The sequence below is a fragment of the Alosa alosa genome, chromosome 4 (assembly GCF_017589495.1).
Source record: "Alosa alosa isolate M-15738 ecotype Scorff River chromosome 4, AALO_Geno_1.1, whole genome shotgun sequence".
Lineage (NCBI taxonomy): Eukaryota > Metazoa > Chordata > Actinopteri > Clupeiformes > Clupeidae > Alosa > Alosa alosa.
Genome location: NC_063192.1, coordinates 20,773,098 through 20,845,186, shown reverse-complemented (window position 1 = coordinate 20,845,186; position 72,089 = coordinate 20,773,098). Strand labels below are relative to the sequence as shown.

General features: G+C 40.1%; 4 protein-coding genes across 7 annotated transcripts in view; all 4 read left to right on the top strand.

Moving 5' to 3' along the window:
- Positions 1 to 1,858, top strand: part of bsna (bassoon presynaptic cytomatrix protein a) — a 110,780-nt gene extending 108,922 nt beyond the window's left edge. For both annotated transcript variants that reach the window (XM_048240610.1, XM_048240609.1), the window contains exon 13: positions 1 to 1,858. This exon is cut by the window's left edge and continues 3,476 nt beyond it. The gene's annotated coding sequence lies outside the window, so the exon portion shown is untranslated.
- A 4,784-nt stretch (positions 1,859 to 6,642) lies between these two features.
- Positions 6,643 to 20,647, top strand: tmem201 (transmembrane protein 201). Of its 2 annotated transcripts, none has more exons than XM_048240976.1 (11): positions 6,643 to 6,823; positions 7,296 to 7,416; positions 7,661 to 7,855; positions 8,574 to 8,753; positions 8,961 to 9,334; positions 9,549 to 9,752; positions 14,279 to 14,496; positions 16,992 to 17,054; positions 17,525 to 17,746; positions 17,996 to 18,130; positions 18,461 to 20,647. In XM_048240976.1, the coding sequence occupies exons 1-11, from the start codon at positions 6,714 to 6,716 to the stop codon at positions 18,556 to 18,558; spliced, it is 1,920 nt and encodes a 639-aa protein (XP_048096933.1). In that variant the 5' UTR covers positions 6,643 to 6,713; the 3' UTR covers positions 18,559 to 20,647. The 2 variants fall into 2 exon arrangements, with proteins under 2 accessions (XP_048096933.1, XP_048096932.1); XM_048240975.1 differs by having other exon boundaries at positions 17,462 to 17,746.
- A 2,463-nt stretch (positions 20,648 to 23,110) lies between these two features.
- foxl2l (forkhead box L2-like) lies at positions 23,111 to 24,522 on the top strand. The gene has a single exon (XM_048241833.1). It carries the CDS (start codon positions 23,187 to 23,189, stop codon positions 23,991 to 23,993), a length of 807 nt encoding a protein of 268 aa, XP_048097790.1. The 5' UTR covers positions 23,111 to 23,186; the 3' UTR covers positions 23,994 to 24,522.
- Positions 24,523 to 29,381: 4,859 nt separating this feature from the next.
- On the top strand, positions 29,382 to 61,275 carry pik3cd (phosphatidylinositol-4,5-bisphosphate 3-kinase, catalytic subunit delta). 2 transcript variants are annotated; one of them, XM_048241243.1, is made up of 23 exons: positions 29,382 to 29,586; positions 30,469 to 30,627; positions 32,589 to 32,817; positions 33,460 to 33,686; positions 34,379 to 34,558; positions 35,547 to 35,702; positions 37,890 to 37,979; positions 39,017 to 39,238; positions 43,081 to 43,177; positions 43,884 to 44,014; positions 44,326 to 44,376; positions 49,314 to 49,481; positions 49,857 to 49,978; positions 50,431 to 50,574; positions 51,030 to 51,129; positions 51,469 to 51,647; positions 52,624 to 52,733; positions 52,879 to 52,957; positions 53,119 to 53,286; positions 55,585 to 55,708; positions 56,266 to 56,411; positions 56,628 to 56,760; positions 57,893 to 61,275. In XM_048241243.1, the coding sequence occupies exons 2-23, from the start codon at positions 30,505 to 30,507 to the stop codon at positions 58,025 to 58,027; spliced, it is 3,114 nt and encodes a 1,037-aa protein (XP_048097200.1). In that variant the 5' UTR covers positions 29,382 to 29,586; positions 30,469 to 30,504; the 3' UTR covers positions 58,028 to 61,275. The 2 variants fall into 2 exon arrangements, with proteins under 2 accessions (XP_048097200.1, XP_048097198.1); XM_048241241.1 differs by having other exon boundaries at positions 37,863 to 37,979.
- Positions 61,276 to 72,089: the final 10,814 nt, after the last annotated feature.

Sequence of the window (72,089 nt, the reverse complement as noted above, 5' to 3'; positions counted from 1 at the left end):
CATGTATCAGATTATTCCTTGTATACAATGTTCAGATTCAAATCATACCTTCACAGTAGAAATGTGAGTGGAAGGGGCCTTTGTCAAATTAACATGACCAAGTAACTATATGTGTTCATCCCACAACATGCAAATCCACACTGTACTGCTATGTATATGTTGCCATAAGTTAGATGTATAAAGATTTACATATTTTTTGTAACTACAAATTTATTAAATAGCAATCTGAATATTATTTTATCATAAAATAAATAGATGTGTTGGTACACTGATATATCTATAGGGCAGAAAATATGAATTGAGAGTAAACCTTTATCATTATATCTTTATAAAAATGGAAGTAAAATAAGCAGTCATCATTCTCATTTATCATATGTGAGCTTAGTAACTTTTTTTTCCATAATAACTATGTTTTGGCTATCCCTGTTGTACCACTGAAATGGCACACTGCCAAAAAAACAACTTTCTCAGATGTAGTCTGTCTATACGAGTTCAGAATCACAAAACCGGTCTTTAGCAGTTGAGCTGTGAAAAAGGTCATTGTATTTAAATATTGTTTGTTACCATTTAGAATGACTGGTGTGTCATGTGTCAGAGGACGTTTATTCTTGTGTTCAATCTCTTTTTGCCTCAGGAAAGCACACACTAAATGCAGCAAGGCGAATCAAAAATGGGGACGGCATATGCATCGCAGTAAGGGCTTAATACAATACTGGTCAACAGAGAAAGCCATTTTCTTACCGTCCTGTCCCATCCTGAACAACTGTTGCCTGGACTATGTGGGCCTCTGACGTCAAGAGTTTGACTGGGGAATATAGACCCATGTCTATTTTTTTTTTATGCCAACCAAAAACAGTAATACTCTCGCATGTGATTAGCATTGTAGCTGTGCTGATTTGCTCCTTGTCTGGGTCAACCTGGGTGGGTAGCCTACAACAACAAAGAGCCGCAGAGTTGAACCCAAATAGTGTTTTTGCGGGTGAGACCGATATTAATCCTATGGCTCGGACACATTCCATAGACAACCCACTTCCCCCTTTGTGCATCCCCATCCATTACTACCATCAGGGAAAAACATCATCGTACACTTGTCTTCTTTTTGTTTTGTATTTGTTCATAAAAAGTAACAAGTGCATGACCTTTTGCAGCAGGCCCCCCTGTTTCTCCCCCAGTGCCAACTGGAAGCCCAAGGGCAGTCATTTTCCTCACTGTAAATACCAGGAAAAAGAGTTATGAACAGCTCTGTAAAACATGTAAATCTCACGTGTACAACGATCACCGGGCATGGACAACGTGTAGTGTATGTCACACAGACCGACCTGCCAAATGATGTGCTTTTTGTGTATAAAAAAAATAAAAAATTAAAAGATAAAAATGACACATTGTTTCCAAAAACGAATTAAAACAAAAAAAGCATATGTGTGTATGTGGCCAGCTCGTGCAGAAAATTTAAAAGTTGTATTTGGAAACATTATTGGTCTGTGTAGAATTTCTATACATGTTGTGTTTGTAAAATGGGATGAGAAAGAGAGAAAAAAAATCTTTCACAAGAAAGACCCTGGCTTCCATCTAATTTTGAGTAGGGGGATGAATGGAATAAGAAATTCAAATGAAAAAAATTAAGAGAGAAGTAAAAAAAACTAAATGATTTTGAAAACGAAAATGTTACATTCACTGTTGTAAGTGCAATGAGCTATAATTCATGTATCCATCGTAAACCTTGTGTATGTTTCAGTGTATTCCTGTAAGCAGTTGTAGTAGACTTGGTGCATCATGTCATGTAATGTGATGAATGAAATAATGATCCTACAATACATTTCAATCAGGAAAAAAGAATAAACGAGAATTTGAGAAATCAGTCATGTATGTCAACTTTATGTGTTGTGATCTTTGTGTAACCTACTAGGCCTAAGGTAGGATTCTCTCTATACCTCACTAAGGAACAGGTAGACAGAATGCCTAAAACAGGTCTACATCATTTCAAGGTCTATGGTCTATAGACAGAATTCCTATTTTAAAATTATTCAATTATTTCAATTTGACTGCTCACTCAAGTGGACACTGGGTTATGCTATAGCCTAATCTGGATCTGTAACTCATATACTTAAATTGTTATCATAATAGTTAAAGTTAAAGTTGTCTGATATTTAGCACACCCTTTTATCCAAAGCGACACAAACTCACAATTGCAGTAATCAAACCCAGGTCAACTGATCGACAGTCAGAGACGTTACCACTGCCCCATAGTGCCACAGAGGTTGTAGGCCTACAACTAAACGGTTGCCTGGCTTTGACAAAGCCTAGGCTATTCATGGTACAGGCTTGCCAAGTTCAACTCTAGGCTATTTACGCAATTTTCTCAATGTACAGTACTAGGCTACATTTTCTTTGTGAGTCTAGTGTTAGATATAGACTAGGTGATTGATGGTTTGCGTTGAGCAATATGGTGTGTTCATGGAGTGAATAACATGGGAAAACATTTTTCCAAGCGGAAAAGTTGTTGTGAACACCACCTCATGTAGGAACAACACCCTGGGCGTTGTGTTATCAAATTCTCACTATGTTTTTCTGAAAACTATGTATCGAAGTATATGTTATGTATACCAGAGGCGGACATCCCGGGTTCAGAAAGTCCTGCCAAAGTCCTGCCAAGTATTTGATCCAACCATTTAGTAAACCAGCTCATCCTAATGAGCAGTCAGGTAGATCAGATAATTAGTGATGTCACCTGTGTTAAGTGCACAGGTAGAAAGAATATATTACAGGACTTTTACTTTCTGGAACCAGGATGTCCGCCTCTGATTTTTACTCAATAGTGAGTGAGATCTAGTCATTTTAGTCTTATGTCCTAGTAGATCTCTTATTCAAATGAATTGAATTTTCAGTTAATAACAGTGTTTGTGCAATATCTCCTGAGTATGTTGAAGGATCTACATCGAACCTGGCACTCTTAATCACCATGAAGGCCAGATGGACCGACTAGGTATTCAATGTTGTAGGGTCAAAGTCATACTGTATGGAGTCATTCAAGAACACACTGTTTGCAAGATATCTCAACACATTGAAGGACCTTCAGCAACCCTGGGACAGTTAATCACTATAAGGGGTAGATGACATGATTAGCTTGTCATCATTATTGGGTCAAAGGTAAAGATTGCATGGGGTCTTACACAAAATATTGTTCAACCACAATGTTTCTGCAATTCCTATTATACGTTGTCATGCTTTCTTACTGACATTTTTATTCCTCTTTTAGATTAGATTCAACTTTATTGTCATTGTGCAGAGTACAAGTACAAAGACAATGAAATGCCGTTTATGTCTAACCAGAAGTGCAAAAAAGTGCAATGTGATATACAAAGTATAGACATGTGGTGCATAGACAGGACAGGATATATAGTGCAGTGCAGACAGTAGTATACAGTTAGTTTACAGAAGGTGGTTTACTGTAACATAAATTCAATATAAATATGTGCAGTGTATTAGCAGTAACCTTATCAGAGCAGACTATAACTATGGCTATGTAGTATGAACAACATGTACAGATATGTGCAGAGTAGTAGCACAATGTCCACCTCCTTGTTGTCCCTGTCACCGGGATGCAGAGCTAGAGTTCAGTAGGGTGACAGCCGCAGGGAAGAAGCTTCTTCTGAACCTGTTGGTTCAGGTGTGGAGAGACCTGTAACACCTCACGGAGGAGAGTGGGGTGAACAGTCTGTGGTTGGAATGAGAACAGTCTTTGATGATGCTGCAAGCCTTACGCAAGCATCGTTTGCCCTGGATGGCCTCGATGGAGGTGATGCGTTGGGCAGTTTCCACAAACCTCTGCAGTGCTTTCCAGTCGGAGGCTGAGCAGTTGCCATACCATACTGTGACACAGTTGGTGAGGATGCTCTAGATCAGTGGATCCCAAACTTTTTCTTCCGAGGGCCAGCTCAAAATGCCTGGCTCTAAGAGAGGGCCAGAGACTCGGAGTATATCAGTAACCATAAATAACTTACTGCTGTGAACAGTCTACCTTAGTTGAATATTCCATTACATTTAATCATAGGCTACTGTAATTTAATACCATTGCTAGCTGTGTTTATATTGTCATCATGCCATATCAGTGTAAAATGTAGCTCAAATGAAATATTCAAAATGTGTGAACTCTGAACTCTTTGCATACACTGCTCAAATTGTGAACAAGCAATATCCTACAAATAATTTAAAGTTCTCAAACTATGAGAGTTTTATGAAGTGCTGGCAAAAACATCTGAAATGACCACTTTCACTCACCTGATGAGAACTTTGTGAATTGTGAATTTGTATGAACATTTGAACGAGTGGATACAAAATATAAATAATTATCCCAGAAAGTCCCAGAAATATGATATGAATAGAAGTTAGTTAGTTATTAGCAATTAATTGATAAACTTTTAGAATACTTTGAGCACTGATACAGTCAGCATAGGCCTCTTACATTGTTTGCAAGTAGGCCTACATTTCATTCCGTTTTCGATGGCAAACGCGAAACAGTGCCAAAACAACCACCAGTGGACAAAAAGAGTATTACATGTGTACTGTTAAGACTCCCTATAAAGAATTCATGGGGGAATTACGGAGGTTATAGTTTGACGATGTCATACTCCCATGCGGGGCAGATGCTATATACCTTGGACATGTTTTGGGGGGCCACCCAAAATAAGGTGGCGGGCCGTTGTTTGGGGACCACTGCTCTAGATGGTGCAGCGGTAGAATTTCACCAGGATCTGAGGAGACAGTCGACCTTCTTTAGTCTCCTCAGGAAGAAAAGACGCTGGTGAGCCTTCTTGATCAGAGTAGAGGTGTTAAGGGTCCAAGAGAGGTCCTCAGAGATATGGACACCCAGAAACTTGAAGCTGGTGGCACGCTCCACCTCAGTCTCGTTGATAAGAATGAGGGTGTGTGTGCCAGCTTTAGACTTCCTGAAGTCCACAATTAGCTCTTTTTCGTCTTCTTGGTGTTGAGAGCCAGGTTGTTGTCAGTGCACCACGATGTTAGATGCTGGACCTCCTCCCTGTGAGCCGTCTCATATTTGTTGCTGATGAGACCAATCACCGTAGTGTCATCTGCAAACTTGACAAATGGTGTTAGAGCCATGTACAGGTTTGCAGTCGTAGGTAAAGAGGGAGTAAAGGAGAGGGCTCAGCACACATCCCTGTGGTACGCCGGTGTTCAGGGTGATGGTTGAGGAAGTGTGGTTATCTAACCTAACAGACTGAAGTCTGTAGGTTAGGAAGCCCAGAATCCAGTTACAGAGGGAGGTATTGATGCCCAGTTCACTGAGTTTGCTGATCAGTTTGGAGGGGATGATAGTGTTGAATACTGAACTAAAGTCAATGAACAGCATTCTCATAGGTGATGCTATTGTCAAGGTGGGACAGGGCAGGGTGAAGTGCCGTAGAGATGGCATCCTCTGTGCTCCTGTTCTGATAGTAGGCAAATTAGAAGGGGTCCAGTGAGGGTGGTAAGCAGGTCTTGAGGTGGGCCAGGACCAGCCTCTTGAAGCACTTTGTGAGGGGTGAGTGCGACTGGACAGAAGTCCCCCATGGAGATCGTTTTAAAGAACACTGGGACAGCTGCCTGGGCTAGTGACAGATGAAATATGTTGTAGGCTACACTTACACATAAATCCAGTAAAGGACAGATTATAATGCAACAAAGTATGGAAGAAGGTGGTGTATGTCTTAATTAAGTTTAAATCCATTGTGGCTTTCTTAGTTATTTACTGGGCCAGGTTTTATGAAGATTCTGAAAAGAACTCAGGAGTTCGATCTCACGCAAACAGTGTGGAATATGACAATACTAGGTCCTTTTGAATAGGAGGTCTAATCAAAAGGTTGTAAAAACACAAAGCTACAAGATCCTCTATAGGATACTCTATAGGCTACCGGCACATAACTTTCAGAAAAATATAGTGAGACTTTGTTCGCCAAGTGGTAGTGGTGACCCCCTGTGGCTCATAGACTAGTTTACGTGCAATCTCAGGATGTGTAATCTGTCCAGATATGTAGACCAGACTAGACAGAGTCCAAAACCAACAGGAAAAAAACAGTTTAGGTGATGGCAAATATCTCCCCCTGGAATTTGCTAATGCTGAACATATTAGAAACCGCTACCACAAGTAGTTGTCTTATGGTTGTCTTAGACTTAGGAGGAGATCTATTTTCAGCCGTGTGTCATAGATGCCTGGAATAGAGTTGCAACGCGCAACGCGCAGACGTCCTGTGCGAAAATGGTAGGTCATAATAAAAGTCGTCAAAAAAAAAAAAAAAAAGAATATTTCTCACAATTTCATACCAAGGTTTTTGATCACACATCTGTGCTATTCACATCAACTGTGGTTTCATTTAGAATACCGTATTTTTGTAAATGTACTACTATTTGAATTTTGATCAGGACAGATGCATGTTACAGTAAAATGATATCCCCCATAATATCAAAGCAATATGTAAGCAAGAAAACTCCATGTTTCAATTTTAATATAAAAGAGTCAGGACCTCTGTGTGATGCATTCTTCCATAAGAGTACGCAAAAGCACTTTTATTTTGATATTGTAGCCCTTAATGATTTTAGCCCGCGTAACACTAGTTGCGGCTGCTATCACGCCGCTGTAGACATTTTACCGCGTGCGCGCGTGTTGAGTGTATGAAGAAACAGCGCTGCAAATAGGCATTGACGTTGTAAGTGCAATGGACATTTTCAACGAAATGCTGCTCCAGTATCCACAGCTGATGTATGGTGGGGTTGGAGCAACTGCATTTGTTACTGGAGGCGCCCTTATCTACAAAATTGCTACCAGGTAATGATAGAAGGAACCCGAGCCGCGGCAAAATTAGGCCTTGCATGTTTACAACAGTGCTAACACTAGCTAAATAGCTAACTGAGTTCGTTGTTTGGCACGATAACTTGCTGTAGCTGCACTACAAAAACGCAATTAACGTTAACCAACCATTATTAGTGTTTTTGCAGTTGTGTCAGTCGTGTTTTTCATATATATGCCAATTGAATATAGTTGGATATTGTCGTGACGTCCGATTTTCCACAACTCCATACAGAAGTGTCACTGCTACTGTAGACATGACGTTGTCGCGCTATGCTCACTAGTATGCTTAGACCCATGCTTATTTTCAAACGACATTGGTCTGACTTGAGCCTCATACCTCTTGCTTAACACTTTTGCGTTTTCAGTATCGTTAACTTATTTCCTTTGCTTTATCATTATAACGCATTAACAGTTTTTGTAAGATTATGCATTTCTTTTCATGTCATAGGAAGAAGCCGACACATGTAAATGTGAACTGTTGGTTTTGTAACGAGGATACTGTCGTTCCCTATGGAAATCGGAACTGCTGGGATTGTCCAAATTGTGATCAGTACAATGGATTTCAGGAGGTGAAGTCAAAACAAACCCTTGCATGTAACCCTTTTATGCCTCCAAACAATAGCTCCTTTGTATGTCAGATTTTTAACACGCTCGAGTCCGATTTTATAACACTACTTTGCTAATATTCCTGCAAGTTCAGACCACGTAACCTTTCTTCGAAGTGTCAGACCCAGTGTATTGCTTGATCTGCTCATTTCCCCAGCAGTTACAAAAGCTTGAAATCTGCTCATTTCTGTCCACCTTGATCCTTAGAATGGTGACTACAACAAGCCCATACCGGCCCAGTACATGGAGCACCTAAACCATGGAGTTTCTGCTGGCCTTACGCCACCTGAAACCCCTAAAACGCTACAGTGGGTGAACTGCCAGATGCTGCTCTGCAAGAAATGCAACAACAATCAGACTCTGAAGATCAAACAGCTGGCTTCTTTCATCCCGAGGGAAGATGTATGTATATGTATAATAGTATTGAGCGATGCTGTAGTAATTCCTAGCTGAGGTCTCCTCTGCACTGTAGCTTGAATTTTAAATGTCTGACAAATGAACACATGCAGTGTTTCCCACAGAATTGAATTCTATTTGTGGTGGTAGGTTTGTAGAATTAACTTGAATGCAACAGTTTTTTAGCAAATTAGTGCAGCGTGGTTGATTCTAACCAGATTTAAGCACAATTTAGTACAACCTGGAAAATCATTGTGTGGTGGTCAATGTTGATATTGTGGTGGGCCGCCACAAATAAGTCAATGTATGGGAAACACTGACATGCACTTGTATGCATCCATGTCCAGAGGTGGGGGGGAAATTGTGTTATTAAGTTATGGTGAATTATTTTGGCTGTGGTGCCAAGCCACTCCAGTTTTTGTCTAAAATTTTAATTACCTTTTCATGATTAACTGCTCCCAAAGTAGTTTTTGGACAGCTAAGTGGATGTCATTCAGTCCTGATTGAGTCATGATAACTGTTGAGCTATTTTAAGACCAAGCACCAAATTAATGGATAATATAAAAATGCCTGCCAATCACAGTTAAAACAGGCTGCCTGGCAGTATTGGTAGGATTGTGATACTTCACGCAACCTAAACACACTTTCCAGGGGGTGAACTGTAATGAAATGTAATATGGTTTGTCCCATATACATTACTTTGCGTGGCCTTGCGTAATTTCAGGAAAACTACGATGAAGAGATTGAGGTGTACAAACACCACCTGGAACAGACGTACAAGCTCTGCCGACCCTGTCAGACGGCCGTGGAGTACTACATCAAGTACCAGAACAGGCAGCTTCGGACACAGCTGTTTAATCACCAGCTGCGGCGCAGTCGTGAGGCCGACAAAGCCTTTGTCAAAGTAAGCCTCACTCAGGCCTGTAGTAGCCTTAACTGTAGTAAGAGATTTCCTTAATAGTGTTAAGACGAGATCTAAGCTATTGTTAAAATCTCTGCCACTTGATAGATGTATGCAAGACACAAAGGGAGACAATTGTGGTATATTTGTCCAAAGGGTCATACAAGACTGGAGAGTCTTAATCTTTAGATTTGTTTTTGTATTCCACAGAATTCTTACTCCCTCCCCACACCTGCCCGTGTGATATTCCTCCGCTTCCTAGCCTTCCTCTTCTGTGTGTTTCTGGTTGCCGTGACGTTGTGCGACACAGACACCTCCGATGGACAGAGTGCCCCAGCCACCCTTAGTGGTGGGGTGGCTCCCCCAAAGCACGCCCAAGTCAACGAGAGCGCCTCGGAGCAGAATGCTAGCACTGACGGCTGGCCAGTAGGGCAGATGTGGAGTGAGATGGTGAACCTGTTGCCTGAAGAGGTGCTGGAGAAGGGCAGGCTGCTCTGGCAGAATGGCAGTGACCATCAGACAGCTGTGGCCTCCATGGGCATGCTGACCTGCCTTACCAGTGTTCTAATGGCTGGACCTGTCAGGTGTGTGTTTGTGTGGGTATGTGTGGGCGTGTGTTTGTTTGTGTGGGCTTTTGTTTGTGGTTTTAGTGTTTTAAATGTCACTGGGAATTGTGTTTTTTTTATTCTCTTTTGGCCTTTAGAGTGACATTTTTAGCTAACCTATCAGTTATAACTCTCAAGCGAGACCTATTTGGTGTTTTTGAAGTTGTTTTGTGCTGTGATTTTTGTTTTGTAGACTGCGAAGGATTGATGCCGTTGCCTCGGTCTTGTGGTTTGTGGTCACGTGCCTTTACTGGTCGGAGAGTTACCTGAAGATGGACGTCCCGGGCTGGCTCGACACGATCAAGTTTGGCACCACTTGTTTGTGCTGCCTGGTTGGCTTTGCTGCTGCTGTGGCAACTCGTAAATCCATTGGTCAAAGGAGAGCCAGAGGTCGAAGGTCAGAATCTGAACAGTGACACTCATAAATTTATTTTAGATTTTTTGTTCTTAAAGGAAGGCTCAGACTCAGCAGAGTAAAGCATAGAGCTCAATACAAATCTGCTTTCTGTCTCATTTGGTCACTTCCTAGGTAACTACTACTCTCTTCCCTGTCATTCACCTGTGTTCTTGCTACTGATCTGCTACTAATGAATGCATTAATTCATTAATGTGAATGTTAATTTTCCTGTCTGTTATCTTTTCTGTATTGATATGCTAGTGGCATATTTAATGATCACACCAGAGTCACTAATTTCACCAAGTTACACTATTCAGAGTGTAGTTCTACAAGACAGTTCCATGCCTCTGAAACCAGTGCAGTTGCAGATTCTTCTGAAGATTTAGCAGAATTTAAACGGTGTACATGTTTTATGGTGCCACAGAGAGTTGAATGCATTAGGCTTTAGGTAATGCATCAAAAATCACTGTCACAATTAGTACATAATCTCCAAATCACAGTTATTTGAGCTGACTGCAATTATATTGCATAATCATTTGAATATTTTCTATTCGCCTGTATAAAAATCTTTGTTTTTGGTTAATTTCATCAAACTATCAGAATTTTATACGTTTTCTTAAGTTTGAAGTTTGACTCATGCATTTCGTTCCACATCCTCTAGCTAAAGTTTGATTGGCTCATGAGTGCAGAATTGGTGTCATACCGTTTTGCGTATTATTAAGCTATTATTACACTTACACTATAATAGTGACACAAAAAATAGGACCGGCAAGATCATTAATCCCAATTGTGTGACGATAAAATAATTATGATCATGACGGCCCTACCATTCAGATGGGCTACTATCCATGACATGATTTTTATGCAGCTATAGAAAAATATTTGCCTGGTACGAAATGGCTGTGGGACTTTATAATCAAACCTTATCGACAGCTACCATTTTTACAGGGTGTTTTTGTAAGGAATAGAATTAAGTTGTTTACTCAGTTGTATGCCATGGAAAGAGGTGTGTTTGTGTACATCACTTCCTTCCTGTAAAGACGATTGAGGTAATCTTATCTCTGAGTAAAGGCATAACCAAGGCAGCTGGAGTTAGTAGGGTTAATAGGCTAAGGTCAGACAACTAGCTCTCAATCTAATGGACACAAATCAAGTCAAATATTTTATGTCAACTATGTTAAGCTGCCAAGAACATTAATTAATATGCTTATTAGCTTCAGTTCTCAAGCACTATATTTTTAATGAACCTGCTATTGGTCCTAAAAAGTCTAAAGTAGACGGCGGAACACTATAAACTTGGCCTCAGTCCATACTGCAACACTATATGCTATGGTTAATGTTATTGTTTCTCTAAGCTTAGTATAAGCAAAAATGGGTGAGTTTTTTTTTGGAATGGCGTAGATTTTAATGCTATAGTGAATTGAAGGCGCTGTAGAGAGATTGGATAAGATTTTTTTTTTTTTTTTTTTTTTTTTTTTTTTTTTTTTTTTTTTTTAAACCTTAGTGTTGATTCTAAGCTATCTACAAAGAGTACTGTAGAGCTTGTCTGTCATGCATTCACAGGAATACAGACATGGGAAGACGTACTCCAAAAACCAGTCTTTTATCAGTTCAGTCTGCTGTATTGTGTTTTCCAACCCATCTGTGAAAAAATCTGGCATAAAGGTGTTTGTGCCCTATGCATTTCCAGCATTTCCTGAGACAGTATGCCTGTGTCTGTACTCCATCAAGTCTGAAAGAGCATGATACTAATATCTCAGTATTGCGCATCGGTAACAATCTGTGTCTGTCATGTGTTTTGCACAGAGCCTGTTTTACAGACCCACATAAGCATTTCATCCATGTCAGTGTAAGCTCATTCTCTCTGGGAAGTTACACTAATCCATTGACTGTTCGTTGACCAAATTTGCATACAGAAAATCTAAATAAGAAGGTTCTGTTTTCTCTTTTAAAATAACAGTGTTTGAATTGACTACCAGTACGTGGTGGTTTTGACATGAGGAAAGGATTGATGTGAACAGTTTTTTTTTTTTTTTTTTTTTTTTTTTTTAAATAGTACTATGTTACTGTATGTTTCAGTTATTTCTTTCCATGTAGCATAGGCAGAGATTGTATTTACCATTCACTGTATTGTTTTTAATGAGCCTGTAGCCAAACACAGTACTGAACATGTGTTCTGACATGATCAGATATTGCTAATAGGACAAATGCACTTTCAGGTGCATGCAACATTGGGAGCTTGTTTGCTTCTAAATTGCCTATATGCTAATCCTGCCAAATAATGGGCCTCACATATAATTATGTAGACCACAAGTGCTCTTGCTTTGTGGTTATGCTCTTTGCTGGAGAATCCAATGGTTTATCTTGCCACGGATGCCATCATACTACCACAACATGAGTACATCTTCTCTGAGTAGTTCATTTAATGGTCATAATACTGTTCAAACCCATGAAACACATCACTGGATTCCCTATAGTTTTCATTCGTCCTTTCCTGTGTGTGTGTGTGAGACACAGGAGTGATTTTTATTGCTGTGAAGGGGACTGTCTGTTGTGCATTTCTATTTCTGCTGTTTCAACTGTGGCTTCTGGTGGTTTGCCGTTCCATTGTGCCCTGCCACATAGCTGCAGCCCCCTCAGCCATGGTCAAAACAAGCAAAGAAAAGACAGTAAGCGGTGGTTACAGGCTCATGTATAGGGTGGGAATATATACAAAAGCAGTCAAAAATGTGCTCTTGCTCTATGCAGGATGGCCTAATACTCCAGTTTAGCCTGTGGTTTTCCACCTTGCTAACAGCACTCTAGTAGATAAGTTAGTCATGCTAAGAAAGTGGACAGCTTTTAGGCTGCTTTTGTATTTCCTATATTTAGGCCTCATCAAGTATTTTGTGTGATTTGGTGTGTGTGTGTGTGTGTGTGTGTGTGTGTGTGTGTGTGTGTGTGTGTGTGCTCAGTAGTTTTTCAGGTGTAATTGATGACAAAGGGAGATAAAAGCTCAGTCCACAGAAAGTGGATTGTATGTTTGTTTACTACCATCAGTTGCCCAATAACCAGGGACAAATGTGTTGTGGAAGCTTTAACGGTTTTTCAAAATAGTAATGGCCACATAATATACCAAAGCAATGGTGACATGGGTCACTACTTGGCCACAATGGCCGTCAAATATATCTGAGGTGACAAGAGTAAGAAATTACTTATTTATTACCTTCACAATATATCCATACATAAAGCTTCATGGACTGAGTTTCACTCTCCTGTTTCCAAAAGATTCATGCCCTTGACTACAAGAATGTTTTGTGGTAGTCAGCCATTTTGTTTCCCTTAAGAATGAATGCATAGAAAGCTATGCATGAATCGACGCACTTGTTAAGAATGTGAGTGTTTCTATACCCATGTTAATGTGAAGTGATGAGTGCAGTACATGTAACTGTCCTTTAGTCCGTATAGAGTCCTTTAGTCATTCAGCCCAAGCATGTATTTGAGCTGCCATCAATATAATGTATTTTGGAGAAAATAACTTTGTTATAGGATTTTCTTAAGCTTACATCAGCTTGTGTATTTGTTTTATTTCTTTGCAAGTGAAATAAAATGTAATGTAAAATTATAACAAGTGTGTTTTATTTATCTAGCACTTAAATTTTGTGTGTGTGTACACACCGCCAGACTTGTATATTAAGTTTCAATAGCCTCAGCAGTCGCCAAGGAGGTTCAGTTAGATTCCTGTTCCCATAGTGGCATGGTTTTCATGCTACACTGAATCAGTGTCACCAGTGAGGACATTTGGTGTTTTTGTGTGTCTGCAACAGCTGTGTTGGGGCTTTCATAGGCTCCCTTGGAGGCCAAACATACACCAGTGGCCCCCGAGCAGTTGCTGTTTTCCTTGTTGTAGCGCCCATACAGCAGGGGTGAAGTGTACCAATATCTCTGTTCAGGGAGGGGCACTGCTGCCTGAGGCTTCAATTGCAGCTTTGTGCTGGAAACTATTTGTCTCATGTGTTGTCCGGCACATGTTCTGTCTGCAAACCAAATGCCCTTTATATCTGTTTATGTCTTTCTATGTACTCAAACCTCTGTCCATCTTTACTTAAGCCTCTCCTTAACTTAACTGTAGTGATTTGATACTGGATTATACTAATTTACAATAGGAAAGATTTAATTGTCTGATTTTTCACTGTAAAAAAAGACTTGTAAGACCCAATTTCAATCTAGTTTAAACTTTTTTTATTTTGTTTATTTAATACAATTCAATTAAATTGTAATGTTTCTAGCTCCTTTAATATTAGACATTATCTCAAAGTGCTTTGCAAAGCGTAAGACCTGAGTCCATTGTTGTCAACTGTTTTACAAGCAATTGCATAAGTTGGTATGACCATAAAAAGTGATGGTGATCAAACCATCACATATGGCAGTAAAGTAAGTACGGTAGGTACAGAGCCAGTCAATAAGCACTGTAAGCAAAGGTAACTGCTCCACGCTCCACAGTCCAGTGAGATTCAGTGGTGGACCTGTTTCTCCGTGTATTGCAGGTACCTGTCAGGCGGCTCTGTGTGCGGTGGACCATCTGCTTTGCTGACCATGCCCATGTCTGGGTCCTCCACCTTTGTCCCCACTCCACCCCCAAACCTCTCGCATCTCATCACCAGACAGCAGAGCCAGAGGGCTCGCAAGGCCTCCCCCTCGTCTCTGCCGGGGAGGCTAAATCGAGCCCTCTCTCTGGGAACCATTCCCTCGCTCACACGAACAGGTCAGTACTCGCCACTATGGCTGATATTGGCCAAATTAATTCATTTGTGTGTGCGCGAGAGAGCTGTTTATTGCTTAAGATAACTCATAAAATAGTTTGTTCCTGTCAATTGAATTGATAATATCAGTGAAGTACATCAGAATGTTTCTAGCTAGTTATTATTATGGTGCTATATATAAAATCCTTTGTAGTCAAAGTTCTCTTTAGTTGCAGTGTCTGGGCAAATGGGTAAAGTAAAACTCATTTGTCGGCGTTTGAGTACTCCAACCTAGCAGACCAGACTAAATGACAGGCGGTAATTGTTCAAGTCGTTTCTGTTGCTGTGTACACGCTGTCTTCCTCCAATCTGTTTTTAATCAAGGGACTGATCAGGAGGGAAATTAAATCTAGTGAACACGCATATAGATTTCTCAGACTAAAGGCTTAATGCTTGGCATCCTCCAACAAGTTAAGGCAGATTCTGTTTGAGGTGTATTGTTTTTGGTTGCTCCTTCCACTCAGATGGTGAAATTTGCCACATAAACAGAAAGGCCGGTTGGACCGCTATCGCTATCACAGAGCTAGAGCAATAAATGAGCGTTGTTCAGTCATCAGAGAGAGCTTGTGCAGTCCATCACTGCTACTGCTGGCTGGCTGGCGTCATGCCAACGCTGCTGAGGAGCGGCCTCTATCCTGTCATGGACCTGTGAAATGGTGCATCATGGGACGGATGTGGGTCAGTGGCGTTGTGAACGGAATGGGGAACTTCTGGTGCTGTCTTCACATGAGGGTTCCAGGCCGCACCCATGCAGGGAATGCAGCCGGGTGCCAAGGACAACCATGAAGTCAGGTGGTGAAACAAGGGCTCAGGTGTCTGATGTGTTAAGTGTCTGAGTGTGGATTTACCAGGCTCTAACGAGTAGTCTCCAGGTGCAGTTATTTTAACTTAGAATCATGGGTTCCACTTGTATGATCTCTTTCTTCGTTTTTAAGCTTTCAATTTTGCTCATCGTTGTGCACATAACCTGCACAGCTTCACTATGTATGTGCTCATTCACCAGCCTCTTATTTGCTTGCAAAATGTTTACATATACATATTTTTTCCATTTTAAACAGTCATGCATATTTTTTTCACTCACATTTTCAGTTAAAATGTACAGTACCTAGGCCAGGGAGTTCATAAAACTTGATTGTAATCTTCCATCACGCATTTTCTGGAATAGTTGAAGATCAAACGCCACTTTTTTTTTTCCTGTCTGTACATCGTCAGAAGCATCAAATATGATTCATCCTCCTGCTCTGGCGGGCGTCTCAGAAGAAGGCACGAAACGTTTGAACTGTGTGGATATGTGAACGTCTGAGGCTGGGATTAGGAGGGATGTGGGAGTGGTGACTAAATAACAGTGGTGTCGGCGGCTCAGTGGAGGATGTTGTGTTTTTAATATCCTTGTAGTGCTATCAGAGCATGCACAGCTGCAGTCTCCTGTAATCAGTTAACAGCTGGACAGGTGCGTTGGCTGGTCACAGTCAGCCTTTTAACGCACCCTATAGGCACCCAGAGTCTGCTGAGCCACAAGCCATTTATCTGAATCACGATTACTGACATAATACTGAAAAATATACTGCACTGCATGTACTGCGCTTACACTGTGGTGTTAATTTTGTCATGACCATTAGATGCTTAATTGTCCTTTAAGAAAACTCCTGTAGGAAATGTGTCTTCTGCATTTTACCCATCCGAGGGTAGTGTACATTCATACATATTGTGGTTACAGTACATGGTTTGGTTTGCCTTTGGTGATGACTGAGGCTCATATTTTTCTTAACTGCTGCCTCACTAAAAAGAAGGACCTTGTTGAGATGCCACATTCTTAAAGGTAGCCAACAGGCAGTTGCTCCTCACTGTGTGCATGCAGCAGTAGTCACAGCTGCTCATCACTCAGCTCTGGCTCTTATGGAGGACACAAGTGTTATTATTTTGTGATGCTGCCGTGAAAGAGAAGCTCCACTCGTTAACAACCCCCTCACCTTTTTCCATAATTTCGATCGTCTGTCCCCACCTATTCTGGGGCCAAAAAGGGCTGATTGTTTTTCAACACGGTAACTGCTTTCTAAGTGGATTGCAGCTGTGTTGGCACCTTTAGACAGGTGGGGAAGGAAGGTATTCTAGGAATGGCTGATTGAGAAATGGAGACTTGGTTTCCCCTGAAAGGGAGTAGAGGGAAAGCTCTGCCTTTGAATGCACAGGTGTGATTTGCTGTATTGTCGCAGGGTGATGTTGCCAATGACCCATTAGGATCTCCACTGTTCAGGTTATGTTGTGCTTCTCCATCTTACCTAACTTTGACTACTCCATGTCCAAGGAAATTTTTATTTGTGTATTCTTTTTGTGTGTGTGTGTGTGTGTGTGTGTGTGTGTGTGTGTATTTATGTAAGATCTGTATTTTGGAAACAATTTCAGTTGGGTTAACTCTTTGTACTGTTGTCTGTGCTGTTGTCTGTTTTTTTTTTTTTAGACTCAGGTTACCTGTTCAGCGGAAGTAGGCCACCCTCACAGTGCAAAGACTCTCCACCCTCAGGTACTTTCCAGTAGCAGCACTACTTGGACCCTCTCCATTATTTGTGCACGAAATGTCAGAAGGTGCAACTTTGCCTTTCTTTCTTTTTTTTTAATTTATTTATTTATTTATTTCTTTATTACCTAATGGAGCAGCTCGATGTTCCAGCCATTCACTGGCAAATAAATATTCCTCCTACATATAGTAATTTCCTGTGTATTAGCCGCATTGTGTATAAACCGCAGGACAGCATTTTATGGAAGTTAAAAAATATACATGTATATTAATACCATATTAACTGCCCCCATGTATTCCTCATAGCTGAAGAAATTTAGCAAAATCAATGTATAAACCTCGGCTTATAGTTGGGAAATTACGGTAATTGTGTCTCTCTTAATGCCCCTCTTCTTTTGGCCATGTGGGTCCAGACTACTTTTCACTGAAGTCTGGGAGTCGTCCCTCCTCTCCTGGCCCCTCTCCCACACCCTCAGTTGCAGGCTCGGTCACGTCCACCTCCAGCTCGGCCTGGCAGCGTCGTCCCCTCATCAGCCCAGCGCGGCTCAACATCGGCGGACGCAAGTTGCAGCTCTTCTCCCAGCCTCAGGAGCCAGTCAGCTTGTTCACCCCTCCCTGCACGCCAGAGCCCACCCACTTCTCTTCCAACAACAGCCCATATCTACCAGATGGGATGCCCTTCTCCACTTCAAATCACGGTATGTGTGATGCTTCATATTGTTGTTTTTTTTTTTTACTTTAAAAAAGGGTGATTTGGTGTGTAAATCGTAATTTAGCAGACAAAACGGGCAGAAGATATGAAAAATTCATGTTTAACTTAAGCTTCATCTAATTCTGAAATTATTATTATTATTAAATCTGACTGTGTGCCTAGGTTTTGCATTGTTAAGAGCATGATTCTTTGTGTGATTTGGCTTCTTCAACTGATTCTGACGTGTTGAAACTAGACTTGAGCTCTGTGCTGGAGAACAGCAGTGTGTCCGATCTGGATGAGAAGAGGGAAGATGGGTCTTCTGGCTCCTCAAAGTGTCACGTGGACACCACAACTGGCAACGGAACCGAGAGCAAGTCTGAGTGGAAGGGTAAGTACGGAATCAAGATTCAATACTTAGCCATACAACTTGGTGGTAGTTGTTAGGGATTTGCTTCAGTCCGTTCATGACAAAACATCAACAAGAAACATCTGCATGACACATACATACAAGACATCTACAACATACTGTACATACCATACATCTGCAAACATCTACAGTATGTGACGCATCCCAATACCAGGGCCCAAACTGGTAAGGGCACCCATGTATTCAAAGGGTATTGACAAAACATTTTAAGATTTGTCAAGGCAAGAGATTCTGCCCTTGCACTGTAACTGAACAGAACTGATTTCTGATCCTCTTTTGGTCTCACCACAGGTCTATTCAGCTGGTCCCTCTGGCCTGGTGTGCTGTGTGCAAGTCTAACAGCCAACCTGTTCCTCTCCTCCCTCTACCTGTATCACACCTGGAGATGAGCACTGCTTCCCCAGCCGTAACTAGACTCTTTGGAGGTCGAGGGAAGTATGCTTTGCTCTCCTGAATGTAGACTCCTTTTGTTTTGGACTTGGTCTCCAGTCATGACGTGATCCCAGGATTAGTATCACGCAAATGTACAATCTTAACTGGTGCCGGGGGCGGGTAAAATGGCCGCTGTTTTATCACAGCTACTCTAGTTGGGCTTAGCGAATAGTGTGGGTATAATACTCACAGCCACTGGACATTTACAGGTGGTGGACAAAATATCAGAAAGGCCTACCAAAAGAACATATCTAGTAAACTAATATCAAAAAAGCCCACTCGTAACCTTCAAAACATTTTTAGTGTTTATAGAAATGTCATACAGTATGATTCACTGGTGCAGATGCTTTGTAATCATGGTTTAGGTAGTTCAAAGCTACTCCTTTTCTTTTCAGAAGTTCCAGTATTTTGTCCACGTCCTGTATAGTGAAGCCTCTGAATTTCATTGAGCTTCATCTCTTGTCGCTGGATTGTTTGTCAATCAGGTCTTACACCATGTGTGAATCTAATTAACACATCCCATTTCAAATTAACCTTAATCAAGCCTCTTATCCAGGCACTGAAGAAAAAAAGAAATCATTAGTTACGTTGTACTTGTCTCCTGAAGCGTCTATGTTACCACAGGATCTTAACTGTGGGTAGGCTGCTTGTTTTTGTTTTGTTTTATGGCCAAGGCAAAGATCTGTATGTTTTCTGTGTGAACCCTCAGCTCCCACAACATAGCAGCATTTGTGTTACTGGTGCATGTCCACACAATACTGCATCCTGCAATTCACATTGAATGTCCTTTATTTCCAGTACTCAGACTATTTCTTAGAGAACTTGTGTGTACTCAGTTTATTTTATTTTATTTTAGATCACAATTACATGTAGACTCTCACTGTGAAGCACAGCTTCGTCTCTTGGTGTTATGTATATGGAATATTGATGTCTTACATTTCCGTGTTTACCAGGTTCAATTGTAAGAAAGATGTTTTAAAAATTGTTTCAGTGAAACAAGTTATGGCAGGGTGGCATTTTTTTATTTCTAGAAACTACAATGGTCTGTGCAAACTGGCTAGTACAATGTATTGTATATTGGTGCAATTTTCTTTTTGTAAATGTAAACTATATTCTATTTGGCCTCATGTGGACTAGTGGCAACTGCTTTTCTTCTTTGGGATTGCAATATAAAAACACTGGATTTTCCTTAATCCTAATGCTACAAAGAATTCCGAGCACATCAAAAATAAAGTGTAAGGATTAGACGTCTTAAAAAAATATTTCAGTCTGTGTAATTATTTTAGGAAAATGAGAAGAGACGTTTTTGATTGTATTATGGCTTTGCTGGGCCAGGTATGACTAGCACTATGTGGCACAGTTCACCAGCTAGAGATAACTCTATAAAGTTGTGGACTAGAACTATTATTAAAACTATCGTTACACTTACTGGCTTTTCCTCTAAGACCGACACTGACATGTGCATTACCCTGCACCTTTAGCCGATGACTGGATTTTTTTTTTTTTTTGCCCTTTGGAGGTGTTTGATTTAGAAATGTCAGATCCCATTAGGGCTTTAAAGACACCCCTCCTACATTAAGGCTACATTTCTCATGGGTAGCTATCTATGTATTAATATACATCTGGGTACATAAAACCTCACAAGGCTGTATAACTTCACCCTCAACACTAAATTAATGAAAATCTAAATGATATCCAAAGATCATTAACATTTTACCTTAAAGCGGTTTTATACATGATTGTCTGACATGGAATCAAAAAGAAAAAAGAAAAAAAGTCCAGTTTTCTAGTTTACATTGTCATACAACTTAGTCATTTAACAGCACAAACAAATGCTGATGGCTATTCACGGTTGTCTTGAAAGTGCTCTGATCAAGAAATGTATTGCCTCATTCTTAACATTTTGACAATAAGAATGGTCATCGTTAGCCTGGCTAACGTCAGACCTCATCTCATTGAGATGGGGTCTGGGAACTAGACATTCATTTTCTCGTATTTGAAACGTGGTTTTACGAATGCCCAGAGCCGTTTATTGGGTGCTACGAATGTCTATCAAATGCGTCTGTACGTAGCTCATAACGGCTTCGGTGTGTCGTCATCGCCTTGCTGCCCTCCCTCCGTTCTGTGATTGGTCCCCTAACTGAGGCGAATATTTGCTCCATGGAATCCAGGCTGCCTAGCAGCGTGAATAAAATGGCGTGCGCAAGGCAGCATGGGAAAACCCAGGCTAGGTCATCATTCGCATGAAGAGCAAAGGGCCGTAGACATGCCTGCAGTGGTCACAAACTCACTTTTGTCACAATGTGAAAATTGTGCTTACAATTCTAGGAATTCTTAGACCTGTTATGTTAGTGTGCTGTGTTGGCTATGCTTTTCGGCTATGTCGGCCTTGTAATACATGTAGTTTTGTCGGAGTGCTGGCATATAGCAGTTTCAGCATTACAAGTATCACATGCTTGGGGGTCCATAGATTTTAAAGGAGTAGACTTCTCCTTTAAAAAAATCTGTTGCGCTCTCCCTCTGATCATGTTTTGTTTGTTTGTTTTCAGTAATGCCACTCTGTTTAGTACAGAGTGGTTGTATGTGGTATACTTGAAAAGACTGATATACAATTAGTTTTATCACTATAATATTAACAGTTTGCTGTCTTTTTAATGTGCCAGGGTTGACCATTAACCTCCTGTCAGGTTTGCCTGAATTTGATTCACGGGACTAAGTAAGATTTTGTGTGTGTGTGTATGGGTAAAACCGAAAATCTGGACAAGGTGACTTGCAAATATATTTTTGTATGCTGTAAAATGTAGAGAAATCTGAATCTGATCATTGAATCAATCGATGCAGTGATTATGTGGGAAAAAAATTGAGTGTCCATGCACAGAATTTTACATTGTTTAAGTTTAACATTTAGCAAGTAGTACATTTTGACCACTTTAATTTGCCAAGCGTTTCATCCAGAATGTGTTGATTCAAGTGGATTGTGTCAGGTTGTGTGTTCTATTTTTTGAATAAGACCGGAGTTGTGCATGTATTGTAATATATGAAGATTGGGGGTTTGTCAATGGATTGTGTTGACCGCTACTGTAATGTATATTTAATGCCACAGTGTATATATTAATAATTGCTCATCAATAATTGCTCACAAAGATGTCTGAACAATGCATTGTAGTAATAAAAGCTAACTTTGAATCCTTGGACATATTATTCTCAGTGTACGTTTAATATCCTTTGCTTCAACCTTACTACATTGTGTCATTTACTGAGAAGGGGCAATGGCTTGCTTATTTGAGTGTTTCTTCAGTATTTAGTAAGCTGAACCACTCCGAGTTAACTTGTTTGGTAGTAAAACCGTTAAGTGGCACTCCATGGTTGAAGGGTATTGTGCACAGTAATGAATGACATATCCCCCCCCCCCAAACCACACACACACACTTTTTTTTCTCTCTCTATGTAAATGACTACAGCCGAATGCTTCAACTTGCGATTTGTCCAATGCAGCAAAGCTTACGAACATTGTGCGAACATTGTTGGGTAGGCTACCTGCCTTTCCAAATCACAGTTCTCAAATCGTTTTTAATTTAACACCCAACCCCTTTTAATGAATCAAACCTAATTCTACACCACTGAAAGTTGAGTTGCCCATTATATCATATTGGAGAGCTAAAATATTGAGTTATTATCTGGTTAATTACGCACGGATAGTAACTTTGGGTAGGTAGGTGTTTTCAAATACCCAGTATTTGGTCAGTATTTTGCGATAAGCCCAACTTCAAATGATGATTTATTTGGGCGATATCTACATTTTCTGTAGGCCTAATAGTTGGGCCTAAAGAAAAGGCTATTATAGCTGCAGATAGTGTGAAAGCATATTCCCTGCGTAATGACGTTCGCACAACAGCAGCCTCTGCTATTAGCTGACAGCTCGTACACGGAGTGGAGACGTTCTGTCTGCGGACAAACTTGATTATTATCTTTCATGCCTTATTGTGCTGACTGGGCATGGGCGGTATCTTCGATTATGTAGACAAGCGTATTTGGCCGATCACTAACCTGCGCGTTAGCAGTTGAATTGATCTTAGAGAATAAAGCTGAATAGATTTTGCTCCATCATTAAGAATGCTATTGCATGGTAGACCTACATTAATGTTAATCGAAGAAATACAATTATTCAGTATTGGCGCTTGTAATAACGAGGATATTGATATTCATGACAATTCGATTTTCACTTTCTCATTCAGGATTCCTGAATGTCTCGCTTCTCATCGGAGTTCAAAGGATGCCGCCTGTGCTCAACGCGCCAACTTCAATCGTTTTGTTACAGAAACACACTGGCAATAGACTAAATATACACATGTTGATCAAGGCTATCAAAATCAACTGTGAACTTTTGACCCAGTTCATATGATACAATTATATCGTGAGAACCCGCGCACTTCAAGACATTATGGGCGGGGTTAGCGGCAGGCTAAATGCAAGGATGATGCACACCTGATCAGGAACCAGTTCGGAGTTTACCGACAGAAGTTCTACTTAGACTACTCTGCCGTCGGTAAGCTTTAATAAGTGCATTTAGCTTTGAGATACAAGCATGGATAACCTTGTCGTCGTTAAGAACAGTGATGATCTGGAAATAGAGGACCGGGAAAGTCCACACACCGCAATAAAGGAATGTCCTGGGGAAACGGAGGGAGTTGAGGAGCGCATCGAGTCGGATAGTGGGGATCCTTCGCAGAAACCACCCTACTCTTATGTGGCTTTAATCGCAATGGCTATCGAAGAGAGCCATGAGAAAAGGTTAACATTAAGTGGGATTTACCAATTCATCATCTCCAAATTTCCCTATTATCAGGCAAGTCAAAAGGGATGGAAGAACAGCATTCGTCACAACCTCAGCCTTAATGAATGTTTTGTGAAGGTTCCAAACTTGAATGGAGGGGAGCGGAGAGGCAATTACTGGATGATGGACCCTGCCTTTGGAGACATGTTCGATAAAGGCAACTACAGACGACGGAGACGGCTGAAACGTTCGTGCAGACCCCCTATTTCACCCTACCTGCCGGGAACAGCGATGCTAAATTTACCTGAGCCGCATTACTTTCACCAGGAATCGGTGTACTGGCAAACACCATACCTCACCAACGCATGGAGTGCACCCCAGGGTAGTCCATCCTCACCGGGATCACTTTACCAACAGGCGACCAGCGGTAACCCGTCCTCGATGTCCCCTAAGACCTACCCTGACTCTCACGTGATGTATTACCATATCCCCCCGTCCTGTAGCCGGTGCCACCGGCCCCCTGATGTCCTGATGCCCCACAGCGGTCCCCCTGGCAGTCTCCCTCAACTCTCTTATGCCAGGTATCCCGAGACAGAGCCATACCATTCGTATGAGTGACTGTGTTGCAACCGGGATTTTGCCAGGTCTGTTAAGATGCCTAATTAAAAACGAAATCATTATGTGATGAAGCATATGGCGCTGTAAGATTTATCTCCAAGCCTACCTCAAGTTCTTTACGCGAACCCAAAACGAGTTCATTAGGCTAATGGTTCATTGCCATTTGTTACATGTTTTGTATTAATCTCAGATGGATTTAGAAATTGAATTCTTGTTTCACAAATATAGGTTGTGCATGTGTTTGTAGCGTAACTATGATGTTGCTGCTATATCCTATTAGATTATTACACTGCAGCAACAATCATGTTGTGCGATCATATCCTTGGTCAAGAAACTTTCTTTATTCGAGGCTATACATGACATATCTCTTTTATAGCCTTACTGGTCGTCATGCACTTTCTCGGTTGACATTTAATGATGGAAAACTAGTGCCAAATTGATATGTTTTAATAGCTTTTGCTGGAAGTTTTACACCGTTTGTTATACTGTTACAGAATTATTTTCTAATAAAAAGCACTTTTTCAGTTTGGGTCTGTGTGATGTAATCCTGCTTTGAAGTCGAAACGTTGAAAGGCTCATAATGATTCAAGTGAGTTGTCTGAAGTAACTTTGAGTATTGTGTTTGAATTGGAGGCTTATTTGAATTTCATATAGCCTATTGCATTTTGGTAGGTTCAAATGTTTGAAATTAGGCCCATAATATTTACTGAGACAATATTTTCTATTAATATGTTAAGTATTTACACTCTTACTTGTTACAACCATAGACTGTATAAAATAGGTTACAATATTTACTTTGTCAAAGTCCTGTGTGCATGTGCAACAAACCCATCCCATCCGGTAATTGAAGTTTTTCGTCACATGATTGCCATCTAGTGGACAACTTTGAAGAACATTTAAACTATTAATCCATTAATCTTTAATTAATGGATCATTAATCTATGTTGATAGAAAAAAACAATTATTTAGACTGATTGCAGTGAATTTATTATTTTATGACCTAATGGAACCTTTTAGTCTTTTGTTTCATAGAAATTCCTTAAGCAACCTGCAAAATGTGCAGTGAGTTTTGTGAAATTATCCATTAGTATATCATATATACAGTTTTTTATGTGATTTGTTTTCTGATAATTTTGGTATAAATCTCACAAACATGATGATTCTGATTCAAGCAGTTATAAACAAAAATACACTGTTCAAACTTACTTCAAACAAACAAAAAATATTATTTTACATTTTTCAATAATTTATGGACCTATTAATATCTATCGGTAGCATACTTTAAGAAATATAGATTCCATGGTCCACTTTCTGACTTTGTATCAAGTTTGGCAATCCTGCCCTCTCCTGGATGTATGTATTCATGCCACCAGGTGGTAATCATACGTATGCCATTACAGTATAGTCAAACATAATTAAACATACATGTGGTTGTTGTATTTAAATGAATGTTACCACTGGGTTTCTATAATGATAACATTGGCTATCGATGGAGACACCGTTTCCATTTTGTTCCTTTGCTAAATGTAAATTAATTGTAAAATATTTAGTTCATTTTAATCACTTTAATTAGTCTGGGCTATTTATTGACTTTAAATGTCTAACAAGTTACCATGTTCTATTACTCTTCCAACTGCTTTGCAAGATAAAAAAAAGCCAGGCTGTTTACAGTCAGCGTGGTGCTGAACATTCAGTATAACAGTTTTTTGGCGTTGGTCATCTGTGTGCTAGCTTCCCCATAGCCTCTGCCTGTCTTGTGCAGTGCATTGCTCGGTAGTAAACTGCTGAAATGGTGGGTGGATGCAGGTGAAGGGGGCTGTCGCTTTATTTGGCTCACAGTTTCTGTTCTGCACAAAGACTTCCTGTTTTCACCAGCTGCTCTGTATGTTGCACCCAAGGCATGGTTTTGTTTTTGCCGCTGGGTTAAGAGTAAGGCTAGGTGGGCAACACCATGTATTCAGAAATGGCTTTCATTTTATGTGACATCTAGTGTATGTATGTGTCTTGAGATGGTATGCAATCGCTTGTTTGTTTTGTATGCCATAATATTTCATTACTCCATCTTCAGTGTTCAGCATTTCCTCCAGAAAAGATCCTGTCAGCCCTTTTGTACTCAAATATACCTATATACATGGAGTTATGCACTGCATATTTTAGAACTAGTCAATTACCCATTTTCTTTTCCTAACTATAAAACATATCTGCTAAAAAGGAACAGAAACTCCAGAAAGGGAAACTGTATTTCAGACAAACTTTGTTTGAGTTCTACTATGAATACCCGTACTGCAATTAATTAACTGGATTATAGTGTTTTTCAACCACCCTTATTACCTCGACTGTGCCAAGTTGATGACAGTAGTAATATAATCTTGATGGCATAGATAGAAATATCTGAAAACTTGACCATTATGTCATTAAAGGTTTTTTTAAGATATTCCGTCTACAATATTGCTGAGATTTTCATGTGTTTTTTTTACAGCCCAGTGTCTTTAAGAATAGTGCCCAACATCTACTCTGTGGAGCAAATGTCAACACTGTTAACCAACATCTGCTGGGTCTTTCTGCTCTACAGCAGGAACTGGTTGTGTTAGTGGTTAGACCGGACTGATTACTGGAACCCCACACAGTTGTAGGAATAAACTTACTGGAGCCGTTCAGTTAATTTTAGAGGAACTATCAACATTATTGCTGACTATATTGTCTGTTAATAAATCCCATTTTCTATTTGACAGTCTTTCTGTAGCTGTCTAAAACCACAGAAGCAGTACAACAATATTCCAAGGTTGCCTGAAGATGAACGCCCTGCATGTAAGCTGGTTGATGGTTATGCGCAGATGTGTAGTGTTAAAATAAGAGGTGGGTAAACTGTGAATTCTGTAATCACGGTAAGGTGGACTGCGCTATGTGGTATTGGATTTTTTAAAAATAGGCATACAGAACATGTTTGATGAAGGTGGAAGTTATTGTCTAATGTTTATAGCAATACCATTGGTATTAAATAATTGTGTATATATTGTGACTGTGGATAATACTGTGTGATCTTTTAATGTTTAAAGTTGCAATTGGTGAATAAACTCTTTTGAGAGGTGGATCAACTCTAATAAGAGGTGGATAAACTCTATTTCTGACATTTCAGAGGTGGATAAACTCTGTTTATTTGCTTTTGACCTCCACTACATCCCTGGTTATGTGGCATACTGTACATCAATGAAATGTAGCCTACTTATTTATGAAGAAAACTAAGGCACCCTGTAGTCAAATAAATAATAGCCTTTATAGATAAAAGATAAATCCCCTCACAATAAAATATGTTAGGATCTACGTGCAAAACATAGTGATATAAATTATTTATCACTATTTAAAGGAGAATTCCGGTGTGATATTGACCTAAAGTGTATTGAAACATGATACCGAGTGTGAACGTATGTCTCATAGCCCATCTCGGCTTGTCCCCTGCACTCCAAAATCTGGCTAGTTAGCCGATGCTACCAACAGCTTTTTCAATAGTGGTGCTGCGCATCGGGCTAGCCATGCAAATAAATCACTGTTTTACACCCATTTACGAGGCTCAATGTATCTCCACACTTCATTGGTAGACTTCCGGGGCCCTGACATTTAAAACGAGACATTGAGAACTTTGAAAAAGCACTGGTAGTTTACTTACAAGGCGATTTATACAGACAGTATCTTCACAGAGTTTAGCGTTTGCAGCCATCTTTGAATTTAGTCACGCGATAAAGTCGGCGGCGAGTATGAATGAACAGGTATGATAAGGGATCAGATTCCAAAAATAATTCAGTGGAAATGTATGGATTCCAGTTACTGCTACTGGAAGAAACTGGAATCCATGCATTTCCACCGAATTATTTTTTTGCAATCTGATCCCCTTATCATACCTGTTCATTTTTACCAGTTGCTCGAATTTATCGCGGACTAAATTCAAGATGGCTGCAAACGCTAAACTTAGTGAAGATACTGTCTGTATAAATCGCCTTGTAAGTAAACTACCAGTGCTTTTTCAAAGTTCTCAACGTCTCGCTTTAAATGTCAGGGCCCCTCGGAAGTCTACCAATGAAGTGTGGAGATACATTGAGCCTCGTGAAATGGGTGTAAAACAGTGATTTATTTGCATGGCTAGCCCGATGCCGAAGCACCACTATTGAAAAAGCTGTTGGTAGCATCGGCTAGCTAGCGCCAGATTTTGGAGTGCAGGGGACAAGCCGAGATGGGCTATGAGACATACGTTCACACTCGGTATCATGTTTCAATACACTTTAGGTCAATATCACACCGGAATTCTCCTTTAATATCCAGTGGGCAAAGCTGTTTGTCAATAGGCTACCTCATTTGAAACTGCTATCGCAGCCTTGGTCTTCTATTTGCATATATGCGCAGCATTGGCTTGAGGTAGTGGGCAAGGATGCTCTGGTTGTGTCTGCCGTCCTCATGTTACATAGGCTATGAATGTTGCAGAGCTTATGATTACAGACGATTTAACATGGCATGGGGCTGATACCATGCCCCCGTACATGGGAACGGGCAAATATGATCCTCAATTTTTTAATGCGTAAAGGCTCTCAGACGTTGACTTATGACCCATGATTACAAAGATCTGCACTATTGCCCGAGTCACGCGTTAAGGGATCGTACGCCATGTATTGTCGTAATGTGAAACGTTTAAAATAGCCAGGAGAAAGTTGAATGTACTAGAACGCGTACTAGAACCAGGTATTAGCCGATTATTAGGAATATTTAAGTGTTTTAAATACGTTCCTGTTAAGCATGCAACAACTACAGATTGAATGATTGAATGTACACATGTGTGAATGTGAGTCATGCAGGATTCTCCATGCAGATGCCCTTAGACTGATGTTGTAGCCTACCAGTTCACATCATTAAAGGCCCCTGCTAACACCTGCCTTTGTATTTAGAAAGTACGGTTCTGAAGGCTTATGTTAACTGGTGTCCAATTTTCTGTTTGGTTTGCATTATCTGTTTAAGGATTATAGCTGGCCTACTTGATCTGCCAATGCACTAGCCATGAGCCAATGTTGAATTTAGGTGTGCTTATAAGGTGTGCGTAAGGCTCCTTCAAATTTCATTTGGCCTATGGATATTTGGTATAGCTTACTAGATGAAAGTTCCGTTTCAGAGAAACTGGAAGACCAGAATGTCCATATCCATATTTGAGCAACCGACTAAAGGACACCAGTGGAAGACACAGGCTACTTTTGTTCAAGCATTTGTAAAGGCCCGATTAAGCAGAAATAACTTAAGATGTGCAGTCTACAGAACTGAGCAAAAGCGGAGTGGCAAGGAACAGGCCATCTACCATATGCAGACTTTAGAGATGATCCCTCCCCCAGTTCAATGTACTGGGCGATCTCGCAGAGCTCAGTGTGTCTCCTCACCTCCTCCCCGACACCCAAATAGATTTCGGCGTCCGTGTGGTTTGACAGCAAGCGAGCTGTTGTGTTCTCGATGAAGAGAATTCTTCATCCTGACATCAAGGGCTGTCCGTCGCGTCGGAGAGGAGCATTATGGACAACTAAGATGGATTAATATCAAACTGATAAATTCTTCTTACGCAGAGGCAAGTGAGGTGGTTTGCCCTACATTTTGAGCATCATAACTGTCTTTTTATCGTGGTGATGGTAGGGCATTGGCGTATACATTATTACGAGTATCCCGTACGCCGGTTTTAAAGACGTCGCCACTTAAATATAAATGTTTGTTTCATGCTTGCTTGGCTTAATACAGTGCTGTTTGCCCGACAAGGAAACATTTGTGTGTTGTGTTTTTTTCCTGTCGGTGTCAGTTACATATTATGATGTGCGCCACGGTCACAAAAATCCCTTACGCACTTCACCTCACTATGGCAGGCTACTATAGCACAGAAACTTAAAATATCAACGAAACTGTAGCATGATGTATGCACCTCATCGTGTTTTATGCTATATAGGGTTTTACATGTTTTAAGAGATAAGCCTTCTATGTACTGTAACGATGGGATCGTCTTAAATAAACCCATTTGGCCAGTAGAGATGACCGTTCTTCTGTCCATGATGAAGGACCTCGTCGAATTTGTGACGCTGTTCATACAACTGTAGCCTACTGTATTTGTCTTTAGGCCATATTCAATGTTTAACATTAACTATGTTACAACAGCATTTTGCATTGTTATTGTGTATTTCAGGACAATTAATGAATGGTTGACTACACATCTGTTGCTATATTTCAGAAATACTCAGGGAAAGGGAAAGTGCAAGTTTAGGCTACTTCACGTAGATGAAGATTCATGTAGATGTAAGCTATAGCATGCGGCAGCCGCATGCATTTGAGTGATTTGTTGAAAGGCTGCAGTATGCCACAAACTATCGTGTTTTTAAATTAACTATGTATTACTGAGTGGTTATGGGGTATGTCTGTTTGTTCTGTCTGCTGAAGCTCACGTGTATGGTTGTGTGTCCGGCAGTGAGGCTGTCTGTCGATAGATGACTGGCCTCCCGCCATGGGCATGCAGGATGAGTGGGAGACGGAAGGCCAGCTGGTCACCGTGGACTTCCTCCTGCCCACCGGCATCTATCTCATGTTGGAAGTGTCGCGCAATGACACCATCGCTACCATCAAAAAGGTATGGTGTCAAGTCATACGCCATAAGTCATAAGATGAACGTAGGCTGTCTCCACATGTGTGATACAAGAGACGCCATATAACTAACCACTCACAACACAAATGTGAACTGTGTAGTCTAATTTAGTTATGAATTTCAAACAGGGTTTATTTGCAGTACAATCTACAATTCTAGTAAAAAATACATTTGGCATTCCTCCTCAACTCTGAGGTGTAACTTTTGTATTTGTTTGGTATGTTAGATAAAGTGGTTTATACTCTATATATGACTGTCACAACTCTTCCAAGCAATGACTGTCACAACTCCTCCAAGCAGAATTTATTTTCAGCATCTATGTACAGTGTGTTGGGTTTGAACATACTTAACTTGAAATGTTCCACTTTTTGGTTTGGTAGCCTATGTCAGATAGATGTGGTTTTATGCATTCTTCTGGAAATGACTGAATGTGTCACAAGCTTAATGTCAGTGAACGAATCGCAGGAGAACACTGAAGTCAAACAAAAGCCATGGAAAGAATATTGCTAGCAGACAGTTACCATTTAAAACTTCAAGGGAATGACTGAAAACATTGATGGTACTATTTAAAGTTTTGGACATAATACAGAGGGATGTATTGGTTGTATAAAGAGGGATGTATGTATAGGTTGTATAAGATGACACGGTTAGTGTTAATGTTGCCGTGAAGACAAAAAAAAGTAAAAGAAAAAAAAATGTGTTGGAGTGGACATCTTTAGTGGTTAAGTTTTTCAACTATATCAGTTACTGTGATGTTTGAATTGTCCAGGCTGGACCATTTTTGGTAGGCCTTGACTTAGTGTGATGCATATCTGAAGTGTACCCTTTGCTGAAAAAGTTCAACAACGTCAGCTATGTTTCTGAAAGTATGTCTCACGGACATTTGGCCTATATTTCAAAAACCTGGTATTTCCATTAAACTTGCCATGCTAATTCTATGCTTTCTTCGACATCAGACTAACATAATACAGAAACTCCTAATGTGGTCCAGTTTTCTGCCCACAGTAAGTTTTTGATAATAATTGTGTTGAAGTGGTGTAGTTTTAAAATGAAACTTGAATTTGGGATCAAAATGTCAATTGTGCCAACAAATGGAATTTCTGCCTTTTTTTCCCAATTGTGTAGATGCTGCTAAGTCTAGGCACTAATTATAACATACAGTAATCCAATATAACCACATATTTTGAGGTACAGAGAGAAAGAGAATATGTAGAATGTCAAGTGTTTACCATGATCATAAAATTACCCCCTAGCAGTGTATATTCAAGTGAAAAAGCATTATCCAAGAATTGCTGCCTTTGTCTCTTTAACATTAGACAATTGTTTTGCATTTTTAAAACACCCAGTCAAAATCCCCATACCCAGACGGCCAGCTGTGTAGGATACAGTCATGAGGCGTATTGAATAGAACAGTGTGTCCACTGCGACTAATACAGGCTTGGTTGCATCTCCAGTAAAGCCCTGTGAAGTGCAGTGCATCTCCATTTTCACACGTTTGCTTTCTCTCTTATTTCCACTCTCCCGTGGTCACTGATAATTGCAGATGCTGTCATAGGCTAATTTCTGTGTATATGTGTATGTAAAAAAAAGTAGACGACGTGTGTGTGTGTGTGTGTCTGTACATGTAGTGCATGTGTTGAAAGACCACCTGTGTGTTTGTGTAGTATGTGTGTACAAATTTAGTGTGAGCTAACATGCATTTACCTAAATGACTGTGAATGACCACATATGTGTGTGTGTGGGTGTGTGCATGCATGTGTGTGTGCGCCTTGTGTATGTGTGTGTGTGTGTGTGTGTGTGTGTGTGTGTGTGTGTGTGTGTGTGTGTGTGTGTGTGCGCGTGCCTGTGTGCCTGTGTGCCTGTGTGTCTGTATATGTGGTGTGTGTGTGTTTGTGTCCCTCGCGTGTGTGTGCCTTGCGTACATGATGTGTGTGTGTGTGTGTTAGATGCTCTGGCGTCACGCAAGGAGTGAGCCCCTGTACGGAGCGCTGGGTGACCCCGATGTGTACGTGTTCACCTGCATCAACATAACAGCGGAGCGTGAAGACCTGGAGGATGAGCAGCGGCGGCTATGCGACGTGCGGCCCTTCCTGCCCATCCTGCGGCTGGTGGCCCGGGAGGGCGACCGTGTAGAGAAGCTCATCAATGCCCAGATCAGCCTCCTCATAGGCAAAGGTCAGGCCCCTCTATGTTAAAGTTAAAGTTTAAGTTGACTGATATTTAGCAGACGCTTTTATCCAAAGCGTCATGAACATGCAACGGCGGGAATTTTACCTGGGTCAACCGATTGTCAGTCAGTGACGTTACCACTGCTTCACCATGCCCCCATATGTCTGCTTCACCATGCCCCCATATGTCTGTCTGCTTTTCTATGCCCACCTGTCCTCCCAACGTCAGGCCATATTAACTATCGGTTAAAATCTTTCTGTTTTAGCTCTTCACTGTGTATCCAAATCTATTACCATTTTCATTGTGTGTTTACTTGAATAAATGACGTAGTTAGTGCTTAGTTCTTTGTTCTGCTGTTAGGTCAAACAGTAGAAAATATCTGTCTCATTGTGGCCTCTAGACACCCAGTTGTCATTAGTCTGCTTGGGTCTGACTGGCAGCTCATTGAATGGTAGATAGGAGCAGCTGCATGGTCAGCCAGATGTGTTCTATCTTTATTTTTAATGTCTTAGCCTCCAGCAGATATTAAGTTCTCCATGAATCCTTTGTCCTTGCCTTGTTTTACTATCCCACCTGGTTAGTTGTTCATCAGCAGTTAGTGACAACAGTAATGAGACATGACATAAGAACCTGCTTATGTCATGTTAGGTCTGCATGAATTTGAGACACAGAAGAACCACGAGGTGAAAGAGTTCCGCACCAAGATACGCACGTTCTGCGAGGACCATGCCCAGGAGCGTCAGCGACTGCCGTGGCATGAGTGGATGGAGTACAACTTCCCCTGTGACCTTGAGCCCTGCCCTACAATGTCGCACAGCGGGAAGTTGCGCAACATCAAGAAGATCTTCGTCAACGTCAAGTTTGAAGCCAGTGAGGTTAGACTGCTGTTTTTGTTTTTGTTGTTGTTATTGTTTTCTGTTTTGCATATTTGTCCTCCTCAAACAAGCTAGAACTTGTTGGTTTGTGATATTTTAAGTTAGTATGATAAGGGTCAAAGAGCTTATCATGCTAACATATCTTGAGTGGGGACTCTCAACATTTTATGGTCTTACTTTCATTGGCCTACACATGGAAGTGTTTTTGACGGTGATTGACAAAACAACACTGAATTACTCTAACAGACTCTAGAGTGTAGTTTCCCCACCCACACTAAGCACCTTTGCAGTGTCAGTGAGCAGTCTCTCGACTAGCACCGTACCAAATGTGAAAAGCAAAACCGCTATGGCATTTCAAAGACCGAAAAACTCCAGAAAAACTCCTCACAGGTGAAAGACACATCAGACAGTCTGATGCCCACTGTTAACAGGCCCGAACATGCTTGTAGGGAATCTGGCGTGTGATTGGGTACACTAGAGGCACGCCTGACACTTGATACTCCTTGTATGCTGTGCATACATACATCTGTGTTTTCTTCCCTTCTTCTTCTTTAAATATTCATGCCATGCTTCCTGATTGATTTCTCTCTCTCTCTCTTTCTGTCTCTCTTTCTCTCTCTTTCCTCTCCATGGCGGAATCAAATGGCTCCACTTTCTGCACTTCCTCCAACCCACCCCCACCAACCCATCAGGAAAGCTTCATGCTTCAGCTGGAACCCCAGGACGTGCCGGCCACGCTGATTGGCAAGGCCCTGCGGAAGAAGGCCACAGTGTTCCGGCCGGCCAGCAAGGAGAAGCCAGAGGACTACACCCTGCAAATCATGGGGAGGTGGGAGTTTATCTATGGGAAGTACCCCTTCTGTCAGTTCAAGGTGAGTATCAGTAACACCATTGTTTGGTAGAGTGGTTGTGCACACATCCCACCTTTCTTTAGGCCACGTGCAGGACAAAGCATAAAAGTAAAACAAAAAAGAGGGAATGTTCTCACACCGGAGTTAAGCGCCTACATTTTTAATTAAAATCACCAACTATTTGACCACCAAAGGATCGAAACGTCGCTGGTTTTAATTAAAAAATTGTGAGCTAAACTCCAGTGTGTGGACGTTCCTTCTTTTTTGTTTTATATCAGTAACACCATACATGCCGGGTGTCAACTGCACTGAAATTCCACTGGATGTATTATCCAATGTTATTATTCAGGTTTGCACACCTCTATGAACCAGCATGCCTGTTTACTGGAACCTCTACTTCTTTAAACAGACATTTTGAGTGAAGACTTCCCTATGAGTTAAAAATATGAAGTATTTGCATACTGTAGATGACAATGTCAGCCTCTTTACGAGAACACAGAGAACGAAGACCGTGTGTTGAATGCTTTTATGCAAAATCATTCCTTGTGTTAGTCCCTGATGTTAATTTTAGATTCAGATTGACTCTTGATTCAGAAACACTTCTCTTCACAGTGCCTGTGTATGTATGTGTGTGTGTGTGTGTGTGTGTGTGTGTGTGTGTGTGTGTGTGTGTGTGTGTGTGTGAGGGGGGGGGGGTGGGTGTAATTGTTGATTTTGAAACTCCTGCTACCTGCAGTGGTGAGTCATAGCTGCACCAGGGCCCCTCAACAGTGAACTACAGATGGTGAACTACAGAGAGAGGCTAATGGGATTTCAGCTGCATTATATAAATGAACACAGACCGTGGGATCTGATTGTGATCGCACCCACTGCACTATTTTCTCTGGACCTGGATGTCTGGTCCTGCATGTGTGCTTCTTGTTGTATCAGGGCAGCTGCTTGCAACTAAGACATTTTCTCTCTCTCTCTCTCTCTCTCTCTCTCTCTCTCTCTCTGAATATTCCTGCAGTATATTTTCTCATGTCTGCATGCCGGTGTGCCCCCACATTTAATCATGGTTCATCGCTCTACCATCAGCAAGTATCAGGAAGAGCAGAGCTGCTTGAGCAACCAAGTTTCTCTGGGACGACCCTCGTCCAAACCTCCCCCACTGCCCATCAAGAAGGTGAGAGGCTTCGGTCTGGTATTAACAGAGGAACACACTTGTCTTCTGTCTCGTTGTAATTTTTAATTAAACCTGTGCTCTGGACTTTGACTTGGAAAAAAAAACATGCCTTGATGGTGTAGCTTACACAAAAAAAAATCAATTTAAAATGTTTTACACTATATCATGGCCAACTTCTCTGGGAGCTTAAGGGTACGTTCAGACTAAGCGTCTTTTTCTCAGCTGCCGGCGTCCGTTTTACATTATAACCCTATGGAGTAGACCGTGTTTTCAAAAAAGTCGTCGGCTTCTTTTAAAACGCGACTGCAACCATCTTTTTCTGCAGCTCAGAAGTTGAGAAATGTTCAACTTTTAGCGGAAAAACGCCATACGTCATGCTGTCTTTTTTACAGATGACCAATCACAAGCAGATTACCGAGACCTGTGGTTTCCCATGACAACCAAGTAAAAAATGGAGAAGGTGACAGAACCCCGGTTAAGAGGCCCTGTCCACACTAACCCGGGTAAATCTATAAACACATAAATAAGTAACCGTTTAGCCCTTCCATCCACATTAAAACGGCGAATTCCGACACTGAAGACGAAGCTTTTCAAAAACGATCGCTGAGGTGGATAAATGTGAAAATGTGACAGGTTCGCACTGTAATGTGTACAGGGTAAACGAAGGTTTTCAGAGAAGATGACGTTCGGTTGCCATGACACTGCCGCAAGCTTGTGCTCGAGATGAGACGCTCTTAATTATATATGGCAGGTGAAATGGAAATGATGATCTCTCTGTACAATTTACTGATGTATCTTCGGTTACAACTCGTCATACTGTTTTATACATATTCGTTACTCCAACGCAGAAGGCGAGCGCTGTACTTGTTGTGCTTAAGCGATGGGAGAAAAACGCAAAGACGCTGCAAACCTTACATGGAGCGGCGTTTCTGGATAAGAAACCGGCCGAACAGCTAGCTGGTGGGACAATTTTGTTAGCCAGACAGTGCTGCCAGAGGAGTGGAAAAAATGTTTTGGATGTCGAGAGGCAGCCTATACAAGTTAAGTGACATTTTGCACCCGCACATAGAAGGCCAGATGACTCGCATGAGAGATCCAGTAGATGTGGTCAAAAAGGTTGCCTGTACTCTGTATTACCTGAGTGATGAAGGTAGGCTACGGAAAACAGCTAACTCTTTCGGCTTGGCCCGTCAAACTGTCTCCAAAATAATCAGAGATGTATGTAAAGCTATTGCCAATCACCTGGGTTCTGAATAGATCACCCTGCCACTGACTGAGCCTGCCGTAGCGGACCTTACCTGCCATTTCTTTCAAGCCCATGGTATACCTCAGTGTATAGCAGCTATCGATGGCACACACATAGAAATGAAACAGCCTTCGTCAAATTCAATGGACTTCCTAAAAAGAAAGAAGGAAGCTGTGTGTGATTACAAATACAGCTTCAGTGTCTGAGGCTATAGGGAATTGTTTGACATGACTTCACAACTTTACCATAACATACCAAAAGCAATAGCCAACATTTTCTCTTCCGCGACATTTTGTACCCACACATAACGTTAGTCACTTTGTCTATCGCAAAAAGACGCTTCCGGCTGCTTTTTGGAACAAGAACGCTGGCAGATTTTTTTTTTTAAACTGAAAAAGCGGTCTGCATAACTTCTTTTGTCAGAAAAAGACGCTAAGTCTGAACGTACCCTAACAAGCGCAGCTGGCTTTAGGCCATTATGACATCACAGCCATTTAAGTCTACGGGGGAAAATTGAGCTTTTTGACATTTTTAATCCCCTATTTCTCAAAAACTATAAACTTTTAAGAAAATCTGAAAAAGTAACTCTCTTGTCCAACTCCAGACCTACAAAACGGTTATTTCAACATGTCTGTACATTAAGCGGTTAGAGTCCCATTCATTCTTGAAAAGGTAAAAAGAAAAAAAGGTTATAATAATAATAATAATAATAAGAAGAAGCCAGGAGATTTCAAGATAGTGGATTCCATCCACTATAACTATGTAACCAAAGGTTACAAACTAGCTTCACACATCAGAACTGGTTTTCCATTCCTACTGTGTCTTCAGTACACCACACCTTCTTGTTTACTTCTTCTGCAGAGCAACAGACAAATAGGAAATGAAAGTGAACTGAAAGAGCATTGATGTATTAGTGTCTGGTCCTTCCACTTTCTTTACAGCAAAATACATCCTCCCTACGCTCCATCCAAGAGCCTTTCTACATCCAGCTACTGCAGGGCAGCCGGGTCAATGCAGACGAAGGCATGAAGGTGTGTCTCTTTACGTAGTGTTTGTGTGGTTGCATGCTTGCAGTCAGGGGAAACGAAATGCTGAATAACTTGGGCTGAGTGTAGCTCATCTTTGGAGGTGACAAGGGGTAAGATTGTAACCGGTGCGGTCATGTGACCCAGGCCACACATTTCCCATAATTCATCAGAAGCGGTTGAGTGAAACTCATCAAAAACAGGAAGTGGGGAGGTACTATCTGGCTTTCACGGCTGCCTCTCGGGGGCCCAGATTCTTAGAAAAGGCCACTGTGTTCTGTTTTTTTAGTCTTATGGTAGAGAAATGAAAAGTCATGGTGGCTGTTTGTGACAGGCCATGTTGCCTGCTCTTGTCTTGAGCTTAACATATTTGTCATCCTCTTTGTCTCTCTCACTTTCTCACTCACACACACACAAACACAGACGTTTCCCCTATTTGTGTGTGTGTGTGTGTGTGTGTGTGTGTGTGTGTGTGTGTGTGTGTTGTGAATGCATCCCATTTTCAGTGCTGTGTCTTCACACACTGCTGTGCTGGCTCCATGTGGTGTTTGATGAGTGTAAGGGGTTATGAAGTGCTGTTTCAGCATCAGTCTATTTTCTGCTTTATGAGGACATTGCTGGTTTATATTTGGTTGTACAGCCTCATCGGACATCCGGCTTTTCCACTGAGTAGTCTGAGTCACAGCAAATTGTGGCTCTGGTGAAAACAATGGATGAGATGAGAAAGCTGTTCAAGATACTCTGCACTTTAGTGCTGCCTTGTCTGTGACCTTGTCTGCTTTGATGTGGAAGATGTAGTACATCTTAATGATTATTTGTATTAAAAAGATCATCAAAGATATTATTAATATTACAAATATGTTACATAGTTGGTCCCTCTCCTACACATTGTAAGTCAAATAAGACCAAGAAAAGAGACAGAGAATGAAGTATACATATCCAGGCTTTGAGTAATAACTTTTTAGCAGACGATGATGCCATGAAACACTTTATTACATGTTAACACAACAGCATCATGACATGGCCCATAACTGTTCTCTCAGCTCGTGGTCCAGGCAGGTCTGTTCCACGGGAGTGAGCTGCTGTGTAAGGTGGTGACCAGCAACGAGGTGAACGTCTGCTCGGAACCCGTTTGGGATCAGAAGCTGGTGTTCGACATCAGCGTGGGGGACCTGCCCCGCATGACTCGCCTCTGCTTCGCCCTGTACGCCGTCATCGCCACCACCAAGAAGCCTCGCTCCACCAAGAAGAAGAACAAGCGAGCAGTAAGAGCTAGAGTGGGATAATAGTGGGGTTGTGAGGGCAGGGCTTTAACAGAGACGGGGAAGCGAGCGCTCACAGTAAACTGAAACAATGCGTGCTGTGTCACACTATGTTTGAGGCTTTTCAGTTTAAAACAGTGACTTATCTGTTATGAAGTAGTCATTTATGACAGTGCACTGAATGGTTGGTGCCATTTTACTTAGTAGATCAGTAATACGTGTCTAGATCGTGGTAATTAGAGAAGGGTAGAAAAGTAGGATAAAGCACCGCACACTAGGTATGACTCCAACAATGTTTGGATCATTAATGGACAAAAGCGTAACCATAACCATTAAATTAACCAACATTTCAACCCCCAACAACATTCATTCAATCGTTGCCACCAGCAACTAAAAAAGACTTTACTGTATGTTTGCCTACATTGTCACAATCAGAGAATAGTGTCATCTAAATCTCTACAACTCATAATAACCTACAAATTGCTTAAAAGTTCTTTCTAAACAGTAACCTAGCAGTTGTTGTGGTAACAACTTGGTAACATGTTTGCAATAAAGTAGCAATATCTTCTAGTTAATATGTAATTATATTGCAACTACCGGTACGTGTTTACTTAGAGATGAAGATGACGAGCATGTCAATAAGATGAAAAGAGTATGTCAGTAATTGCAGCAGTATTGTGGTGGACATAAAAGTATGGATAGGCATTTTAATAAATGTTAGAAAAAACAATACCGGTAATTCAGCCATTGGTGCAGTGCCAATTTTTCTCATCATCTTCAAGAGAGGAATAGAAACTGTTTTCAAGGAAATAGCTGGATGAAATGGTACACTGACAAGGAAATGGTATTAAATCTGTAGAATTTCCTCATTTTGCAATTTCTACAAGAAGCCTTCCCCTGTTTCTGGGTGATGGCTGGGAAAACCCTTAATTTCACCATCACATTTGGTTACTATACTGGTTCTTCCTCAATTTAAAATAATTCAGATTTCTGATACATAGACATGCTACTCTTACATGGTGGCCAACATATTCCAACAAATTCCTTAATTTCTTGAAGTAGCCTGCAAAATGTATTAATTTAATTACATGTTAATTACAAGTTATGATATTTTGTTAGAGATTGCTATTACCACAGCAGTTGCTGGTATGGTTAAGTAATATCTTAGATAGTATAAGTTGGTGATTTTAGATCATTTTATTGCCACAATACTATCCAGTCATTCTACATCTAGCAAAAGCCCATAATAACATCCAGTGTAAAACTGACTGCAGTTGTCATGAAGCCAAAAGCACAGACTGAAATAAAATGCTTGTCTTTGTCACAAATGAAGACATCGAGTGTAGGATTTCTCAATGTTGTTACTGCAGATGTTGAAAAAACAATACACTTCCTGTAAAATCTGCGCTCTGATGTTCATTCATCATCTGCCTGTGCTTGTACTATGCAGTGATGTCCCAAACATACATCAGATTTTCACATTTATGAAAACAGCACTGTTAACAAAACGATCTGTCTTTTAAGTCATAGGTAATGTCAAGATATAATACCCGGTTTAGAAGGGGCCATACTATATTACTGTACTAGTATGTACAGTATGCTCCGCTATTATACTACTTTAGCTAACTCGTGGGACAGACAAGCATCACTGTAGAGAAAGAGGGTGGGTCAAGTGAAAACATCTGCCCCGTCCCCTCTCTTCTGTTCACTTATTCTTAGTGACAGTCCCCGACCAGCAGTGTCAGTATTGTAGTAGTAATAGGTGGCTGTTTACAACCCCCGCCATCCCACTTCTGCTTTCTGCTCTCCTCCTGGTCCTGCTTAGACATGCTGTGCCAGTGCAGTGCGGGGAAAAGAGAAGCAGTCCGCTGTCTGCTGTCTGGTTGGCACTCGTTTCAGATGACCTTTTTTGTTATTTTCACAGCTACCTTCTATTTTTGCATACATGAGGTGTTAGCTAATGACTGCTGTGCATTTTCTGTGGAACACATTTTTCGTCTTGTGTTAAACATTTTAACAGTTTGAAGGCGAAAAGAATAGTTGGGCCATTAAAAAATAGACGAATAATGGTACAGAAACTTTCTGTGAAGACACTTTACATTGATACTTTATTTATGAAGTGTTATAATTCATTTTTTTTAGTTCACCACACTGCCATGCTTAAAAGGTCATATTTATAAAAATATTATGGTAAAGCTGACAGCCATTGTTATCTCTACGAATTTAGTATAAACCTAATCTGATGTTCTTTGAAATCGCAAGCATTTGGCATAACTTGACATAATATAATGCATGGATATAATGACAGTGACACAAAATTCTAGGCTACAAGAACATAAATGGGAAACACAGAACATTGTTGTATCAATTAGGGAAAGGTCCATTTACTTGTGAATTGAATTACTTCAAGACTTGGCACATTTAGACATTAAATATGGGGTCCGAACATTCCATCTGATACGTTACATTTTATGATGTTAATGGTTAAGACAAGTAATTCCTAAATCTTTGGACAATGTTTTTTGGTTGTTGGTTGTTACTCAGCTATCCTGTAAACTGTTTTATCATGAGAGGAAACATGCCACTGATATGGTGGCTCAACTACATTTAGAGCCCATTTGTCTCAATTTAGATACTGTACTCATATTTAATTTTTGACATATAACGGTAAAGAATATAACAGCTTTATTTGGTACTTTCACATTTATCTGCATCTCTTCCATTATTTACAAAATAATGTCAATATTACTGTTGTGAATGGGATCATTTGAAATATTAGCATTATACAAAATAATATAACTATTACAGTTTTTCTCAGTCGCTTTGGTGCTTTTCTCAGATCAGAATGAAAATTCTCATAACTATTAGTTCAACCTCCACAACATTTAGTCATTTGTGCACATCATAGTAGCAATTTCTCCTTCCTCTGAACAAATTGCAAATGCTTTTGAACATGAATCAGTTGCTTTGTCATGTCAATCAAAATTAACTATACTTATGGATGCTGAATAGTCGTTCCCAATAAAACTAATAGTCTTCATTTCATTGCTTGAGTCATTACATACAAAATTGGTGAACTAGTTATCAAATTCTGTCACAATGCTGTAGAATTGCAAAGAGCATATACAGTAAAACTGTGAAACATACATATTCAGTGTCTTGTACTCACTTACTCCCCTAACTACAGCAATTTGTAACTTTACTGTAGTTTTCAAATGGCTGTATAAGTAGTGTATAGTGTTGTCTTGAGCATTTTCAGGTAGTGTCACCAAGTTCTGACCTTTTTTTGCATGGAAAAACACTGAGAGCATAAACTGTCGTAATGGAAAACATGACAAAGCCATTTGACTATCTTGTTCATAAACTATGGTGTCAAGACTTCTCATTTTGATGACACTGGCAGTTTCATTGACATAAATACTTGCTTTTGAAGAATGGACTATCCATTTTGAGCAAGTGACGTGCTTTTGCAGGTTATCCACTAGGTTTTGCAGTTTGCACTAATTGTTTTGAGAAATGCACTAACTGCTGTGCAAATGTTAATAGTGATGTGAGAAAAGCACCAAAGCGACTGAGAAAAACTGTAATTTATTTGTAATTTCCCTTTAAAACAATATTGAACTTATTGTTACCGCTAATGGAAATTCTCTGTAGGAGTTACCAAGCTGTTCATGTAGTATAGAGATGCGTTAGTGGTTGTTTATCACTTTGGCTTGGTCGTTATTCATCTGAAGACTCAATCAGGACGTGCAGGTGCTGTGATGGTGCTCATGAAATGAAAGTGATATTTGAATCACCGTCTCAGTGGAAAGTTTGTGCTCTGATTGCTTGTGTCTGTCCACCAGGACTGTCCTTTGGCCTGGGTCAACACCATGGTCTTTGACTATAAGGACCAGCTGAAGACCGGGGAGGTATCTTTATCCACATGGCCATCAGTACCAGGTGCCTATTTCATGACCACTGTTTTGTTAATAATAGTAGGCCTACAATACATACAACTGCTGTACTATGTGTTACAGTATGTACTGGAACGGTTATTTTTATTAGTCAGTGTAGTAGTCTTTAGGCCTAAAATGTCTGAAAATGGTCAAAACAAATGTTGATCAGTGTTTCCCAAAGTCCCAAAGGATGATATCCTGAAATGTTTAGTTTATTGACATGGAGTAAAGAAGCCATGGCTAATTACAATTTCAGAAGGTGGAATGTGAACACACACACACACAAAAAAAAAATGTGGAACTAGTTTGGAACTCACTATCAGTGGAACTTTGCACGTGAAGAAATGCCCATTTCAGACTTCTGACTTTGGGCTTTTTTGCTGTTTAAGTAAAAGAAAGAGAAGCAACTATTACCAAGCAAAGTCATTCAAAAGCATTAAACCAGGCCCTTATTTTGCATCATCCAAACTCATGGTATGATAGATCTGATGAGTAATTCTTTCTGTTTTGCTCAGCTTTGCCATAGCTGTGGGTTAATGAGTACGAGCTTAGTGGTGTGACACAGTAACTGTCAAGGTTGGACGGTTAACGCTGAGGAGTTGCGGTCGGTGTGTGTGTGTGAGCGTGTGTGTGTGTGTGAGTGAGGGTCGCGAGAGGCTCTTCCCGTAGCTCAGTGTGTTGTGCTCTCCTCTTTCCCACCCTGTGCGCAGATGATAAGAGTGACCTCCTGAACCCCATGGGCACGGTGGAAAAGAACCCCAACATCGACAGCACCGCGTGCTTGCTCATCCACTTCCCCATCATCCGACCACATCCTCTCTGCTATCCCCCTCTTGTCCAGGCAAGACCCACTACTGGGCACATGCATGTCGCGTGTGTGCGTGTGCGTGTGTGTGTGTGTGATAAATGCACAAACACTATTCATAACAGGCCAAACCGTATGTGTATGTATGTGTGTATAAGTGATCAAATGTAGGTTTAGATATACTGTATACTCACATTTCTGCATATACACACACTCACATATCTCTAAGGTGTTTACATCGTTGAATATTGTCATCAGTCTATTTTGTTGTATTTTGTCTACGTACTTCACCTCACTTGGAAAAAAAATCTGCTCAGTCACTCACTCAGTCTTTCCTCCATGTTTAGATAAGTGAGATGGAGACCAATGGAGAGAAGGTTGCTGCCACTAAAGAGGAGGTAAGAAGAGAAGGGAACCTATGAGCATGGGCACAATTTATGGGGGGGTCACTCCTAAAACGAATGTGTTAAAAACGACACAACTTGCGTTGTTTTTAGCACACCTCTGTGTCCAGATAGGGACAACACAGTTTGTGTTGTTTCCTTGTTTTATTTGTTACACAATATGTGTTGAAAATAAAACAACTCGCATTAAAAACAACACAACTTCCTATGTTTTTAACACTACCATGTGTCCAGGTGGGAACAACACATCCGCTTTAAGAGTGTACTGTCCTGCTTAGATTTTCCACATAGGACGGCAGAATGTTGAGATGTTGCCATTTATTTGCAAATAGATCAGAATTTAGTAGTTGCGTGTGATTGGTTTATTCAAATTCACTTCACCAGAGAGGTCTCGCCCATTCCAGAGTCACTGTCTTGACGTAGCTTTCTGTCGGGAGATTATGCTCTCAAATACGCGTCTTACAAATAGATTTGGTTCCAAATTCACAGCAATTGTGCTTGTTCTGCTTTGCTTGTTACATTATTCATCTTCCAAATATCACATGGTAATAAAGCAAAACCGCATTGGGCTGTCCATTGGTGCTAGATGCTAGTTTCTGTGATAAGCGGTTCACGAGAAAACTAACCCTGAATTTGCATTAAATTTACATATTGACATTCTGCCTACAGTTCTGCATCCATCTCTACAACCATTCTTTTCGGTTGATTAGCTCACAAACAGCTTCACTCACTCCACCACTTTCCAATCACACCTACACCCTTGCCTACGAGTACACCACCCATATGGTGCTAAACTGTCAGCATGCCTCAGTGCTATTGTAATAATAATAATAATAATATAATAATAATAAGCTTTATTTGTATAGCACCTTTCATACACAGAATGCAGCTCAAAGTGCTTTACATTTGAAGCATGTAACACAATAATAGTCAGTCAGTCATTATCAATCACTTTTCTTTGCTGTTTATGATATACTCAGCAACATATCAAAAATATAGAAAATGACGTCATAAGACTGGCAGCCTTAACCCTCTTACCCCCCACAAGCACGCCATATGGCAACTGTGGCAAGGAAAAACTCCCATATTCCAGGAAGAAACCTTGAGCAGAACCTGACTTAATAGGGGGAGCCCATCTGCTTCTGGCTGGCAAGCCCTCAATAGTAGCAGATGTAGAATAATCTGAAAATGTAGTCTACAGGATAAGATGAGTTAACTAAAAGCTTTCCTGTACAGGTATGTTTTCAGATCTTTTTTAAAATTATTTACTGAACTCGCCTGCTTGATGTACAGAGGCAGGGTGTTCCATAGTTTGGGGCATAATGGATAAAGCGCAGCTTCTCCACTTTGTTTGTGGAGCACTTTGGGTGCGATTAAAAGATTAGAATTGGATGATCTAAGTTTCCTTTGTGGTTGATAAGATATTAAAAGCTCAGAGATATATGAAGGTGCTATGCCATTCAGAGCTTTGTAAGTAATTAACATAACCTTAAAATAAATTCTATAGGAAATAGGGAGCCAGTGCAGTTCAGCCAACACAGGGGTGATGTGTTCTCTCTTCTTAGTCTTAGTTAAAAGTCTAGCCGCAGAGTTCTGTATGAGTGCCAATTTCTTTAGATGTTTTTTGGGAAGACCAGTGAAAAGTGCATTGCAGTAGTCTAACCTGCTAGTGATAAAGGCGTGAATTAGTTTTTCTGCATCTTGTTGAGTTAAAAAAGGGCCGCACTTTGGCAATGTTTCTCAAGTGGAAATAGGCTGTCTGAGTAACTTTACTGATATGGGGCTTAAAACTTAACTCTGCATCTAAGATGACACCGAGGCTTGTTACTTTTGGTTTTTGACCAAGTTCCCCAGATTACTAAGAATAATATCTCGCTTTAGTTTTGGTCCAACCAGAAGTACCTCTGTTTTGTCATCATTTAGTTTCAAAAAGTTTTGCTCATCCACTGATTAATGGAGGTTATGCATGCAGTGAGGGAGCAAAGGCCATCTAGGTTAGTTGGCTCCACAGAAATATACAATTGGGTATCATCTGCGTAGCTGTGGAAGTTTACATTATGCTGACTTATGGCGTTTCCCAATGGAAGCATATATAGAGAAAATAGCAGGGGACCAAGGCAGCTCCCCTGGGCCACACCAAAAAAGGCAAGTCATGTTTTCAGATACATGATCTCCTAGACTGATATAAAAATCTCTGCCAGTAATGTAGGTTTGAAACCAGTTTAGAGCATTATCAGAGAGACCCACCCACTTTCAAAAAGCGTGAATTAGGATGCTATGATCAATGGTGTCAAATGCCGCACTCAAATCCAGAAGAATAAGGATTGAGACTTGTTTGAGTCGGTAGCTAGTCTGAGATCATTGACTATTTTTACTAGAGCCGTTTCTGTGCTGTGATTTGATCTAAAACCTGATTGGAATTTTTCAAGGATACTGTTTTCGTTGAGGAAAGTATTTAACTGATTACAAACAACTTTTTTTCAAGTACTTTGCTCAAACACGATAGATTTGATATAGGCCTGTAGTTGCTCAGATTGGTATGGTCAAGATTTGACTTTTTTAAGTAAAAGGTTTCACAACAGCGGTTTTAAAAGCAGTTGGAAATATACCTGTTTCTAATGAGGTATTTATTACCTTGAGAAAAAAAGGGAGCTAAGCTATCATATACTTTTTTCGAGGAATGTAGTAGGGATTGGATCTAAGACACATGTTGAGGAGCGGTTTGAGTTATAATTTTACCAAGCTCAGATTGAGTAATAGTGCTAAAGGACCTTAATTTTGGGGGCTGTTTTTGGGTGTACTATCAAACATATTACTTGTGTTACCAATAGCCTCCCCTTATAGAAATGACTTTTTTGTTTTTGAAGAAGTCTGCAAATTCTTAGCATCTTAGAGAGGATGCCTGACTGAGTGTATCAAAAGGTGTTTGATGCAATAGCCTATCAATGGTAGAGAACAACACCCTAGAGTTTCCACTGTTTTCAGCAATTACCTTAGAGAAGTGGTTCCTCCTCTCATTCAATAGCTCTATTATAATTTGCAATTTTTCTTTTTAGAATGGCACGGTGAACCTGTAACTTAGTTTTTTCTCCATGTTCTCTCAGCTTTCCTACATGATCTTTTTTAGATCATGGATATTTTCGTTCATCCAAGGTGTCAGTTTGCTACAGGGCCTTTTTTTTAGTTTTTAAGGGTGCCACTCTGTCAAGCAGAGCCTAATTCACGATTGAGAGCCTCTACCATTTGATCAATGGGATGATGTAAAATATCTAAATTTATGGAGTCTATAAGAGCTATGAACTGCTGTTCTGCTCTAATGTCCAAGAGTCATGATTTGATTGCAATTTGGGATGAATTTTTGGAGTATGCAGTACTATATTAAAAGATATGCAATGATGATCAGACATATTTATATCATTTACTGATAAGTCTGTGACTTCTATCCCTCTAGAAATGACTAGATCGAGGGTGTTGCCAAGGTTGTGGGTGGGTCCTGTAACATGCTGCTTTAGCTCTAAACTGTCCAACACATTAAGGAACTTACTGGCTTTAGCATCAGTTGTCTTATTGACATGAATATTGAAGTCGCCATTTACAATTATCCGATCATAGCTAGTGATGATGAGCGACATAAGTTCAGAAAACTGGTCGAGAAAGCCAGTCCATAGTTTAGGAGGGCGGTATAAGGTTAATAGAAGTACAGCTGGGTCAGCCTTCAGAGTGAGGGCAATATACTCAAAGGAAGCGATTTCGCCAAAGTTGACTTCGTGTGCAACTATATTTGTTTGAGAGAATGGAGGCAATTCCACCACCTCGTTTGCCTTGTCTAATTGAGTGGAAGAAATTATAATTTGGGGACAAGTCTCAACAAGAACAGCTTCGGGCTGTCTGAAGTCAGCCAGGTTTCAACAAGAAACAGAAAATCCATTTTTTTTTTTCACTAATAAAATCATTGATTGCAAAGGTTTTGGTAGTAAGTGCACCTATATTTAGTAAACCCATGTTAGCTGAAAATGCCTCTGGCTTTTGAGGAATATGCTGAGGTATGGAAAGAATATTTGTTAGGTTTCTAGTTTTAAATTTGTCTTTTTTTTACTATCGTTGGGTAGAAATCAACGTTGGAATAGAACTATAAGCATAAGTCATGCTATTGCATGGCCGCAGCTTGATCTATGGTAGTAGTATTGTATGTTACCCTGCAGAAAACATTCTCAGACTCATCCACATGTATAATGCCATTCGAATCAATACCTGGGGGGCGTGAATCTGTAATATTTTCTACAGAATGTCAATTGTAAACGGCGAGAACACTTAATACGACTTGACACAATTCAAGGTTGCACTGTTTTTATGCTGATATACCCTGCCATGTCAAACTTGAAAGAATGAATGAATCTGAATCTTAAATAGCTCTGAAGATGTAATCCATTCTGATTGATTGTTTTTGTTGATTACTGTCTGCATGCTTATTCTCTCTCGTCTTTCGCCTCACCTCTGGATTCTGTACCTCCCCAGTATAGATAGATAGATAGATAGATAGATCGATCTTTATTGTCATTCTATGCGATACAACAAAATTCTGTTGTAGCCATCCTCTCCAAATTCCAAATAGCAGCATAGAGTAAGATAAAAGATAATATATATATATATATATATATATATATATATATATATATTATCTTTTATCTTACTCTATGCTGCTATTATATATATATATATATATATATATACATACACCAGCACATTCTCACCCTCGCACATACATCTCGCACATACAATTTCATTCCATGTTCTCAAATAAATAGCTAAAAAACGGAAACAGTAAACACAGCAGCTATTGCACAGAGTCTGATTGCACCGAGAGGGTAAGGGGTGTGTGTATGTTTTTATGATTGTATGTGTGTATGATTTCTGTAATATGTTCATTACAGTATATGAAGCTGAAAGAGATTGTGGACAACAAGAATTTCACAGAGATCTTCGAGGACGAGAAAGAGCTTCTATGGAAGATGCGGACAGAGGTGCGACGTCTCTACCCCGAAAGCCTCTCCAAGCTCTTGCTCGTCACCAAGTGGAACAAGCATGAGGACGTGGCTCAGGTAAAAACTACACTTCCCATCAGCACCAGCACCACATGGGCCAGTGTGTCCTTATGGGTTTGTTTGAGAGAGCAGGGTTAGAGTATATGTACTGTAGTTGTTTTCTTTGTAATGTTTGATTTTGGGTCACTGGGTTGGCTTTTGCGGTTGATTGTAGTTCATTGTGGTTTTAGGTTACCCATTAACTAGTTCATTCATACATCTTCATTTTTTTAAGTTGTTGTTTATTTGAAGTGCATCCCCATTCTTGTTCTTTATCTGAAAATAAGCACCTCAAACACAAGGGGATTTCATAAACAGCACTTCCTAGAGCAAAGTTGTTGATCAGCAGTGAGATTAGCAGTTCCTTATCAAGTGTCTGTGTCTGCCGATCAGATGGTGAGTCTGCTGTGGAACTGGCCCGACCTGCCGGCCATTCACGCTCTGGAGCTGCTCGATTATTGCTTCCCCGACCCACATGTCCGATCCTTCACTATCCGCTGCCTGAGGAAACTGCGGTAGGCTCAGCACCAAGCACTGCAGCCGCCCCAAGTGTTTCACTGTCTTATTTGAGCTATCTTTTAATCATCTGCGTTCTAGCTCATTATGTCTACATTACTGGGTACTCGTTTTCTCAGAAAATCGAAGGACTGCCGCATATAACTCAATGACTGCCTCAGGCAAAAAGCCTCAAAAGGAAGAATTGTCTAAGAGTTGTTGTGCAACACATACATGGTTCCTCGTCATGGCAGGAAGTATTAGACCGACTTGTCTGATTTGACTTGACCAAAATGAAAATGACGGGTAAACGTTGTTTCTTTGGAAAGGAAAGTTAAGGAAGGAAAATAAAACTGTTCCAAAAAGATGGTTCTACAGTATGACCACTATACCAAGCTGTTCTGGTAGCATGGTATACAGTTAGACTCTTCACAGTGTTACCCAAATGACTGTCTCTCTCGCTTCTTTACAGGGACGAAGAGCTCTTCCAGTATCTCCTGCAGCTTGTCCAGGTCCTAAAGTACGAGTCTTACCTGGACTGTGATCTGGCCAGATTTCTCCTGGAGAGATCCCTGTCCAACAAGAAGATAGGTCACTTCCTTTTCTGGCATCTCAGGTAAGCCAATGGACCCTTTCAAGAGAGTTCCATTATCAGCATCATAGTTGGCCCCACAAGACTTCCTTTTTAACATTCCATATGTTATCTTAATGCAGAGGAAGTAGATTGGGGCCCAAATAGAACGTTCAAGCATTGTTTTTGTTTACCTTGTTGAAAGGGTCTATAGAAGCCCTGAACTGCCACTGCCTCTGCTCTGTGAAGAGAAAGATAGATACAGTAGGGGTTTTAATTTATCCTTTCGGAAATGTGTCTTACACCACACAGCTTGTCAGATGGACAGACAACAACAGGACAGCCACACACTCACATAACACCCACACTAAAGCAATGCATAACACCTACAGTAGTATCTCTACATTATGGAGTAGTAAAGTGCAGCGTCATCAGTGGCATTTTAATAAAGTGCAGTATAGCACTCAAGGACTGACCCGAGCGGTGTGCTTCCTCCTCAGGTCTGAAATGCATGTGTCTTCGGTCAGTCTGCGTTTTGGCCTCATCCTCGAAGCATACTGTCGAGGGAGCATCTATCATATGAAGGGTCTGGTGAAGCAGGTGAGGATAGAAGCATTAAACTATGGCCAGTATGAGGGGTCAGGTCTTGTATGCCTGAGGTTCTCATTCCACTTTAAATATAGCTGCATAATATAGTGTGCAGCAGTGCAGTGCACCAGTGCTGGTACCGTATGCAATACAAGCTTCTGAAAGGATACAATATGCCTGCTTAAAAAAATCTATACACTGACATCAATGAATGTAAAAACAGTTAATATCAATCATTTTTTTTATATCATATATCGTTATCATTTGTTTTTGCCACTCTTTCCCACTCTATTTCTCTCTCTCCTTCTCTCTCTCTGTCTCTCTCATTTTATATCCACTGTTTGCTGACAGAATGAGGCTCTGAATAAAATGAAAGCCCTGAACGACTTTGTGAAGTCTGGTTCTCAGAAGGCCTCACGGCAACAGACCACAGCAGACATGCAAATATGCATCAAACAGGAGGCCTACTTGGAGGCCCTGTCTGACCTGCTGTCGCCGCTCAACCCCAGCATCATCCTCTCAGAGATCTGGTAATGCGCCTGCGCCTCCACTTCCTACTTTTCTACTTTCTCAAACGTTGTTTTGCAGCAGGAAACACTAATTGGGCTACTGATGGGCAAAAGTGCAAAGTCTTAAGTCTAACTAAAGCTAATGCAATAAACAGGCAAAATCAGTTGGCTAATTCAACACCATGGGTAATGCTTTAAGCACAAACATGTATGAAACCGTTCAATGCTCCCACATGCAACATGATAGCTGTAGTTCATGCACAAGAATACTTCTTGTTTACGGACTTTGCACTTTTCCCACCAGGGTCCAATGTGTGACAAATATGCTTGTTACTAAAAAAGCTAGTTTAGTCCGCACACTATATGGCCAAGATGGTGTGATGATCAGTCAATCAGCGTTATATTTTTGGTGAAGTTGTTTATTCAGATGACTGGGATATAAATAATATATTCTCTGAGACCACTGCTTACCGGTACTTTGCAATAGCGGATTATAAAACAAACAAAAGTCACAAAATGACTACCCAAAACTGAACCAGTAGGACCACAGGATCTGCCGATTAATTATGTATCCAAACCAAGGCCACGCTGCAGTACACTGTATATGCAGAGGTGCTGTGGGGAGAAAACTGAACAGTGTAGTATTCATTCACTGTCACTTCAAGTGTGGATACTTAGATTATTGTTCATGGCGAATCAAGGCTCAGAGCCTGCTGTGCTGTGTGTTGTTTGTGGTAGTCTCCATGTCTGGTGTTGCTTTGCTTTGATGTAGCTGATAATGTGGGATTTTTCTAGAAGTTGCGTGTAGCAAATTATTTGTTTTGTGGTTATGGACATTGCAAAAGTTTTCACCTGTACTTCCCCTTTTCTGCCCAAGAGGTTCTATCTAGAGTGTTGGTATGATACTGCTTCAGTTGATCGCGCCATTATAAACACACGTGAACATCATGTTAGCTGACCACATGACTGAAATAAGTGTCCCTCTTCTTGTTTTTAGTGCAGACCGGTGCAAGTTCATGGACTCTAAAATGAAGCCCCTTTGGCTGATGTACAAAAACAAGTGGATGTCGTCGGACACTGTGGGACTCATTTTCAAAAATGGAGATGGTGAGAGAAGCGCTCATTTACTTTCTACTGTTGTCTGTCCGCCACAAAGGCTCTGCTCTGACCACATTTAAATGATGGCATTCAAGGGTTGATGAAGGTCTGCAGTGATTGCAGCGTGGGTTATGTTATGTGTTATTGCTTTCAGACCTACGCCAGGACATGCTGGCCCTCCAGATGATTCAGCTGATGGACATTTTGTGGAAGAAGGAGGGGCTGGACCTGAGGTTTGTGGTTTGTTTGCCAACTTTGTCAAAGCAACGGCATTTCTTTGTGACGGTTACATGGAAGAAAAACACACACACACACAAAAAACAAAAATGTTGCTGAATCACTCTGTGTCTTTCTCTCCGTCTCCCTCCTCCCTGATGCACACTCATCCCCCCAGGATGGTCCCCTACGGGTGCCTCTCCACGGGCAACAAGACGGGCCTGATCGAGGTGGTGAAGAACTCGGACACCATCGCCAACATCCAGCTCTACAACAGCACCAGCGCTGCCACGGCTGCCTTCAACAAGGATGCCCTGCTCAACTGGCTCAAGTCCAAGAACCCTGGGTGAGCAGCACACTTTCAGTTACCGCTAACCCTGCACCAGCGTCTCACTTTTAGCAGCGCCTGCTGCACAAAGCTACCACTGATTTAGCCTTGGGAAATTACCCTAAGAGGTCATGCTCTATTTCTTATACGGTACCACACAGCTGGAGGCGCTAACAACAGTGCTAAATATAAAAATGTCAAGCTTCACTTAGAGCAGATGTTTTTGTGTAGTGTTTGCTTCTCCTTCAGCTGTTGTTGGTTACGTTTTGCTGTGCAGCCTTGAAAGTGTGTTTGTGCAATTCGGCATGATGATCGGACTTCGTGGTGCAACATGGGATGCCTTTAGCTCAGCTATGGACCCTTTCATCAATAAAAACAAAAACAATGCTTGAACGTTCTATTTGGGCCCCAATCTACTTCCTCTGCATTAAGATAACATATGGAATGTTAAAACGGATGTCTTGTGGGGCCAACTATGATGCTGATAATGGAACTCTCTTGAAAGGGTCTATGGACCCTTTCAACAAGGTAAACAAAAACAATGCTTGAACATTCTATTTGGGCCCCAATCTACTTCCTCTGCATTAAGATAACATACGGAATGTTAAAACGGAAGTCTTGTGGGGCCAACTATGATGCTGATAATGGAACTCTCTTGAAAGGGTCCATAGGAATGCTGGAGTGGCTGCCTTTGGCTGAGGGTGGAGTGAAGGAGCTCTGGGTTGACGGCAGGATGTTGGCCACGTGCGGCAGGGCCCAGGCACTGAAGGCCATGCCAGTGTGTGTGCTCGCCAACGGAGGGAGACTCTGGTCCCCTCGGGGTAAATTATCAATCAGATGACGGGCTGTGCTGACGCTGATCACCGTCATTGCCCTCTGTGGTAGACGTCATGTTTGGTCTTGAAAAGGACCTTTTGTTAACCAGCCTGGTATACACTATGTGTGTGTGTGCATGGATGTCTGCGTTGATGTTTATTTTTATTTTTTTTTAAGACATGTTGCACCCCTTATTTGCACAACCACAATTGTGTGCATAGCAGTTGTTGGCAGATGCAGACATTTGGTTTTCACAGAAAGCTTGGTTGAAATGAATGTTCACTTGATCTTTGTGGTTAGACGTAGAGGAGATTATGTTTAGGACATCGCTCATGGTGAAGGTCACTGCCAATGTGTGTGAAAGAAGAGAATAGGCTGCCATTAGTTGCATTAGTAACAGAAAGAGTGCATGTAATCACTTGAGATTAAATCAGCAGTATGTTTATGCTTCTGTTTTTCTATGAAGACCCTGCTTTCTTTGCTTTACTTAAACATGCTCAAGGGAGACAGGTTATTAGTACTCAAAGTTATTACCACTGGATTCCCCCCATTGGATTCCACTGCTTATTTGAATGAATGCAAATGTAGGTTGCAAGCATTGTGAAATGGCGTATGGAGTCATGGTCCAGTGACATCTTCCTGTTGTGGGGATTACCATTGCGGCAGCACTGTGTGTTTTGTTCTAGTGCAGGTTCTGCAGTCTCTAGTGGCTGTCCGAGGGAAGCCTTAAGAAGTGAGAAGCTCTCATGCGGTTGCAGAAGATTCAAGGGGGGAAATGCACTTTGCCTTTTTTAGTTGTTGTTTGTTGAACCCACAGGAAGCGTTGGCTCATTTGGTGGCACTGTACTTCAGATACGCATGCAACATGTTGCTGCAATCATTAAACAGGGTGAACCAGGCCAGGGTGCGCCTATACTGGGACAATGAAATGGGGTGCTGTCAATCATCTGTTGCTTGCAGACCCGTGCTGCGCTTTATCTGCAAATGTTCAACAGAGAGCTAAGGAACTTCCTCTGACTCAGCATGTCTCTCTCTTTTTCCCTCTGTGTGTGTGTGTGTGTGTGTGTGTGTGTGTGTGTGTGTGTGTGTGTGTGTGTGTGTGTGTGTGTGTATGCACATACGCATTGTGTGTGTGTGTGTGTGTGTGTGTGTGTGTGTGTTTGTGTTTGTGTGTGTGCTTGTGTGTGTGCACGTGTGTGTGTGCGCATACGCGTTGTATTGTATGTGTGTGTGCATACGCATTCTACTGTATGTGTGTGTGTGTGTGTGTGTGTATGCACATACGCATTGTACTGTGTGTGTGTGTGTGTGTGTGTGTGTGTTTGTGTTTGTGTGTGTGTGTGTGTGCACGTGTGTGCATTCTACTGTATGTGTGTGTGTGTGTGTGTGTTGTATTATGTGTGTGTGTGCATTCCTTATGTGTGTGTGTGTGTGTGTGTGTGTGTGTGTGTGTGTGTGTGTGTGTGTGTGCATTCCTTACCTTTACTCTCTTTCCAACAGGGACAAACTTGATGAAGCCATTGAGGAGTTTACACTGTCTTGTGCTGGTTACTGTGTAGCTACGTATGTCTTGGGCATTGCAGACCGGCACAGTGACAATATCATGATAAGGGAATCGGGGCAGGTAATCGTCAAATTCTTTGTCTGAACAGAAATGTACTGGGATTGTTTTACCTTCATATTTCTGTCCCCATATGTCTGTTGCAAGACATTGAGTAGATGCTTAAGAGTTAGGCTGTTTACCATGGACATTTCCCGAACTTGTAAAAGCTTAAAGAATTCACATTAGTGTGTGATTCCTTTTGTGTGGGAGACATTCTCACACTCATTTGTACATGGTTCAAATGTCATTAATGTCAATGTTTTTCATTCTTAGTGTAATCTAATCTAGACTACTCGGACATGAGAAATTTACTGTTATAGCAGCCTCTAACAATTAGGATCACTAATAATAATAATAATAATAATAATAATAATAATAATAATAATACATGTATAAAGTAGTTAATACCTTTTGCTCTTTCATATTTACACAAATATGATATGTATACTAACAATAATTAATACAAATACATTTAAATCAAATTATTTACTGTAATATCATAACATCTGTAAGATTTTTTATCCTCAGAAGTTCCTTCACGTGTCTCATCAGTGTCCTCTTTCTCTTTGCTCTCCAAGCTGTTCCACATTGACTTTGGGCATTTCCTGGGCAACTTCAAGACCAAATTTCGGATCAACAGGGAGCGTGTGCCTTTCATCCTGACGTATGACTTTGTCCATGTGATTCAAGAGGGAAAGACCAATAACAGTGAGAAGTTTGAAAGGTGACAGAAAACCTACAGATATCTCATAATATGTGAATATATGATATAACTGCTATGACATAGTCCTCTTTATTTCTAATGCACGTCAATGCTACCTACAAATCACAGCAGCAATCAGTGTTCTGGAGCTAAATGAAGTTATCTTTTAATTTCTCTCTCTTTTCTCTCTCTCTCTCTCTCTCTCTCTCCCTCTCCCTATCTCTCTCTCTCTCTCAGGTTCCGGGAGTGCTGTGAGCAGGCCTATAAGATCCTGTGCAGGAATGGAATCTTGTTTGTGAACCTCTTTGCTCTCATGAGAGCAGCTGGACTTCCTGAGCTCAGCTCGGCTAAAGACATCCAGTACCTGAAGGTAGGGTACAGCACAGCACAATACAGCACAGCACAATACAGCACAGCACAGCACAGCACAATACAGCACAGCACAGCACAGCACAGCACAGCACAATACAGCACAGCACAGCACAGCACAGCACAGCACAGCACAGCACAGCACAGCACAGCACAGCACAGCACAGCACAGCACAGCACAGCACAGCACAGCACAGCACAGCACAGCACAGCACAGCACAGCACAGCACAGCACAGCACACAGCACAGCACAGCACAGCACAGCACAATACAGCACAGCACAGCACAGCACAGCACAGCACAGCACAGCACAGCACAGCACAGCACAGCACAGCACAATACAGCACAATACAGCTCAGGCAACAACACACCTGCTGTAGACAAGTTGCTCACCCAACATTATGTCTTCAAGGAAATGTATGTAAGAAATGTATTTCAATTAATCATAAAATGGCCCTGATATGTCACTAGACATTAAGAAATCATGTTAATTTCAAATACTTATATCACTGACAACAGTAGTCCGGCCAGGATATTGTCATTTAAAAAGTGAAGTTGCAGCCCTCAACTGATGTTGATGTTGTCATGTTGTCTTTTGGCCTGATGCGCCACCCTCCACCTATCTACTAATCACAAAGTCAGTAGTGTTTCGGCATCCGGGTTGCCAGCTCTGCCAGTCAGAGGGGAGGGGAAGTAGATACACCGCTCTACAGTAATTTGAAAGTGATTGTAGTACCAGTTTTGGCCACAATCTTACATACGGTTCCTTTAACTAACTACAGTTACGTATTAATACACAAAGCACTGTGATCTCCCTCTTGTACAACGGGTACGATTACCAGTACTCCAAAACCAAACACTCCAAGAAATGTTCTTAAGTAGCGACATGGTTATCTACACATATGCTAATTACATAGCGTTTTTTCAGTGAGATAATGCAATGCATGTTATAGTAAGTGCTTTGTAAAAACTTTTACTCCTACTGTTCGTATAGCGAGGATTAATCACAACAGGATAATGTGAATTTATTATATTTTGTTTGTATAGTGTCAAGATACTTTAGAATAGTTGTATAATATCCTTAATTAAATAAGCATTTATTTCAGACATTTATTCTTCTCATTATCCTCCAGGATTCACTGGCCTTAGGGAAGTCCGAGGAAGAAGCACTGAAGAATTTCAAAGTCAAGTTCAATGAAGCTTTGAGAGAGAGCTGGAAGACCAAGGTCAACTGGATGATGCACGCTTTATCCAAAGACAACAGGTGAAGGGACAAACGGAAGAACCTTTTAGAGCCATACAAGATGGAAATTCCACTGCAGTTTGTCCTGAGTGAGTTCTTCAGAATAATCCCAGGCCGCTATCAAACTGGCATGACTTCCCTCAAATCCTGTGCAAATGCTCTTCATCAGCATATACCATATTCATTTGAGTCAGATTTATGATCTCAACGCTGCATTACTTGTCTCTGTACATTAACGCTTATAGAAGAAAAAAGATACTTTAATGAAATGGATATGTACAAATAATGCCCACTTCATTGTCATTGCCCTCTTTAACTACCATATACAAGGTCAAACTTGTAGATTGATACTCTTCAAATAAATGGCAGGCCATTGTTATCCAAATAGGGCCGCTATTTCTGTTACGGGGTTCTCAACGAAGCGAAGCCATTATAAACTGAAAGAGCAATGAAGGTCTTTTTCACTTTGCAGTGACATCTAGTGGTATCTCAGAGTAAGTGCACTTTAAATGTGCTGCAGCCCCCTTCAGATAAAAATACGCCCTGAGTGCCTACCCTATTTATTTTTCTATTTATTAAGATGTGGTTTATGAAATCATGTTTTCAACATTAAGCTTGATTTTGTATTTAATTCTGAAAATCGGTTTTGTTGTCACAGGACGAGATTACATGTAAAACATCACTCAAAGTCAGTGCAGAGATTATGAAGCTGATAATTAGAAGCTGAATAACCAAAATCACCAATCAACTAAACTCATACACATATACACACACACATACACACACACCCAGGACATGTAGGACAAGTGGGAAATCATGTCAATTTGATTGACTTAAATGTGTCTATTCCTTAAAACCCACTTTAATGAATGTTTACAGTTTCCATTAGTTAAGTCATGGAATGACCTATGTTAATTTCTTAGAAGGACCAGAAGACCTTAATAAGCCATTTGGACTGATCAGACCTGATCAGTGAATATTGTTGATTGCTGCGGAATTGTGAAATGCATTTAAAAGGTTGCTTATTCAACCTATGTATCGCAGCCATTAACTTATTAAATACACTCACGAAAGACCACTATGCTAGTTCTCTCTTCACGGAGGGAACAAAAAACTTTGGAGCTGTATTTGTGGGTTAAAGATGTAGAAATGTAGAACATACTTGGGTGACACATTAAGTGTTAATTTTAATTTTAAGTTTACGTGTTTTCAATAGTTTCATTGTTCATTGGTGTTCTGAATTTTCTGGTTGTCTATATTACTGTTTGCTTAGAGATGATACATTTTATATTTGTGTTACTTCTGCTTGACAGAGACACATTGGGATGAAATATGAACAATGAGTGCTAAAAGTTGTTGTTTTTTGAAAATATTTTTTTATTGTGTTATTGCTGATAGAGCCTTAAGTGTCTGAACCCTGCCTTGAGAGAAGGATGATGCATTGTGTGTATGATGAGCAAAAGGCTTATTTTTCTGTGAAGATGGTCAAATGTACAGTGACAGTAAGTCAATACCCATTCTTGCGCTTTTTTGTGGTAAACTGAAGTTTGCAGACATAAGCCAGTTCTAAATACATTTTCTTGAATCTTTTGTAATAAGACTGATATAGCTTTGCCATGAACTGTATCTAATTGACTAATGGCATTCTGTGGCCCATAAATAGTCAGCCTTCAAGAGTATACAGTAGATGCTATGACATCTGACTGGCTGTTTGTGCATCCACAAGTCTAACAATCACTGATAACTGTAATATGACTGAGCCAAGTTTTAGACAAAGTGATTGGACATCTTGTCCCCTTGGAATTATAAGGTTCTATTTCCACCTCACCTTATGAAGTTGTCACAGAATAAGAATATGTCAATAACTCAATTTTGACAGAAATGTCAGATAGAACCTTATAATTCTAAGTGGTCGATCTGCTCTCATGATAACATCTGCTGTTCATGATAGCATTATGTCACTCAAGCCAAGGCAAGGCATTTCAATTCATGTAACTACTGAGGGGTCACTTCATCTTAGATCAATGGAATTGGTCTACCTCTTGAACTAAAATTCAGGGTAAGTTAGTGAAATATAAATCACTGGAGATAAGAAATATGTAGTGGAGCTTTTTAGTCTGTTTTAGCGCTGTATGTTCCATTGATTAAGTTGTAAGCTACTATGTGCCTGAGCCTCTTATTTATGATTCGCTCTTTTTAACTCATCAATGTAGGCTATGTACAAAGCCATCATATGGCCAAATTACACTCTGACATAAGTATATGTAAGGACATAGTAATAAACAATGTCTGACAATGTCTGACACTGCACTATAGGAAATAAGTTATTTCTAATGGTTGAAAAAGATATATAAACAAGTTTTGGGGGTAGGTATTTTGTGTGTTTCATGTTATGGAAGGCGTAACATAAAACATACATGTGTCTGTATATATCTCAAGTCATCCCTTCTCTTGTATCCCCATTGCCCCATGACATTGTTGGCCACAGGAAGGGTTTTTACAACCTAAACAGTAATTTCAGGAGTCTGAATCAAATCAGTCAAAAGTATATGCAGGCATGGTGGAGCAATGGAAACGTCATGTCTGATGTTTGGTCGTCCCAGGTTCAATTCCCGAACCCCTTTGCGAGTTTGTCGCTTTGGATAAAAGTGTGTGTTTAAATACCGGTCAATCTTTGAATCCTTGAATCAGTCGGATATGAAAACAGTAGAGGCACATCCTTCTTGTAAGAGCTCATGATGATGGTTTTTGTCTGATTTAGGTCCTCATATTTATTTGCTCCCAGTCTACCTTTAGCTCTTATTTGGATGTGCAATATTATGTGAGGGGTAGATTAAACAAACCTACTGTGTTGATATCTGATAACTGTTATGGGAGGGGATTGTACAGTGTAATTGAAAAGTTTTTTGTACTCCTGCCACTTATAGTATGAAGAAGTATTTTGGGATGATGAGTGAATTCTTATCATAGTGATATATGAGGGAGGGATGTTGCTTTACTGGTGTGAGCATTCATTGTCATTATTTGAAAAACAGCACATTGAGTGTGCATCTGTTGATACCAAAATGTGTCAGATATATAAAATGCTATAAAATGGAAATGAAAACTAAACAGCATGATGTTTTTTTTTTTTTTCCCAACATATCTCTGTCAAGCTCCCGGAGCCATGGTGTAAATTAACATTAGATGATATTTCACAAGGTTTAAGGGTAAAGATTTGCCAGGTATAAATAAATAGACTGTAATTAAATGCATGTGCCTATATACATACGATATCAAATCTATTGATTTGTCTTATCACACTTTTTTGTTTCCATCCAACTATTTGCAGTTATATTGCACAGACACACACCCCCCAACACACACACACACACACACACACACACACACTTATCATTATGAGCAATTATGAATATTTGTACACAAGAAATGCAAGTGTATACACTTTTCCATCTGCTGTGATGCTAATTAAAATAGACCCTCAGTGGAGAGGTTGGGAACAGCTGTGGGTTCAAGTCTTAACAAATGCAAATAAATCTGTTTCCATTATCAACCGTAATCGCATTATAGGCAAATCTATGGCATTTAGGAGTTAATCAATGTATAAGACTTTTAACACATTTCAAGACCTCTGTAAAGGTGTCCCATTAGCAAACATGATTCTCTATTTGAAATGGTAAGCCTTCTGTGCGTGTCCAGTATCCAAAATATCAGCTAATTGCTTGGATTTGTTTAATAAAGAATTACATGTATACATGTAATGTGCTAACAAATGTAATAATGATGTATTTGAACTTTGTAATAATAATGTAATAGTAATGTATTCACCTAATGAATAATAATGTAATAGTAATGTATTTAGCAGTGGCGTAACAAACCAATGGTGGACCCAGGTGCGAGAGCGCTACGCGGGCCCCATACCGACGAACTTTGGCCCAGGATGAAGCGTAGATTGCTTGCTTATAAACTCGCACTGCGCAGAAACAAAACTTAATGTAGCCTAACTTATTTAAACGTCCAGAAACCAAATAAAATCATTCATATGCATACAATCCCCAATATGCGTGAATTAGGCCATTAGAAGAAGGCCATCTTACGAGCCTTTCGTTGTGCAAAATCGTCAACAATGTTCCCAATATTTAATGCTCTGGCTCTCGTATTTTCAATGGACAGGATAGCTAACCCACGGAGCATCTCCTGCCCCATGCTGCTCCTTAGGTATAGGTCTTAATAAGTTTGAGTTTGGAAAAAGATCGCTTAGCTGTTGCCACAGTCACAGGCAATGTCAGAAACAACATGAGTACACACTTCCCCGAATGGGGATGTTACACTGTCATAATCTACCATCAGCATTTTGGCAAGTTGAAAAATAGATGACTTCTGTGAAATCTCTGCTTTAAACCAAACCTGAATGAGAGGAGTTGTGTTGGGAATGTCAGTGCAATGTCCCTGCTATAATGGTCTGACAAACGTCTTGCCTTTTCAAGCAGTTCATCATCACCTACGAGTTGAAGGGTCATAGGACGTAAAGACTCAAACACATGACAAGTTTCCCGCATACTTGCAAATCTTTGTGAGAGCTGACTGATTATGATGTCCAGAGTTGCATTAAATACCTGCACTTTGAAGTATCTCTCTGCATTGGTAAAGCGCTCATCTTCCGATAGATCGTCAAAGTGACGCTTCACTCTCCGTGCTCTAACATTCTAAAGTTCTAAAAAAAAAAAAAAAAAGGAGGCAGGGCGGGGGTAGCGACGGGCCCCGGGAGGTCACGGGCCCTGGTGCGACTGCACTTGCTGCACCTACTATAGTTACGCCACTGTATTTTAGTGAAAACCTGCACTAACAGTATAAGCTGTTCAGTGCTGATCAGGGATGTAGTGGAGGCTAAACATAAATAAACACAGTTTATTCACCTCTGACATTTTCCGAAATAGAGTTTATCCACCTTTCATAAGAGTTTATTCACCAATTGCAATTTTTAACATTAAAAAATCACACTGTATTATCCACATTCACACTATGTACATCTCTCTAAAACATCTCATCTAAAAACATTGGATAGTAACCTCCACCACCATCAAACATGTTCTGAATGCCTTTTTAAAAAATCTGATACCACATGGCACAATCGACCTTACTGTGATCACAGAATTCATAGTTTACCCACCTCTTATTTTATCACTACACCTCTGGTGCTGATGCACATGAATGTAGCTGTGCTGCTGCAAGTGAAAGTGAAAATATTAGTTATATTTATGTACCGGTATGTTCATCTTAATGTACCAGGAACAAGAGCATCTTTTTGGCAGTAGTATGATCTTCCCAGTTTTGCTTCTTTGCTTCATGGCAAACCAACAACCCTTCGGTTCCAAGCCTTAAGCCCTAACCTTTAAGGACACCAGTTTTCTTTGTGAATGCATAATGTATCGTAAATAAATAAATGTTATTGCTTAAAATACAGGGCTGAAAAAACAGCTAGAAACCAGTTTAGCTGGTCTTTGCTGGTTTTCTTCCAGCTCTTGCTGATCTTTGCTGGTGTAGCTGGTTGGGCCACCAGCTGGATATGCTGGCGTGAATATCTGAGGAAGCTGGTCATGCAGGTGTAACCAGCCTGTCTTGTGGGATACAGCTGGTGCAATATGGTTATGCTGGTGACCAGCCTGTCAAGCTGGTCATGCTGGTTTGCTAGATTGACCAACATAAGCTGGCATGGCCAGTTAAACCAGCACTATAGACCAGTAACACCAGCTAAAATGATCAGCTTGAGGTGGTACGACAAGCAAAACCAGCTGAATTACCATCATAAGCTGGGAAAACCAGCTGAAGGTATGTTTTCGCAAGAGTTTTGCTGGTCTAGCAGGTCAACCATCATAGGGTGGTCAAACAAGCTGGTTAACAAGCTGGTCAACCAGCAAACCACCTTTAGCTGGTCAGGCTGTTTTTTTTCTGTGGTCCAGGGACCCCCGGTGGTCCGCAAGCTATCCCAAGTGGTCCGCGAGCAGACGTGGTAAAATATACAAATTTCCTCATTTGTTTAATTAACATATTTAGATCAATTTCCAAAAGATGATTTTTTTATTCCTCTTTTTAGTCAACTTTCGCATGTGTATGTACAGGGTATGTAAACTTATGAGCACAACTGTACTATTTTTGGTTCAGTTAAAGAAAGGGGAAGGAAGGAACAGGAGGAGGAAGTTAATTTCCTTCAATGTCTTCAATTCAGAAAATGATGTGTTGTTGTGACACAGTACCACATTTTCTGTCAAACGTTTTTCAGGCCAAGGACCCTGACTGAAAGAGGCACGCTGCAGGGAACTCGTTAGATAAGGCTTAAATACAAAATGATGAACAGATAGTGGACTTATTTCAATGCAGGTATAGCATGTGGCTCTCCATTGATGCCAAGATCTTTTTGCATTATTAATTTGCAGTGCTGCCCAGTGTCTCATATCTGTAAAATGCATTAAATATTAGTGTCCTAAATATGTGTTGCATGCAGACACATTTGACCTCAGCATTTCTTTTAAAAAAAAACGTCATGCTAGTTACCATAAAACTATCAATACTCGGAAATACAGAAATATTAATGCACTGAGACAGCAGTAGGGACGAGCAAGCAATGTGATAATTCAATTCATAAAGTTTTCTTAATTAGTGGTTGGCTGGATGCTATGTCTTTATACAGTATATATGTATTTATATATCTCTTTATATATATATGTGCTATAGCTATATGAGTTGTTAACATCAGTTGTCCATCCTAATGTCCAAAACCCTCTATCTATTATTTTGTTGCAATTAATCCCTTCAGTTAAAATTAATTAAAGGTGCCATGTGTAAGAATTGAGGTAAAAATATCCAAAAAATGAGCTACATGCATCAAAAGAATGAGAAGAAATAAGGGCGATGGTGTCATTGAAAAAATGACAAGGTATAGTGCTGCAGAGATATCACCCTGAATTAGCATGCTAAATTACTAGCCATAGCCCGACAGGTGTCATAATACCAGTTTCGGCCATGGGAGGCGGTATGCGGGCAACATAACTGCCAGCCAAACTGCAATACACGTGTGTTGGTTATTACTCTAGGGTAGACCAACACACTTTCTGGAGGTATACTGCCCCATCTTTTATGAAATGTGGAATATGAATTGATTTTTTGGCGGACATTACACATGGCACCTTTAAAATGTTCACAACCTTGAAGCTTGTGATTTATACAAACAGTTTTAAATTGTGAAATATAATAGTGACAAAATTAGTCCACACCATGTAGTATAACAACACTAAATAGAAGCATTTAATGGCATGAATATTTTATTTTTGTGTTTAACAGACATTTGATCATTATTTTGTACTGCAGTAAGGAAGGATAGAACAGATCTATTCCTTTACCCAGTCACTTTTTGAAGTGCTTTCAATTAAATTTGCTTTCAGAAAATGTTCATTCTTAATAGTATAGAAATAGACAATCAAATTAAATATTACCCCTGATGTTTCAAATTAACTATTTGTGTGGTGTTGTATATGCTTACAAACAGCAAAATACATACAGGCAACTGATAAAACATTTGGAAATATGCTACAACAAACACTATTCTATTCTTCACTTCCTATGTAAGAATCGGTTGCTGAACCATCTCTGCTTTATGCATGCAGGCTACTTTAGTTTAAAGCTTACTTTATGCAGCATATTGTTTTTCCCACAAATACTTTTTGGTACAGATGGATACACTGGCCGGCAACCTCCATAAGAGTGAACAGAAGATATAGGCTACAGCTGATGTCACATTTGAATTTCTCTAGTCCTGAAAAGTACTATTTGAAAATAGTAGATTATTTTTTGCCTAGTCTCACACAAAAATATTCAGTCCTCCTCAGGAGGAAAGCGTGTGAAAGTTCCTCTTTCACCCACCTCCTTCTGTTTTCATTTCCATTTGCATTTCCAGACTGACCACATAATGAAACTTGTGGTTTTAAAAGGAGACTCTTTGATGTTTTCAGTTTCGGTATTTCCAAGGTTTTGATGTACGGCCAGCAACTGGGGCAAAATGCCTTTCAATCAATCAATTTATTGTTTATATTGCAGTACAGTATCACCATACAACATAGTTTCAATTCACTTCACAATTTTTAAAAGAAAAACATAGCTGCAAGCAACGATTAGCAGAATCCAAGGAGTGTGGCTGAATTGTGGCTCCAAGAGGGACATGGCTGAAGTATTTGACAGGTTAAACAGGTGGAAAAGGTGCCATGCTACTTGCTTAGTGTCTTGCCTACAGTCTCATTCCACTTGCCTACTGTCTCATGCCACTTGCCTACGGTCTCATGCCACTTGCTGTCTCATGCCACTTGCCTACTGTCTCATGCCACTTGCCTACTGTGCCATTGTCCCCTGCCAATACTATCTCATGCCACTTGCCTACTATCTCATGCCACTTGCCTACTGTCTTATTCCACTTGCCTACTGTGCCATTGTCCCCTGCCAATACTGTCTCATGCCACTTGCCTACTGTCTCATGCCACTTGCCTACTGTCTCATGCCACTGGCCTACTGTCTCATGCCACTTGCCTACTGTCTCATTCCACTTGCCTACTGTGCCATTGTCCCCTGCCAATACTGTCTCATGCCACTTGCCTACTGTCTCATGCCACTTGCCTACTGTCTCATTCCACTTGTCTACTGTCTCATGCCACTTGCCTCTTGTGCCATTGTCCTCTGCCAATACTGTCTCATGCCACTTGCCTACTGTGTCCCGTACCACTCGCCTACTCTCTTGTTGCCATTTTGAATATTGAGATGGGAAACCCGCTGTAACACTACATTATATTACAGTATTCTATTACACTACATTCTATTACAGTATAACTTACAATTTGAGCTGCTTTGATAAAGATTTTTTTCCCGTCATCTACTTCCTGAATTTTTGGTCAACGATACCCGGGACACCGAACCACCGGGGCACATGAAATTTGGTGGGTATGTAGCCCCACTAGACTTTTACGGAAAATTTTGTTTTAGTCCCGGGGGCCCTCCCGATGCTGGGCCCCGAACCAAAAAACAGTTTTTCCTAAATAACTACCTGAACCGTGGCACTGAGGATGAAGAATCTGGTTGGTCTCAAGGGCCCACATCAACCTGGCCCATAATCACTCATTTGTGGGGGTATGCCAAGTTTCGTAGAATTTCTCCATGGGGGGGTCTAAAAAAAATTAGGTTATGTGTACATTTAGTGACTGTACACTCATTGGCCTGTAGATGGCGGTGCACACATATACACATGCACACACACACAGGCACCCACATACTATCGGTATTAGAACGGCCGATACATAATTACAAATTCAGTAGGATTAAAAGAAAGCCAAAATAAATATTCATCATCATCATCATGGCTGCATTTCCAGTATTGGCGATAAGTAGTCGTTTCTCCACTAGATGGCGCATCGTTGCAGTGAGACGTAATTTTGTTGGAAGTTAAAAGTGGGTTGGAAAAACAATGGACGCTTCCTACAAGGACTGTAATTTACCGCAGAGAACATCTAACTAGAAAAGCATTTCCTGAAGGAAATACAGTGCATGAAAATGCAAAAAATATGATGTAAAATATCATACAGAGTAAAAACAAACTATATTGGTTGCTAGGTAGATGAGGTTTAATATAGTTGGAATGATTGAACGGTTAAATAGGTGGATAATTTAAATGGTTAAATTATTTAGGTAGATAATTCACGATAACTGACAGTTGGAATGCCTCTAATGTTTGCTAGCAGTTATAATAAGATAATAATGTTAACCAAGTTACTTAACTTAGTTAACTTAGCTAATGTTTTCATATTTAGTAGTTATGCTAACTAGCATGCTAACATGTTAAGTATGCTAACCATGTGACTTAGCTAACTTAGCTAATCATTTTTAGTAGGTATTCTAACTATTCTAACTAGCATGCTAACATGTAAACTATGTTAACATTGTTACTTAGCTAACTTAGCTAATCATTTTTAGCAGTTATGCTAACTAGCATGCTAACTATACTAACCATGTTACTTAGCTAATCATTTTGAGCAGTTTTGCTAAAAATGCTAACTAGCATGCTAATATGCTAACCATGTTAACCATGCTAACTTAGCTAATCATTTTTAACAGTTTTCTTAAAAATGCTAACTAGCAGGCTAACATGCTAACTATCTTAACCATGTGACTTAGCTAACTTAGCTAATCATTTTAAGCAGTTTTGCTAAAAATGCTAACTAGCATGTTAAAATCTTAGCATCTTAACTATCTTAACCATGTGACTTAGCTAACTTAGCTAATCATTTTAAGCAGTTATGCTTAAAAATCTAACTAGCATGCTAACATCTTTAGCATGCTAACTATGCTAACCATGTGACTTAGCTAACTAGCTACAGTGGGTAGGAGTCATAGTTGATGACAAGTAACAGTTACAATGGCTAAACAGTTAAAAGTTCAGTAGTTTAAAGGGTTAAATTGTTTAACAGTAAAATATTATAGTGAGGACTTTTATTTTGAAACAGTTTTTGGCAGAGGAAGCAGTTGAACAGGATGTGTAGTCTTAATAGGGCCAGTTTGTATGCTTAAAGCCTGAGACTGGCAGTTGGTCCAGGTGGCCTGAACACCTGCCATAGGATTCTAATTGCTTAACGGCTCTATTGTGATGTCATCAGCCCATGTTAAGTCTATGGGGAAATTTTGACTAGTTTTTTAATTAATAGTTTAAAAGTATAAAAGTTACAAAGCTGAAAAATACATAGCCCCCATGTCCCAAGTAAGACCTACGTAACATAGTTTGAATGAAGTTTCTACGTTAAACGGTTTAAGCTGCATTAACTGCGTTAGAAGAAGAAGAATAAGAAGAAGAAGAAGAAGAATAAGAAGAAGCCTAGGAAGAACAGTACAGTGCATTTTCATGCACTGTAACTAGAGAATGTAATTCCAGGGAATTACGAGTGCATGAAAATGAAGCTAGGACAGACATAGCATAGCTTAATAAAAAGTTGATAGTTTAGACGTAGACAGTTTAAAAGTTGAATGTAGATAGTTTAACAGTTGTTAATAGACAGATAGTTTAATAGACAGATAGTTTAATGAATGTTGAAAGTTTAAAAGTTATATGTAGATAGTTTAAAAGTTGTTGACAGACTGATAGTTTAATGTGTGTTGATAGACAAATAGTTTAAAGGCTTTATATAGGTAGATAGTTGACGATAACTGACAGTTGGAATGGCTCTAATGTTTGACCAAGTTACTTAGTTAACTTAGCTCATGTTTTCTAGCAGTTTTGGAAAAAATGCTAACAATGTTAACATGCTAACTATGCTAAACATGTGACTTAGCTAACTTAGATAATCATTTTAGCAGTTATGAGGTAGATGAGGTTTAAAAAGGTTAAATTATTTGCTAGATAGATGAGGTTTAATATAGTTGGAATGACTGAACAGTTAAATAGGTGGATAGTTTAATTGGTTAAATGATTTGCTAGGTAGATGAGTTTTAATATAGTTGGAATGACTGAACTAGGTAGACAAGGTTTAATATAGTTGGAATGACTGAACAGTTAAATAGGTGGATGGTTTAAAAGGTTAAATTATTTACTAGGTAGATGAAGTTTAATATAGTTGGAATGACTGAACTAGGTAGATGAGGTTTAATATAGTTGGAATGACTGAACAGTTAAATAGGTGGATGGTTTAAAAGGTTAAATTATTTGCTAGGTAGATGATGTTTAATATAGTTGGAATGACTGAACTAGGTAGATGAGGTTTAATATAGTTGGAATGACTGAACAGTTAAATAGGTGGATAGTTTAAAAGGTTAAACTATTTGCTAGATAGATGAGGTTTAATATAGTTGGAATGACTGAACAGTTTCTCATGCTTATAGCATAGAATCAGACTGTATGCTTAAAGCCTGAGAAACTGACAGTTGATGCAGGTGGCCTGACCACCTGGCACAATATTCTAATTGCTATGATGTCATAAAGCCTGAGAAACTCAGAGTTGATCCAGGTGGCCTGGCCAGAGCCATATATGCTGATCCAGGTGGCCTGAACACCTGGCATAGGATTCTAATTACAGTGCATGAAAATGCACTGTACTGTTATTCCAAGGCTTTTTACAGTGCATGAAAATGCACTGTACTGTTCTTCCAAGGCTTTTTCTTCTTCTTCTTCTTCTTCTTCTTATTCTTCTTCTTCTAACGCAGTTAATGCAGCTTAAACCGTTTAGCAGTAGAAACTTCATTCAAACTATGTTACGTAGGTCTTACTTAGGACATGTGGGCTTTGTATTTTTCAACTTTGTAACTTTTATACTTTTTAAACTATTAATTAAAAACTAGTCAAAATTTCCCCATAGACTTAACATGGGCTGATGACATCACAATAGAGCCGTTAAGCAATTAGAATCCTATGGCAGGTGTTCGGGCCACCTGGACCAACTGCCAGTCTCAGGCTTTAAGCATACAAACTGGCCCTATTAAGACTACACATCCTGTTCAACTGCTTCCTCTGCCAAAAACTGTTTCAAAATAAAAGTCCTCACTATAATATTTTACTGTTAAACAATTTAACCCTTTAAACTACTGAACTTTTTAACTGTTCAGCCATTGTAACTGTTACTTGTCATCAACTATGACTCCTACCTACTGTAGCTAGTTAGCTAAGTCAGCTAAGTAACATGGTTAGCATAGTTAGCATGCTAGTTAGCATATTTAGCATAACTGCTAAAAATAATTAGATAAGTTAGCTAAGTCACATGGTTAGCATAGTTAGCATTTTAACATTGTTAACATGCTAGTTAGCATAGTAACTTGGTTAACATTATTATCTTTGTTAACATAGGTAGCATAACTGCTAGCAAACATTAGAGCCATTCCAAGTGTCAGTTATCGTCAACTATCTACCTAAATAATTTAACCATTTAAAGTATCCACTTATTTAACCGTTCAATCATTCCAACTATATTAAACCTTATCTACCAAGTAAATCATTTACCTATATAAACTATCCACCTATTTAACTGTTCAGTCATTCCAACTATATTAAACCTCATCTACCTAGCAACCAATATAGTTTGTTTTACTCTGTATGATATTTGACATCATATTTTTGCATTTTCATGCACTGTATTTCCTTCAGGAAATGCTTTTTTCTAGTTACAGTGCATGAAAATGCACTGTACTGTTATTCCAAGGCTTTTTCTTCTTCTTCTTCTTCTTATTCTTCTTCTTCTAACGCAGTTAATGCAGCTTAAACCGTTTAACGTAGAAACTTCCTTCAAACTATATTTGCATTATGTCTTACTTAGGACATGTGGGCTTTGTATTTTTCATCTTTGTAACTTTTATACTTTTTAAACTATTAATTAAAACTAATCAAAATTTCCCCATTGACTTAACATTATGATTATGACATCACAATCACGCCGTTAAGCAATTAGAATCCTATGGCAGGTGTTCAGGCCACCTGGATCAACTGCCAGTCTCAGGCTTTAAGCATACAAACTGGCACTATTAAGACTACACATCCTGTTCAACTGCTTTCTCTGCCAAAACTGTTTCAAAATAAAAGTCCTCACTACAATATTTCACTGTTAAACAATTTAACCCTTTAAACTACTGAACTTTTTAACTGTTCAGCCATTGTAACTGTTACTTGTCATCAACTATGACTCCTACCCACTGTAGCTAGTTAGCTAAGCTAGCTAAGTCACATGGTTAGCATAGTTAGCATGTTAGCATGCTAGTTAGCATTTTTAGCAAAACTGCTAAAAACGATTAGCTAAGTTAGCTAAGTAACATGGTTAAAGATAGTTAGCATGCTAGCATGTTAGCATGCTAGTTAGCATAGTAACTTTGTTAACATTATTATCTTTGTTAACATAGTTAGCATAACTGCTAGCAAACATTAGAGCCATTCCAACTGTCAGTTATCGTCAACTATCTACCTAAATAATTTAACCATTTAAACTATCCACCTATTTAACTGTTCAGTCATTCCAACTATATTAAACCTCATCTACTTAGTAACCAATATAGTTTGTTTATACTCTGTATGATATTTTACA

Excerpts from the sequence above, each read along its gene's own strand:
- tmem201 (XM_048240975.1), top strand. The coding sequence starts at position 6,714 with ATGGACATTTTCAACGAAATGCTGCTCCAGTATCCACAGCTGATGTAT. Across the intron at positions 9,753-14,278 it reads AGGAGAGCCAGAGGTCGAAG|GTACCTGTCAGGCGGCTCTG; the intron begins GTCAGAATCTGA and ends CGTGTATTGCAG. Across the intron at positions 17,747-17,995 it reads CTTCTCCACTTCAAATCACG|ACTTGAGCTCTGTGCTGGAG; the intron begins GTATGTGTGATG and ends TGTTGAAACTAG.
- pik3cd (XM_048241241.1), top strand. The coding sequence starts at position 30,505 with ATGGGCATGCAGGATGAGTGGGAGACGGAAGGCCAGCTGGTCACCGTG. Across the intron at positions 44,015-44,325 it reads GCTATCCCCCTCTTGTCCAG|ATAAGTGAGATGGAGACCAA; the intron begins GCAAGACCCACT and ends CTCCATGTTTAG. Across the intron at positions 44,377-49,313 it reads TTGCTGCCACTAAAGAGGAG|TATATGAAGCTGAAAGAGAT; the intron begins GTAAGAAGAGAA and ends TGTTCATTACAG.
- foxl2l (XM_048241833.1), top strand. The coding sequence starts at position 23,187 with ATGGATAACCTTGTCGTCGTTAAGAACAGTGATGATCTGGAAATAGAG.